The following is a 72089-nucleotide window of genomic DNA, read 5'->3' on the forward strand; positions in this document are numbered from 1 at the left end:
AGGTGAGCCACGTCACGTTGCATTACTGATATCATAATAAGCAAAGCACTAAAGTTTTAGAGCAACTTCATTGTCGAGAGGTATTACAGACTGTCGCGATTTACTGTAACTGAATCTGCGGTTCGCTATAAACATCCTATGTGACAAGTCATTATAAATAATACATCTAAGACAGGACCTCTACTAGACTATTGACTATGACGATCGAGTGTTGGTTTCCGTGCAAGAAAGCAGTACGTTTATGGGAAGAGTGAGATTCAATGTGCTAAAACAGTAAAAATTCAACAAAGAATTAAAATGTAAAAAATGTCTAAAAACCTTACTTACACACGCAAGCACGGGCGACTACACACGCAAGCACGCGCGACTACACATACACACACACACACATAATTACAAAAATTATATTTAATACCATTTCGAAACTTGGTAATAAAAGTGATTGCGTTTCACTAGTTTAGTAGAATGATCTAAAGTACCAACTAAGAAACTTATTACGTCAGAACGAGGCTCTAAAGGCCCAACGGTATTGACCGACCGCCACGTCACACTCAACAGATAGGCTTCACTGGCTGCAGATGTGGAGGGATCGTTGTCAGTTTTCGTGACCGTGTCTAAAATACAGCCACAGATGAACGTCACTGGCGAATGGATGGAATTTGCTAGTCACTCAGCAACACACCAAAGCCTTCAACCTCGTCCCCAGAGACACACAAAATTTTTAAAATTTACCATATTTCGACTTAAAGTAAAATGAATGGCTGGTCTCCTCTTAAATTCACTTCTGCCTTCTGAAAAAGATAACGTGCACAGAAAATATGGCGTATAAGAATATTTAAGCCACAGCCATTACAGATTGAACTGTATTCTCACCAGACTATGAAGACATTAGCTAGAAATACCGCATATTCGGATAGGTGTCAGGGTAACCTCAGTGTGTGAAAGTTATACGTATAGGGTCGGACTTGGTCTGATGATTGGCCAGTCACACCTATTCCAACAGTCGTATGTCTTTCTCACCTGCAGGATAATAGCATGTCGTCTCGATGGGTTGGTTGCTCACAGGCCTCGTTGGCTGCTTGATATGCTTGCTCTTTTCCCCACTTCCCACAGGCTCCTGCTTGTCTACTCCATGTTACTAGCATATTATATCCCCACTTCTGGCATTAGATAAGACGAAGTTGATAGTCTAGAAGAAATCCGATTAAGTGGTTGCAACAACATTACTAACAGCTATTAAAATTAGCACTGACCAACCGGGAAGTTGTGTCTGGTATTAGTTAAGAATGGACTATGCTGCTGATACGGATGTGCATGAGGATGGAAAAGACCCTAATAAATTGTAGAGAAATACACTCCTGGAAATTGAGATAAGAACACCGTGAATTCATTGTCCCAGGAAGGGGAAACTTTATTGACACATTCCTGGGGTCAGATACATCACATGATCACACTGACAGAACCACAGGCACATAGACACAGGCAACAGAGCATGCACAATGTCGGCACTAGTACTGTGTATATCCACCTTTCGCAGCAATGCAGGCTGCTATTCTCCCATGGAGACGATCGTAGAGATGCTGGATGTAGTCCTGTGGAACGGCTTGCCATGCCATTTCCACCTGGCGCCTCAGTTGGACCAGTGTTCGTGCTGGACGTGCAGACCGCGTGAGACGACGCTTCATCCAGTCCCAAACATGCTCAATGGGGGACAGATCCGGAGATCTTGCTGGCCAGGGTAGTTGAGTTACACCTTCTAGAGCACGTTGGGTGGCACGGGATACATGCGGACGTGCATTGTCCTGTTGGAACAGCAAGTTCCCTTGCCGGTCTAGGAATGGTAGAACGATGGGTTCGATGACGGTTTGGATGTACCGTGCACTATTCAGTGTCCCCTCGACGATCACCAGTGGTGTACGGCCAGTGTAGGAGATCGCTCCCCACACCATGATGCCGGGTGTTGGCCCTGTGTGCCTCGGTCGTATGCAGTCCTGATTGTGGCGCTCACCTGCACGGCGCCAAACACGCATACGACCATCATTGGCACCAAGGCAGAAGCGACTCTCATCGCTGAAGACGACACGTCTCCATTCGTCCCTCCATTCACGCCTGTCGCGACACCACTGGAGGCGGGCTGCACGATGTTGGGGCGTGAGCGGAAGACGGCCTAACGGTGTGCGGGACCGTAGCCCAGCTTCATGGAGACGGTTGCGAATGGTCCTCGCCGATACCCCAGGAGCAACAGTGTCCCTAATTTGCTGGGAAGTGGCGGTGCGGTCCCCTACGGCACTGCGTAGGATCCTACGGTCTTGGCGTGCATCCGTGCGTCGCTGCGGTCCGGTCCCAGGTCGACGGGCACGTGCACCTTCCGCCGACCACTGGCGACAACATCGATGTACTGTGGAGACCTCACGCCCCACGTGTTGAGCAATTCGGCGGTACGTCCACCCGGCCTCCCGCATGCCCACTATACGCCCTCGCTCAAAGTCAGTCAACTGCACATACGGTTCACGTCCACGCTGTCGCGGCATGCTACCACTGTTAAAGACTGCGATGGAGCTCCGTATGCCACGGCAAACTGGCTGACACTGACGGCGGCGGTGCACAAATGCTGCGCAGCTAGCGCCATTCGACGGCCAACACCGCGGTTCCTGGTGTGTCCGCTGTGCCTTGCGTGTGATCATTGCTTGTACAGCCCTCTCGCAGTGTCCGGAGCAAGTATGGTGGGTCTGACACACCGGTGTCAATGTGTTCTTTTTTCCATTTCCAGGAGTGTATATTCGTTTTTTAATTCCTTCTAAAGTGTTACTTTAATAAGCAAAAGGGAATACAATGAATGTTAAACGGTTGCTGAGTGGTGAGAGAAGGATGATGAGTTGGAAAGCGTCTTTTATTAATCCGACTCTATCAAAACTTTGCGTACTCAGCCGACAAAAAACGTCTCAGCCGCCAACCCGCCACCCATCATTGCATTTCGAAGGATGCAGCACCCGGAAGACTCACGTGTTTATGGTGCCGTATTTCTCTCAGAACTGGGAACATCTTGCACGACTTTACACTTTCTAACGCTTTTTCAGGGTCGACAAATCGAATGAACGTGTCTTGATTTTTCTTTCATTATCAACCGGAACGTCAAAATTCCGTCTCTGGTCGCTTTACCTTTCCTAAAGCCAAACTGATCGTCACCTAACACATCCTCAATTGATATAAGAACGTAGGCTTCCGCGGCCGGTGTCATAGTGATTAAAATTCTTCTGGGTATTATGCCGCGTCATTGCTAAAAACTAACAACAATAATAAACTAAAAGCGACGTTTTAGCCGAATTGCAACTGCCTTCCTCAGGGCGCGACTGGTTTTGCATGGGGATACGTTCAAAATGGTTCAAATGGCTCTGAGCACTATGCGACTTAACTTCTGAGGTCATCAGTCGCCTAGAACGTAGAACTAATTAAACCTAACTAACCTAAGAACATCACACACATCCATGCCCGAGGCAGGATTCGAACCTGCGACCGTAGCGGTCGCTCGGTTCCTGACTCCAGCGCCTAAAACCGCACAGTCACTCCGGCCGGCTGGGGATACGTGCTTCTACACTCCTGGAAATGGAAAAAAGAACACATTGACACCGGTGTGTCAGACCCACCATACTTGCTCCGGACACTGCGAGAGGGCTGTGCAAGCAATGATCACACGCACGGCACAGCGGACACACCAGGAACCGCGGTGTTGGCCGTCGAATGGCGCTAGCTGCGCAGCATTTGTGCACCGCCGCCGTCAGTGTCAGCCAGTTTGCCGTGGCATACGGAGCTCCATCTCAGTCTTTAACACTGGTAGCATTCCGCGGCAGCGTGGACGTGAACCGTATGTGCAGTTGACGGACTTTGAGCAAGGGCGTATAGTGGGCATGCGGGAGGCCGGGTGGACGTACCGCCGAATTGCTCAACACGTGGGGCGTGAGGTCTCCACAGTATATCGATGTTGTCGCCAGTGGTCGGCGGAAGGTGCACGTGCCCGTCGACCTGGGACCGGACCGCAGCGACGCACGGATGCACGCCAAGACCGTAGGATCCTACGCAGTGCCGTAGGGGACCGCACCGCCACTTCCCAGCAAATTAGGGACACTGTTGCTCCTGGGGTATCGGCGAGGACCATTCGCAACCGTCTCCATGAAGCTGGGCTACGGTCCCGCACACCGTTAGGCCGTCTTCCGCTCACGCCCCAACATCGTGCAGCCCGCCTCCAGTGGTGTCGCGACAGGCGTGAATGGAGGGACGAATGGAGACGTGTCGTCTTCAGCGATGAGAGTCGCTTCTGCCTTGGTGCCAATGATGGTCGTATGCGTGTTTGGCGCCGTGCAGGTGAGCGCCACAATCAGGACTGCATACGACCGAGGCACACAGGGCCAACACCCGGCATCATGGTGTGGGGAGCGATCTCCTACACTGGCCGTACACCACTGGTGATCGTCGAGGGGACACTGAATAGTGCACGGTACATCCAAACCGTCATCGAACCCATCGTTCTACCATTCCTAGACCGGCAAGGGAACTTGCTGTTCCAACAGGACAATGCACGTCCGCATGTATCCCGTGCCACCCAACGTGCTCTAGAAGGTGTAACTCAACTACCCTGGCCAGCAAGATCTCCGGATCTGTCCCCCATTGAGCATGTTTGGGACTGGATGAAGCGTCGTCTCACGCGGTCTGCACGTCCAGCACGAACGCTGGTCCAACTGAGGCGCCAGGTGGAAATGGCATGGCAAGCCGTTCCACAGGACTACATCCAGCATCTCTATGATCGTCTCCATGGGAGAATAGCAGCCTGCATTGCTGCGAAAGGTGGATATACACTGTACTAGTGCCGACATTGTGCATGCTCTGTTGCCTGTGTCTATGTGCCTGTGGTTCTGTCAGTGTGATCATGTGATGTATCTGACCCCAGGAATGTGTCAATAAAGTTTCCCCTTCCTGGGACAATGAATTCACGGTGTTCTTATTTCAATTTCCAGGAGTGTATTTATTACAGACCATCGATGTCTGACGTCACCGTTGTAAAACTTTTAATTGGCCCTCTAATATGATTGGCTAGCGACGTAAGGGAAGATAGAAGGAAAGAAGCTATTCGTGAATGTCCATGTCGTCAACGATTGGTAGCACCGAGCGAGGTGGCGCAGTGGTTAGCAGACTGGACTCGCATTCGGGAGGACGACGGTTCAATCCCGTCTCCGGTCATCCTGATTTAGGTTTTCCGTGATTTCCCTAAATCACTTCAGGCAAATGCCGGGATGCTTCCTTTGAAAGGGCACGGCCGATTTCCTTCCCTCACCCGAGCTTGCGCTCCGTCTCTAATGACCTCGTTGTCGACGGGACGTTAAACACTAATCTCCTCCTCCTCCTCCGATTGGTAGCTGTCCACCAATCAGCGTTCGGCTTCTGGTCGGCAAGTTATCCTCCTGGTTAATCATACCCTCAATTTTCTTTTACATTCTTCTGTATATTATTGTTGTCAGCAACATGGACGCATGAGCTGTTAAGCTGATTGTGCGATATTTCTCGCTCTTACCAGCCCTTGCAGTCTTCGGAATTCTATTGATGATACTTTTCCGAAAGTCAGATGGTATGTCGCCAGACTCATACATTCTACACAGCAACGTGAACAATTATTTTGTTGCCACTTCCTCCAATGATTTTAGAAATTCTGATGGCCTGGGGTCCTGCCCACTCGTCTTGTTATAGGGTCCCTAAAGGACGCTGCGTTCTCGGAATGCTGTACAATAAATCATACAAAATCACATTAATGTTTTTATTACAAAATAGAAGACGGGCAATACTTTGAATTTACAACGGTGTTGCAAGCGATAGGCGACATGCAAACAGTCGAAATCCTTTGCTGTATACAAGCAGTTGGTATGGATCACACGTCAGTGCTATGGTAGTGCTTCCCTATTCCTGTGCGAATATTGTCCTCGTCTGGCTGGCAGGAGCGGCGCTTATATTCTCTCCTGCCGTGGTGCGGTCCCTGTCTGTGGGCTATTGGCTGGCGTCGTCCCGCCGCTTTATTTGCCCTTGCGATCTTCGTCTTTTTGCCGGCGCTTGTGGATACGCCACAACAGATGGAACGTTGTCTACCCCTTCTGCCTTATCTGATCTTAAGTCCTTCAAAGCTCTTTTAAATTCTGATTCTAATACTCGATCCCCTATCTCTTCTGAATCGACTTCTGTTTCTTCTTCTATCACATCAGACAAATCTTCCCCTTCATAGAGGCCTTCAACGTACTCTTTGCACCTATCCGCTCTCCCCTCTGCATTTAACAGTGGAATTCTCGTTGTACTGTTAATGTTACCACCATTGCATTTAATTTCTGAATTAGACGTTTGAATTGTTTCAACGGCTAGGAAAAGTAGACCTTAGTATCTGGCACAAATTTCAACTTCATACCTCTACCCGTTCCCGAGGATAAGGGGTCTTAATATTGAACAGACAGACGGACAAACGGAGAACAAAGTGATCCCACAAGGGTTCCGTTTTAGCTACTGAGGTACGAATCTCTAATAAGGAGCTGAAACTAAATTTTCATCAACACCATACCCCTACCTGAAACGTTTAATATTCCTCCGAAGACAACCCGGGACTGACCGTAAATACAGAAGCACTGTGTTGGGAATCCAAGAAGACGGCCTAGGTCATCTTCAATCAGAAAGATTCCTAACAATTAGTAATAAAATTATATTTATTAAATATGTAGAGATACTCAACTCAAATGTTGCTTTTTCTTGTGGGATGTCCAGCACTATTAGATGTTTGAAATTATTAAAAATCCTCTAAAATATTAAAGTCCTAACACTGTGTCTCTGAAAGATGCTTACGTAGAGTCCATAGCTGACCTACGATGCCTACGGAGCCTGAGTCTCGCGGACGACGTACAAACACTGCAGCTTGTGGACTCGGCGGTAACTGGAGACTGTCCACGGCTCGGTGCACTGAAGAGAATTGTCTGCCGCAGCTCAGTGCTCCGGCATTTAACGAGGCACCGACCACTCGCTGTCCACACGCGAGATACCCTTGAATTGGCAGCTGCGGCCCCTGGCGGACCTCGGTATAGTTAGTACTGCCAACCCACACATCTGTTGCGCTTGAATGTTTCGAGCTCGGTTTATCGATTGTGGTGCGGTACTCGCTGGAGTCGTGAGTATCGTCAGCACACACAATGAAACGATACCATTCAGTTCACAATGAGTGGAAACCAGCACACAGTTGTCTAGTCTCCTAGAGCAGACAAACGCCAGCAACACGGGAGGACGTCGCCACCAATGTTGTAGAGACAGTGGACAGAGGTGTTGCAACCGCGACCGTCCCAGTCGCGCGGTTGCCGAGAACGAAGCGCAGCGGGACTAAGCGGGAGCGGTCTGCGAACAAACAAACGAACGGGAAAGGACGGACGCGAACAACGACGGACGACCGAACAAGACCTTACGACGACAACACTCAAGAAGCAACGGGGTCGCAAGCAACAACCAAAGGAATTCACAACATCCACTCGTAAACGAAAACAAAGTACGGTAAACACGCTGTCTGTAGCCGAGATGTCGATAGACTCACACGAATATCAGACTGCTTAGCTGAGCTTTTTTTTTTCCTTTATTGAATTTTGATTCCCCCCGAAGGGGGCGGGCTAGCAGCAGCTTAGTATGCTGCTCTTCAGCCTACAGACTTTGTTAAAAAGAGGAAGAGAATAAATAATAAAAACAGGCGATAAAACAGTGACTTAAATTGTAAAACGGTGGAAAATTGTGGAAAGTAAAAACATAATGCAAAGGGTTGGCAATGATAATAAAATACACAGGAAGCAGACAGTTAACATAGGAGACAGACAATTAAAAAACATGGCGACAGTCTGGTTTCTGTTCGCAAGAGATATAAAAATCACACCCAGCGACAGAATGATTTCCATTCGCAACACTTCGGAAAAGACACACAACACTGAACACTCACTGTAAACACTGCACTAAAATGTCAGCACAAAGATGACACACCACAGCCAAGGGCAGATAGTGGGGGGGGGGGGGGGGAGACCTGGACAGATGAGAGGAAAAACGAAAGGGGGGGAACCAAAGGAGGGACAGGACTCATAAGGGGGGGGGGGCAGGGCAGACACGAGAGGGAATGGGAAAAGGCAAAGGAAGGAAATAAAAAAGGACTCAGGGGAGAGAAGGGAGGCACAGAGAGGGTAGGTGGGGAAAAAAGAGGATGGAAGGGAGGGAAAAGGGAGCCCAGAAAAAGGACAGAGGAAAGAAGGGGGATGAGGATCAGAGTTGATAGGAGGGATAAATGGAGGGAGAGAGGGCATCATCCGGGAGGGGGAGTTGATGGAAGCCACCTTGGGAAAGGAGATGGAGGGTGTAGAGATGGAGGGAAGGGGGACACAACAGTGAAGACGTGGCAGGGGGCGGGGATGGGAGAGGAGAGGAGCAACCAGGGGGTGAGGGGGATCAAGGCGGCGGGGGGTGTAGAGTATGCGGATATGTTCGAGGAATAGGAGCAGATGGAGGAAAGGAATGATTTCGTAGCCTTGGGCATGGATGTGTGTGATGTCCTTAGGTGAGTTAGGTTTAATTAGTTCTAAGTTCTAGGCGACTAATGACCTCAGAAGTTACGTCGCATAGTGCTCAGAGCCAATGAGGTCGTAGAGGATCCGTATGGGGGATGGGAGGTGTATAAGGAAGGTGAGGTGGAGTGCATGACACTCAAGGATCTGGAGGGACTTATAGAATTTGGGGGGGGGGGGGGACAAGGTTAGCTGAGCGAGAGGCAGGTACTTATATACAGGATATGGTATGTCGCTATTGGCTGCTGGGACCATGTGCTCCACCGTGGTGCCCTCACGTTACACACGGGCCAGGAAAGCGCACAGCCATGGCTTACAGTGCGACGGCTGTAGACACCTCTAGTGGTAATTGAGGTCCATGCCGTCTGGTCGCGGATTCGAAAACTGCTCGGTACCAGAAGAGGTGAGGCCGGAATATGGTTAGCACTGACGCACGGTTGGGCTCTAAATAGACTCCCGTGTCACACGAAACTTCCAGCAGCGGCACTGCATGGCGGCAGACGCTTACCACTCAGCGACCTTCTCCCTGGTCTAATCTGTATCGTTGACTGCTGCTAACACGATGATTGTGGATTCCATTTCCGTTGTCCAAACCCAAGTTCTGTCAAGTGATAAAACTTGCGACGTCATGGCTACAGCCAGTCCACGTGACTATCTGGATAAAGTAATAGCACACTCATTATGTTTGTAAAACCTCGGTCGCCAGTCCAAACTCGGAGCCCTGGACATTCATACTTTTTATCGTTTTATGTTGCTTGCCGAGAACGTATATTAAGCAACGCATTCTTTCTACGCATATACCGGTGCCGCTACATGCTTGACGAATGCATGGGACGAAGTCGAGGGCCAGTACAGAGACTGTATGAACAGACAGCATAGTGGAGCACTGTTTCAATAACCGATGAGGGGGCGTGGCAAAGAGTCGTGCCGTGGCTGCTTGCTTGACAACTTCGCTCAATTGCAACTTGCATCTGGTACAGAGAAGGCGGCCTTAAGCCATCTCTTTCTGCCCCTCCCTATTATTTCGCGACCGTCCGGGAAATGTCACTGTTTCTTTCGAATATCTTTTTAACTTTCGCTAACGATGCTGTTACTTACGAGACTAACACTCGTAACAGCTTTAAGCTTCCTGGAGGGCCGTACAGGAAACCGTATCACTGGAATAACCCTAAAATTCAGTTTACCATTGAAGTGGAAAAAGACCAGGCTATTTCGTTTCTCGGTGTGTTAGTCATGAGACAGAACGATGGCAGTCTAAAACATAAAGTGTTTCGGAAGAGGACATATACTGATAGATACTTACATAAGAACTCCAGTCATCACCCACAACAAAAAAGAGGTGTAATCAAAAGTTTAGTGGACAGGGCAAAACGGATTTGTACGCCGGAACATCTGGATACGGAACTGAATCATCTGAAGCAGGCCTTCGAAAGGAATAGGTACTCAAACCAAGAAATTAGTAGAGTTTTAAGATCTAATTACAGCAGGCCAAAGGACAAGGATGGTACACAACAACGGAAGAATACGGTGTCTTTACCTTTCATTAGTAAGGTTACAGATCGAATCGGCAAAATTTTGCTGAAACATAAAGTGAAACCGGTATTCAAACCTACTAGAAAAATAGGACAAGTACTTCGTTCTGTTAAAGATAGGCCACCATTATCATCTAGCGGTGTGTATAAAATTCCCTGTACTTGTCGCAAGGTCTATATTGGTACTACGAAAAGAAGTGTGAATACGAGGGTAAAGGAGCATAGAAGTCTTTGCCGACTGGGAAAAATAGATAAATCGGCCGTTGCGGAACATACACTTCAGTCAGGTGACCATGTAGTTAAGTTTCCTGAAACTACAGTTTTAAGTGCTTCCACGAACTATTATCCACGACTGTATAGGGAGGCTATTGAAATTTATAAACATGAAGATAATTTTAATAGAAAAGAAGAGGCCTTGAAATTAAGCGAGATATGGACAGTGGCGTTACAGACCGATAAGTGATTTTTATCTATGACGGACTATTATTGATGGTTACATTTTACCTTTGACTAGTTTTCTCTCTGCTACTATGTGCAAGCTAGACCACGCCCACTTTCCTCGGTATTTAGGCCGCTCTCCGACGCCCGACTCGTCAGTCGTCAGGACTCAGCAGGACCAGCCATACCTCTGAGGATGTCCAACGTAGTATTGGACGAAACGTTAGGAATAGAAGAATTCCATGGACCACGGCCATATAACCTGGAAGAATTATCAACAACAGTACCACCCGGTCGTTAAAGCGTTCACTGTATGATCAACTAGGGACACTTCCAGAGACTTGTTCGAATGCCTGCAGAGGAATGGCAGCCCATTATTCCTCAAGAGCCGGAACCATGGCAGACGCTGGGTGATTTAGCAAACCTGATGTTCTAGCTGATCCCAAAGGTGTTACACTGGTTTCGGGTCGTGACTCTGGGCGCGCCAGCCAATTTCAGGAATGTTATTCTCTACGAACCATTGCCTCAGATATGCTGCTTAATGTCAGTGTGCATTGTCATGTTGATACAAATAATCATCGCCTCCGAACCGCCCCTATGCTATATGCAGTACACTAACGTGTCACATCTACATTTCGATACATAATCTTCTTAAGCGCAATGTGGGGGCCACACGATAACCACTTAAAACACCCCCCATAAAGTAACACCAGCTCCTCCATCCTACACATAACGGCAGCTAACGTTCTCCAGACGTTAGTCAAACCCGAACTGTTCCATCGGATTGCCACAGGGTATAGTGCTACTCATTAACGCAAACCGTTTTTTTTTTTTTTTTTTTTTTTTCCAGTCAGGCACCGTCTAGTGGCGTCGCTTTCTACAACGTCTCAAGCGAGCGTCGCTTGATATTGGCTGCACACAATGTGTGGCTTATGAGTAACGGCTCGATCATTGCATCCGACACTTCTTAACTGCCTACACACACAGTCTCTGTGCTCGCTGGACTGTCGGTAGCACTTTGGATCTCACGAGTGATCCCTCCGTGTCATTTCACCCGACTTTTTACAACCACCCAACGTAATGATCGACGGTCCCTGTCCGTCGGTGCGTGAGGCCAACGTGTTCTCGGTTTCGCTATGGTCGTTCCTTCGCAGTTCCACTTCATAGTCACACCACTAACAGTCGATTGGGCAGCTCCAGGAGCTTTCAGACGTCGCTGATGGATCTGTTACTCACGTGACATCGAATAACTGGTCCACGAGTCCAGGTTCCGCCGCTTGTAGCATTTAGTGGTCAATTCTACATTACGTAGGACTGTCTGGATACGTTTCATCATTACTTTACATGAATACTTGCCACACAGATCATGAATGCGGTGTTTCGTAATGATGTGGACGCGTCAGTTTAACATAAGTTTCCTTTACACAATATAATTAAGTCTCTTTTTTTCCTACACTTGCTGCTTCATATCTAAAAATTCATCTATTGAGTAGATGAAGCTAACGTTCAGAAATTCTTTTAATTTCTTCTTAAATGTTGGCCATCTGTCAGACTTTAAATGCTATTTGGCAAATGACACAAGATTTTTGTGTGGCAGCATAATTCACCCCGTTCTGTGCCAAAGTCAGATTTAACCCAGAATAGTGAAGATCATCCTCTCTTCTAGTGTTCTAGCTATGCACTTCATTATTACTTTTGAACTTAGATTGGTGATTAATAACAAGTCTCATAAGTGAGTATATGTATTGCGCAGGGACTGTGAATATCCAGAGTTCCTTAAATAATGTGATACTGGGTAAACTCCAGCTATTATTCTGATTGCACGGTTTTGCGCAATGAATACTTTTTTTAAATGATGAATTACCCAAAACTATGACGCCATATCAAAGCACTGAATGAAAATAAGCATAGCAGGCTAATTTATTGATATGTTTATCACCAAAATTTGTAATAACCCTAATTGCATAAGTAGCTGAATGTAACCGTTTCAGCAGATCATCAATGTGTTTCTCTCAGTTCAATTTATCACCAACTCACACACCCATAAATTATGAATATTCTGTCTTAGCAACAGACTTCTGTTCAAAGTCTATATTTATCAGGATTGTATGTACCGTGTACATACTGTGTACGTCCTAGCATGGTTAATCAACGTCAAATGTATAAAAACTAAACAATATCGCTAATATATTGCACTCTTCTCATACAATTAACTGTTTTTACTTTTTGGAATTTTCGATTCTGGCAATGTCTCAAAATATCTCTTAGCTAAAAATAAGGATACAGGACGGGCAAAATGAAACTGGCGCGGAAAATTTTTATGCACCTTAATATAGGCAACCAGACTTACAACACTTGCACACGTGCCGAGGTTCGGTTACCTATATGAGCTGCATAAAATATTTTCTGGGCCAGTTTCATTTTTTCTGCCCTCTAGAAAATTAACAAACTGGAAGATAAACTCATTTAATTTGTGGAAAGCGCGTAATTATGCGAAATGCTATGTATCGGAAATAAAGTAGACTCTTTCGACTATACTAATGGTACATTTACTGAAATTTAGAAACGAAACTAAGAAGAGATGCCATTATAAAAATCTAGCCTACTGTCACTAATCCTGCTGTGTTAAGAGCTAAACGAGTTCCATCTAAGGAAAAAGGAATGAGCTTACAGGCGTCAGAAACGATGTTTTCGATAAGAAAAGCACTGAAGCTATGAAGAAAATTGCAACGCAGAAGCAATGACGGAATCACATCGAAGATACCACATACAAGATTATAAAAAAATGCGTAGATTGCTGAGAAAAAACCAACTACACTAGCACTGTCAAATAAATTATACTAGCTCCTAGGGGCAAGAAGAAAAAAACCGAGTGACCAGCACCGCCAACTAGAAAGCGCACTAGACAAACCAGTGTATGAAGAAAGAAGTAATGGGCATAATTTCTTCATAGCAAAAATACAGATGACACAATAGCTACCACATTGATATCCGACCTTGGCTGGTGGCTTTTGTTCCGCAGAAACGTTATAGAGACAGGTTCTTAATAGTACTACTCCACCAAGAAAGTATCGTTTGCTAGCTTTGTTGTTTCACCTCGGTGTCAATTCGTATTCCGCTTCATATTTCATCTGCTCATTTTCAGTCAATTTCTAACCATTTCACTTGTTGATTCTCTTCGTCATTGATATCAGCATTCGCAGGTCAGGGGTACATACTGACTCTTAAGGTAGGCAACTGGCGAACCTTCAGTTTCTTCCTGTTCATCGTGTTTATAAATGCGTGTGCGGTAGCCTGTGGGACGTTAACTTTCCAATACAGAAGAAACTGACGGAATGGTGATAAAAATTCAAAGCCTTTCCGCGTAAGGCGCTGCACTTCGGACGGTGCATACTGGGTGCATCGCGTGAGTTCTGCGGGAGGTTCGTGACCGGACGGCTGGCCAGAATACCGCAAGCCTGCTTATCACGCGAGCCACACTGGCCGCGGGGGAATTACAGGCACGCGAGCGAACCCATTTAACGGTATCTACTCGAATAATCGAAGACGTTTAAAGTGTGACCACGACGGAGGCCTCTGGTGCGTGCAGATCCGTGGCGCAACTGGTAAATGTGTGCACAGCCTGGTATTTAACACTCTGCTCCCGGACAGTACTCGCTCCACCGCACTCACTTCGCACAGTTGTTGAAAGACTCCTGCAGAAATACCGGAGTGCTATCTCGTTTCGAGCGTATTTACGGATCCTGTGAGCAGACTTCCCTGAGATGGAAGATATAGAAGTTTCAACCCCTTGTTTGTTCTTTAACTATTTAATGCTGCTAGAAACTAAACATGCACCCTCATTACCTAATTTATGTTGTATGCTACAAGTTGTAAACATGACAAATATTATACACTACTGGCTATTAAAATTGCTACACCAAGAAGAAATGCAGATGATAAATGGGTATTCATTGGACAGATACATTATAGTAGAACTGACATGTGATTACATTTTCACGCAATTTGGGTGCATAGATCCTGAGAAATCAGTACCCAGAACAACCACCTCTGGCCGTAATAACGGCATTGATACGCCTGGGCATTCAGTCAAACAGAGCTTGGATGGCGTGTAAAGGTACAGCACCCCATGCAGCTTCAACACGATACCACAGTTCATCAAGAGTAGTGACTGGCGCATTGTGACGAGCCAGTTGCTCGGCCACCATTGACCAGACGTTTTCAATTGGTGAGAGATCTGGAGAATGTGCTGACCAGGGCAGCAGTCGAACATTTTCTGTATCCAGAAAGGCCCGTACAGGAACTACAACATGCGGTCCTGCATTATCCTGCTGAAATGTAGGGTTTCGCAGGGATCGAATGAAGGGTAGCGCCACGGATCGTAACACATCTGAAATGTAACGTCCACTGTTCAAAGTGCCGTCAATGTGAACAACAGGTGGCCGAGACGTGTAACCAATGGCACCCCATACCATCACGCCGGGTGATACGCCAGTATGGCGATGACGAATACACGCTTCCATTGTGACTTCACCGCGATGTCGCCAAACACGGATGCGACCATCATGATGCTGTAAACAGAACCTGGATTCATCCGAAAAAATTACGTTTTGCCATTCGTACACCCAGGTTCGTCGTTGAGTACACCATCGCAGGCGCTCCTGTCTGTGATGCAGCGGCAAAGGTAACCGCAGCCATGGTCTCCGAGCTGATAGTCCATGCTGCTGCAAACGTCGTCGAACTGTTCGTGCAGATGGTTGTTGTCTTGCAAACGACCCCATCTGTTGACTCAGGGATCGAGACATGACTGCACGATCCGTTACAGCCATGCAGATAAGGTGCCTGTCATCTCGACTGCTAGTGATACGAGGCCGTTGGGATCCAGCACAGCGTTCCGTATTACCCTCCTGAACCCACCGATTCCATATTCTGATAACAGTCATTGGATCTCGACCAACGCGAGCTGCAGTGTCGCGATAGGATAAACCTCAATCGCGATAGGCTACAATCCGACCTTTATCAAAGTCGGAAACGTGATGGTACGCATTTCTGCTCCTTACACGAGGCATCATAACAATGTTTCACCAGGAAACGCCGGTCAACTGCTGTTTGTGTATGAGAAATCAGTTGGAAACTTTCCTCATGTCAGCACGTTGTAGGTGTCGCCACCGGCGCCAACCTTGTTTGACTGCTCTGAGAATTTAACCATTTGCACATCACAACATTTTCTTTTCGGTTAAATTTCGTGTCTATAGCACATCATGTTCGTGGTGAAGCAATTTTAATGGCCAGTAGTGTAACATACCCATAATTAGACAGTGTGGAATACACGCCAAGAATATTCATGAAGAAGTAACTAAGGTAGAGTAATGAAATTTCGCGAATAATTTATTCTGGATGACATATTTAAGTGATTACGTTGCAAGTTCACAATTTAATGTAAACGCGACAAAAGCCATTCCAAATGTGAAATTCTGGTACATTAGTAACCGTGTAACCGCGAGAATGTTGAATGCGAGCATGCAAACACACTTGCATTATGTCGTACATATTGTGAATGTCGGTTTGTGGGATGGAGTTCCATGCTTGTTGCACTTTGTCGGTCAATACAGGGATAGTTGATCATGACGCTGGAGTTCTCGTACACTGTTATCCGACGCGTGTACGATTGCAGACAGGTCTGGTGATCAAGCAGGCCAAAGCAACATGTGGGCGCTCTGTAGAGCTTGGTTCACTACAGCGATATGTGGGCGTGCGTTGTCCTGGTGGTAAACACCCACTCGAGTGCTGTTTGTGAGTGGTAGCACAACAGATCGAGTCACAAGACAGGCGTACGTGGGATCCTGCTCTCATACGAAATCGCACCCCAGACTGTAACTCCAGAGCTAGGTACAGTATGTCTGGCACGCAGACAGGTTGTTTGATGGCCCTCACCTGACCTGTGTCTAACGGATATGCGGCCATCTCTAGCACCTAGCCAGAACCGGCTTTCATCATAAAACACGACTAACCTCCACTATGGCCTCGAATGCCCTCGCTTGACACCACTGAAGTCGCAAATGGCGGTGGTTTGGGGTCAGTGGTTGTACACCACAGGGCGTCTGGCTCGTACTTATTTGGAGCCTACGGGCGCTCAACGGTGAGGGTATCAACACCCCAACGCACGTTAAAAGAAACGAATGTGGAAAAAAATGTTATAACACAGCGACGAGGAAACTATAAGATGATGCTCATGCGCTCACTTACACTTCAATCAAACTGACCACATAATGAGCCTATCTCACACTTAGCAGTAAAAGGTGTTGTAAATGAGGTTAAAATACAAGTAATACGACAGAGGAATTGAAAGAAAGGTACGGGGAAATGCCACTGGCTGACCACCTGCAAATAACACGAGTGTTCCAGTTTCCCTGTTAACACAATAAAAATATCTCCGTAAAATTTTGCGAACTATGTTGGACAATTCACAAAACTGTAAGACTCTAACCATATTCATTTGGAGGTTGCCTAAAATATAGGGCAGATCCGTCGTCAAATCCACCGCGGCGCCATGGTAGGAAAATAAATCACAGTCCAATAAACTGTGGTGCACAGTGATCTATATGCCACAAGCACCACACATTGGAGGGTCCTCTCGCCTGAGGAAGAAGCTCTGTGACACAGGGCTGTGGCCAATGCGAAGAAGAGTAAGAAGATCTCGTCCCATCGATGTGACTGGAAGGACATACGCCATGGCTGCGTTGTGAGCTTTACTAGACGAAGTTTGTTGTCTGTCGCATCCAGCCACGCATCCTTCCACCGACGCAAGACTCTGATTCTCAAAAGCGAGGCTATAGCATGCAGGGACATGGCATACTGAAATAACTGTTGATCACGACACGCATTCTTGTCTGCTAGATCCACCCTTTCGTTCCCCGTAATACCAAGCAGAAAGACAATTCCTTCCCAAGCCGTTGTAGTTGGAGAAGGGCGACATGCATATTCTTGACTACTTTATTTGCTGGCTACAAACGTTGTAGACAGTGAAGGGCACTCAGAGAATCGAAACACGCAAGGAATTTAGGACATGAAGAATGTCTCGTCTACTCCAGTGCCGCAAGGCCGCATAAAATTCTGCATCGAAGACCTTGCCAGTCAGACCTTGAGGAAACGATCAGGAAAACGAACAGAGAAATCAACGGAGTCCCCCTGTTTAGACCCCCATCTGTAAAGGCAGCTACATAGTTGTGGCGCTCATTTAAAATGTCAGAAAAATCTCATTAGAAACAGAAGCGCCAAATCTAAAATTACATTTAGCCACTGCAGCAACCATGGTGGCAGGCGGTTAAAACCCTGGATTTGAGGTTGTACATCCTCCACACCAAGTGACTCCAGTGCACACTGCAGGCGGGACCCAAATGGTATTTTTGCTTCTGGAAAATTCGATAAAAAGCATTCCAGAGGCTAATGAGTAACAGTATGGTGTGTGGGTGAAGTCGAAGCTGTGAGGAATTTACAAGCCTGACTCACCATGAGGAGCTGCCACCAGATGGTGAATGGTGGTTCCCCAGCCTCAGCACAGGCACTGGGTACGGGGCTAGGCCTGTAAGCACCTATGGCTAGCCCAATCCTCTCGTGGAGGATAGCGTCAATAACCTCCAGGTAAGAAGGCCTCGCTGACCCACGCACTGTGCATGCATACGGGTGCCGTGAGTGCACAAAATCTGCATAAAACTGCAGAAGACTTGTGGCCAAGGCATTTCATAATGTTCAGCACCTTATGGCCTCTGGCTTTCAGGTCTCTCAGGTACAAGCGAGGCCCAGAAACCTCAGTGCTTGCTTAAAATGTAGAATGGTGTCCCTCGTATATAAGCCACGTAAACTAAAAATACGATGACAACGATTAAAATTAACACACGCACACTTATCTGCAGAAAACTGAAAACCCCTCTTTGCAGCTGCACTGTAAATTGCAACCTATGGGTCGCTGTTGTTACGCTGGAGGCGGAACAGAAAACAGCAAAATCGTCGACAAATATGGAGGCCTGTACAGCGATCTGTACCATTGACATGATATTCCTTATGGCTATGGCAAACAGGAGATAACACATAAAACACTGCTCAGACTGATCGGACAGTATATCACCATCCGCAGACCTAAAAGAGCGCTTAGATGGGAAAGACCGTATGAAAATGGTGAGCTGGTCACGAAAGCCCCATTCATAGAGTCACAAGAGAATATTGTGTCTCCAAGCAGCACCGCATGCCTTACTGATATCGAAGAATATGCCCAGATGGTGATGTTTACGTATGAAAGCCCGCTGAACAGCCACCACTAGTAGTGTCAGGTTGTCGACAATGGACCAAAATTTGCACCATATACACTGAGAGCGGCCAAGCAGTTGCACACTTTCTAATATCCACACCAGGCGACGGTTATCTATTCGCTCCAGGGTGTTCCCTACACAACTCATTAAAGCGACACTCCGATAACTGCTGGGACATGTGCGGTCCTTTCCTGGTTTCAGGAGAGGCATCAGAATTGTCTCCCTCCACGAGTTGGGGATGGTGGGTCTCTGCCATAGAAGATGGATCCATTCGATTTGGTCGTGATCAGGTACGAGTCTCGGAAACGTCGGTTCCAGCGCCCGTGAGGAGAAAGGGAAGTTTTAGGACTCAGAACTATCTGACCTGAAGTCCCCCTTTCCCCTCTCTGCAGTCACACAGTAGTGACGAAACGCCGGGTCCTGGCTGGCATCTCCAGTAGTCGCTGCCACCGTCTGCGCGATGTATCTGGATATTGTGTGGAGACACCCTTACTTCAGCACTGTTTCTATGGGTAAGCTACTGTGTTTACCGGTGATCCTCCTGATGGCTTTTCATACTCTTATAGAACCAGTGGAGCGGTTGATAAGTGTGGTGTCACCGCCAGACACCACACTTGCTAGGTGGTAGTTTTAAATTGGCCGCGGTCCATTAGTACATGTCGGACCCGCGTGTCGCCACTGTGTGATCGCAGACCGAGCGCCACCACAAGGCAGGTCTCGAGATACGGACTAGCACTCGCCCCAGTTGTACGGACGACTTTGCGAGCGACTTCATGGACGAAGCATTGCTCATTAGCCGAGCCAATAGTTAGAATAGCCTTCAGCTAAGTCAATGGCTACGACCAAGCAAGGCACCATAAGTAACATTGCATGTATCTATGGAGTCTCACTTATATCATCAATAGCGATGTACCAAGGATGGATTAAAGTTAAGTATTCCAGAAGCTACGTACTTTTCTTTATAGCATTCATTACGTATCCTGTTACAGAACTATCTCTTGCCTGCGTGAACTAAACGCGTGCCTTTCGGCTACTTCCGTGGCGTGGCTGTCTTGCTACGCCACAACAGTTGGCGACGACGATTAAAACGATTTTCTTTCTAATTGCTTACATTTACTTGTGTCATGGCTTCGCCAGATGTACTGTCCGAATTTTATCGCTTGCAGAATCAGCAGACGCAGGCGTTATTGGATGCCCTTGGACAGCTCGTCCAGGGTCAACGTGCACTGCAAAACGATGCGGCCGCCGCCGCTTCACCGCTATCGCAGCCACAACATGCAGTTGCACCCCCATTTCGTCCCTATGAACCAGCTAAGGAAACATGGACGGAGTGGTCACGCCAGTTTGGATTTCATTTCGCCGCCTACAGAATTCAAGGTAACGAGCGGCAGCCTCATTTATTGTCGTGTGTAGGGGAGCAAACGTACCGTGTGATAGTGAAATTATTTCCCCGACGCGACGTAGCAACTCTGTCCTACGAAGAACTTTTGTCTGCTTTAGATGCCTATTTCAAAGAAACAGTCAATGTCGTTGCAAAAAGTTATACGTTCTTTCGTACAAAACGTACGGCCGGTCAAACTAATAGGGAGTGGGTTGCAACATTGCAAGGCCTTACTCGGGATTGTGCTTTTGAGTGTGAATGTGGACTCCCTTATTCAGATACTATGGTACGTGATGCAATAGCACAGAACTTTTCTGATGTTCGCATACGGGAACAGATTTTGAAACTCGTCAATCCCTCCCTTCCACAAGTGGTAGACATATTGGATAGACAAGACACGCTTGACTTTGCTCAGGAATCATTTGCAACTTCGCCAGCCGTGTATAACATTAACCGGCCCGCCGGGCGCGCTGCACGGACCGGTAAACTGCCCTCGCGTACGTCCCCGCAGCTGCCGCCACGCTCTAAACCAGGTGTGCCGCGCCAGCATACAAATGCAGTGAAATCATGCCCGCGGTGTGCTACTAGACATTCGCATGAAAATTGCCCGTCACGCCAAGCTATTTGCTTTTTCTGTAATAAGAAAGGACATATTCAAAGTGTTTGCCGGAAAAAGCTCAGATCAGACAATCACAACCATTCCAGGCCCTTTGCTTCGCGCCGGAATCGAACCAAGAATACTCAGGCTCGTGAACCTTCGCCCATGGACGTTTATGTAGTTAATTCCACTTCGTCCAGTGCCACGTTCTCTTACAGTGACTGTGTTCGTCCCACAAAAAGTGTGCGTCGACGTCGCCGGAAATCGCGTCAAGTCGCAAGTGATGCTGTACCTGTATCAGTTCAATTTGCACGAGACAGTCGCTCTTGTCGTCAGCAGGACAATAAACTTTTTGTAGATTTGGACTTCAATGGCAAGGTCATACCATTCCAGCTCGATACCGGAGCTGCAGTTTCATTGATCAATCATGACACGTACAAACAACTGGGCAAACCTCCGTTGCGTGCCGCAAATGTTAAGTTAAATAGTTATTCAGGCCAGAATATCCCTGTGTTAGGACAGTGCAGCCTTCTTGCAACAAATAAGGGACAAACAAAACTTGTGTCATTTTACGTTCTTCATTCTTCTTCTGCAGTGAACTTGTTTGGTTTAAATTTATTTCAGTTGTTTAACATGTCTACAGTAAATCAGGTCCTATCAGTGAATCAGACTGTGCCTTCCGACAGCGTTTCTTGTCTGTGTGAAGAATTTGCAGACATTTTTGCACCGGGCTTCGGTTGTGCTAAGAACTATGAAGCACATTTGGAACTGAAAGTCAACGCGCAACCGAAATTTTTCAGAGCGCCCAATGTTCCTCACGCATTGTGTGATGAGGTCGCAAGAACATTAAACGATTTAGAATCACAAGGAGTAATTGAACGTGTGCAGGCTTCTCTCTGGGCCTCACCCTTAGTAATTTTGCCAAAACCTTCCGGAAAACTGAGACTTTGTGTGGACTTCAAGGCAACAGTGAATCCACAACTGGTGATTGCAACTTTTCCCTTACCCCGCTCGGAAGATCTTTTTGATAAACCGTGCCCGGGAAACTACTTTTCGAAGTTGGACCTAACAGATGCGTACTTGCAAATACCAGTGGACGAGAATTCCCAGCACGTCTTGGTGGTTAACACGCATCTTGGTTTGTACTGATTCAAAAGACTGCCATTCGGGTGTGCATCCGCCCCTGCATTGTTTCAGCAATATTTAAAAACTGTTTGTGCGTCGGTCCCTACTGCAGTGAACTATCTGGACGATATTGTGATCTCCAGAAAGACAGCAGACGAACATTTAGAACATCTCTGAACATTATTTCAAGTGTTGCGACAAAATGGTCTTCGGTTGCGGAAGGACAAATGTGTGTTTTTTGCTCGTGACTTACCATATCTGGGACATGTCATAAATGCACAAGGCATATATCCCAGTCCAGAGCACCTCCGTGCCATACAAGACTTGCCTTCGCCGCATCAGGTTCCTGTGCAGTGGCAGACTTCTGCTTTTGCTCCAGGCGACGTTGTATTCTATCGCAACTATCGAGGTTCACGGCGTTGGCTCGCAGGGCGCATTCTTCGCTGCCTCGGCCGCGCGATGTATTTGATTTTGGGGGCCTCTGGTGAGGTGCGTCGGCATCTCAATCAGCTGCGCCTCTGTCGTCGCACGGGTTCTGCTGCTCCCCGTCTGCTTTCAGCGACGGTGCCGTCCGGTCAGCGCCCTGGGGACCCATCTACTGGCTCGCCTCATCCCCAGGTGTTACCGACGCTGCCTTCCATTTTGCCCCATGGCGACGCGCCGCCGCCGCCGCCACCGCCGCCGCCGCCGCTTGGTCTCCCGCCGGCGACGCCCGCAGTGGACGCTTCGCTGCAACCGCCAAGCGCCTCCCTGGGTCACGCGCCGCCGATCGCTTCCCGTGACCAGCTGTCCTCCGCCATGGAACTCTTGCCCGCTCCGGACCACATAGCGTCTTCGCGCGTCGGGTACCCCGACGCAATGGAGGTCGACCCTTCGGCCCCTCCTGTCTCTTTACGGGCGCATACACCGCATGTTGACGTGCACCCTGGAGTAGGTTTTCAGGCGTTTCCTAGCTCCCCTCGGACCGAATGGCCGGGTGCGGGTGGCACAGCCTCGCCTGTTGTTAGGTTCCCCACCTCATCGCATACGTCAACATGGGGTCCTCCCCACGGCGGGCGGAAGCCTTATAACACGACCGTTCGCCGATTTGCGGGGGAGGAATGTGGTGTCACCGCCAGACACCACACTTGCTAGGTGGTAGTTTTAAATCGGCCGCGGTCCATTAGTACATGTCGGACCCGCGTGTTGCCACTGTGTGATCGCAGACCGGGCGCCACCACAAGGCAGGTCTCGAGATACGGACTAGCACTCGCCCCAGTTGTACGGACGACTTTGCTAGCGACTACATGGACGAAGCATTGCTCATTAGCCGAGCCAATAGTTAGAATAGCCTTCAGCTAAGTCAATGGCTACGACCTAGCAAGGCGCCATTAGTAACATTGCATGTATCTATGGAGTCTCACTTATATCGTCAATAGCGATGTACCAAGGATGGATTAAAGTTATGTATTCCAGAAGCTACGTACTTTTCTTTATAGTATTCATTACGTATCCTGTTACAGACCTATCTCTTGCCTGCGTGAACTAAACGCGTGCCTTTCGGCTACTTCCGTGGCGTGGCTGTCTTGCTACGCCACAACAATAAGAGTCCAGGAACACCATCCATGACCTTTTCTTGTTCTCGTTACGTGTCGAGCCTTGAGCCTCGCGATCCAAAATGCTGAGAGGCTATCTGCTGTTGTACAGTGCTTAAGCCCGTCCAGGATTGCTGGATTCCTGAGCGGCACTCACCCATCCACCAAGGAACAGTTTGCATCCGAATATGACCTGAGGATTTTGGAATTGATAAATAAGCGGTATGACGTGTCATTCGTATGAAGTGATCCACCCATTCGTAGACGCTGCCACAGTGTTCAAACACAGCCAGCTGGCTGAACAAGCTCCAGTTAGCCATGCCGACCATCCATTTCTGTGGCTTTTCTTCATGTAAACCTCCATCAAGTACGTGTATTGACAGTGGGAAGTGGTCGTTGGAATGAAGGTCATTAGTTGCTTCGTACTGAGCTGAGTCTGTAAAAGTGGGAGAGCAGAAAGAGAAGTTGACGGCTGAGGACGATCCAGTAGTAGCTGGGAAAGATTGGGACTGCCTGTACTGAGGATGCACAGTTCCTGAGACATCATAAGGTTCTCCAAGATTCAATCTCTGGGGCAAGTATAGCTTGAGTCCGATAATACATTATGAGTATTGAAATCACCTGGTAGGAGATATGGATGGGGGAGTTGTTCTGTAAGACCTACTGCTTCTAAGTCACCAATCAAGGACATTCTGTCTCACCAGTCAGGTGATTCTTTCGGTGAAGGGGCGTCTGTGGCTTTAAAATACGTTTCTTTTAAACACAAGCACCGGGGTCATGACTGTGCTAGGAGTTTCGGTTCCTCCACATGTGTCCAGAAACCATTAATGTTCCACTGAAAGATAAGTCATCTACGAGGGTTGTTTTTTAAGTAAGGGCCGTTTTTATTTTTAAAAAAATATACAAATACTTTTCTGATTCTACACACTTTTACCTATTTTTCTACATATTTGCCTTGTTTATTTAAGCACTTGTCATACCGTACAACTAAGTTTTTAATTCCCTCTTCAAAGAATTCGGCCGCCTGCTCCGACAGCCAAGAGTTCACGGCCGCTTTCACTTCATCGTCGTCATTGAAGCGCTGCCCGCCAGGATGGTGTTTCAGGTACCGGAAAAGGTGAAAATCGCTAGGAGCAAGGTCGGGGCTGTATGGTGCATGGACCAAAACTTCCCAGCCAAAAGAATCAATCAAATCCCGAGTCTCTTGAGAGGTGTGAGGCCTAGCGTTATCGTGCAGGAGCAAAACTCCTTTTGTCAGCATGCCGCGCCTTTTGTTTTGAATTGCTCTGCGGAGCTTCTTTAGAGTTGCACAGTAGGCATCTGAGTTGATTGTCGTTCCTCATGGCATAAAGTCCACTAGCAAAACACCGTGCCTCTCCCAGAACACAGTTGCCATAATCTTGCGCTTTGACAGAGTCTGTTTGGCTTTGACATTGACGGGTGAGGTTGTGTGCCGCCATTCCATCGATTGTTGCTTGCTTTCGGGAGTGATATGGGATACCCATGTTTCATCTCCAGTGAAATTTGACTCAACATGTCATCCCCTTCTTCCTCGTAACGAATCAAAAAGTCCAATGAAGTGGCAAATCTCTTCACTTTGTGGTCCTCTGTGAGGAGTCTGGGTACCCACCGAGAACACAGTTTCTTAAAGTTTAGGTTTTCAGACACAATATTGTACAAAACCGATCTTGAAACTTGTGTAAATTCCAAAGAAAGAGTGGAAATTGTGAATCTTCTGTCCTCACGAATCTTTGTTTCGACTGCAGCCACCAAATCATCAGTGATCACAGAGGGCCGGCCTGAGCGTTCTTCGTCATGGACGTTTTGACGGCCATTTTTAAACTCTCTAACCCATTGACGCACTTTACCTTCACTCATTGCATTCAAGCCATAAACTTCTGTTAACTGACGATGAATTTCTGCAGCTGATAGGCTTCTCGCGGTCAAAAACCGTATCACTGACCGTATCTCACACGCGGCGGGCGTTTCAATAATCGTAAACATTATAAAGTAGCACAGCGATGCGTACACGTCAGCTACAGAGCTGCAACTTGCATCAGTGTGAACAGGAAGGATGCCGGCAAGTGGCGCGGTGGCTTGTTGCCGCGTCCGCGCCAACTATGGGACTATACGCGCGAACGGCCCTTACTTAAAAAACAATCCTCGTATCACCGGGGTAGCACTTTCATCCTGACTTCCAGCTGAAGGGGGGGGGGGGGGGGCACAATGGGTGGAGGCCCAGTCTTGGGGCGAGATGGTTTCGCTAGTCTGACATTAAGGTCCATCATTCCTGAAGAAGAATCGAGAGAACGTCAGAAAGGACGACATCGACATCGTCAGACTGTTTACTTCTCAATTACATTCCATTCCATTATCCTCATTTTGCTTTTGTTGATGTTCATCTTATACCCTCCTTTCAAGACACTGTCCATTCCGTTGAACTGCTCTTCCAAGTCCTTTGCTGTCTCTGACAGAACTACAATGTCATCGGCGAACCTCAAAGTTTTTATTTCTTCTCCATGGATTTTAATACATACTCCGAACTTTCTTTTGTTTCCTTTACTGCTTCCTCAATATACAGATTGAATAGCATCGGAGAGAGGTTACAACCCTGTCTCACTCCCTTCCCAACCACTAGTTCCCTTTCATGTCCCTCGACTCTTATAACTGCCATCTGGTTTCAGTACAAATTGTAAATAGCCTTTCGCTCCTTGTATTTTACCCTGCAACCTTCAGAATTTGAAAGAGAGTATTCCAGTCAATACTGTCAAAAGCTTTCTCTAAGTCTACAAATGCTAGAAACGTAGGTTTGCTTTTCCTTAATCTTTCTTCTAAGATAAGTCGTAGAGTCAGTACTGCCTCACGTGTTCCAACATTTCTACGGAATCCAAACTGATCTTCCCCGAGGTCGGCTTCTACCAGTTTTTCCATTCTTCTGTAAAGAATTCGCGTTAGTATTTTGCAGCTGTGACTTATTAAACTGATAGTTCGGTAATTTTCACATCTGTCAACACCTGCTTTCTTTGGGATTGGAATTATTATATTCTTCTTGAAGTCTGAGGGAATTTCGCCTGTCTCATACATCTTGCTCACCAGATGGTGGAGTTTTGTCACGACTGGCTCTCCCAAGACTGTCAGTAGTTCTAATGGAATGTTGTCTACTCCTGGAGCCTTGTTTCGACTTAGGTCTTTCAGTGCTCTGTCAAACGCTTCACGCTGTATCATATCTTCCATTCTTCCATTTCATCTTCATCTAACTCCTCCTCCTCTGTCCTCAAGAACATCGCCCCTGTATAGACCCTCTATATACTCCTTCCACCTTTCTGTTTTCCCTTCTTTGGTTAGTATTGGGTTTCCATCTGAGCTCTTGATATTCATACAAGTGATTCTCTTTTCTCCAAAGGTCTCTTTAATTTTCCTGTAGGCGTATCTATCTTATCCCTCGTGAGATAAGCCTCTACGTCCTTACATTTGTCCTCTAGCCATCCCTGCTTAGCCATTTTGCACTTCCTGCCGATCTCATTTTTGAGACGTTTGTATTCCTTTTTGCCTGTTTCACTTACTGCATTTTTGTATTTTCTACTTTCATCAATTAAATTCAGTATCTCTCCTGTTACCCAAGGATTTCTACTAGCCCTCGTCTTTTTACCTACTTGATCCTCTGCTGCCTTCACTATTTCATTCCTCAAAGCTACCCATTCTTCTTCTACTGTAATTCTTTCCCCCATTCCTGTGCCGGCCGAAGTGGCCGTGCGGTTAAAGGCGCTGCAGTTTGGAACCGCAAGACCGCTACGGTCGCAGGTTCGAATCCTGCCTCGGGCATGGATGTTTGTGATGTCCTTAGGTTAGTGCGGTTTAACTAGTTCTAAGTTCTAGGGGACTAATGACCTCAGCAGTTGAGTCCCATAGTGCTCAGAGCCATTTGAACCAACCCATTCCTGTCAATTGTTCCCTTATGCTCTCCCTGAAACTCTGCATAACCTCTGGTTCTTTCATTTTATCCAGGTCACATCTGCTTAAATTCCCACCTTTTCGCAGTTTCTTCAGTTTTAATCTACAGTATATAACCAATAGATTGTGGTCAGAGTCCACATCTGCCCCTGGAAATGTCTTACAATTTAAAATCTGGTTCCTAAATCTCCGTCTTATGTGGTGGATTTTTATCTTTGATTTTTTGCTCTGGGTAGGCTTCAGAGCCCGACCACGGGTGTGATTGTGACACTGGATGGAGTACCAGACTAAACCTTCGGAGGGGCAGGGGAGCTCGGCAACGTCGGCAATAACAGCCTGGGGGGGGGGGGGGGGGGAGGTACAGGCTTTGAAATGACTACAACAGCGCTAGTGCATTGACTAACGCAAGTACTAGTGCTGACAGTGGGAACCTCCGTTTGTGTAGCAACATCAGGTTTCTGCACTGGCTGTTTAAGAATAGATGCAAATGGGGTAGCGAACGTTAGGGGCAGCATATCTTTATACACCTTTTTGGCGTCTTTAAAGGGGATCCGCTTCGTAGTCTTGTTTTTGTACCTTTCGTTCTTCTAGATGTGCGCTGCAGTTGTGAATTCAAACAGGGTGAGCCCCAGAGCAATTCACACACTTCAAAGGAGATGAACAAGCGACTCAGAGGAGATGAGCAAGCGACCCCTCTGTGGGCGGCCTCACCACATTTGCCTCAAGGGGCTTCTCCCTTACACCCAAGAATAGTATGCCCACAGCACTAAAATTTGCGACAGAACAAGGCAGGACACTTAGAAGAAGAAAACCTGCCATAAAGTGCTCAGAAAGTTTCCTGCTACTAAATGTCAGGATAAAGGAGTCAAATTCGACAAGATCTCCATCCCCCCTCTTCATGATGTTTTGCATGTCGACTGTACCTACCGGAGCTCACTCACATTGCAATTTCTCCTTGGGAATGTCAGTTAGATCGCTGCATATCACCAACACCTTTGCTGTAATTCAAGGCGCTGTGCAGTTCAGAGCCTATTGCATACTTCCCGGGGCATTTAGCTTTTTGTAAGTAAGTGGCTTGCTGGGAATTTGTAGTTTTCACTAACAGTGCCCCAATACGCAAGCGCTTTACTGATTTTAAAGAGACACACATTCACTCTGAACTCTTTTGTATCTAGAAGAACGAAACCTTCTCAAAATTACCTTCCTTTCTTTTCTACTAAAAACACATTTGTGATGACCAGCATGCATTCTGTTACTGGAGACAATACTTTTAGAGTGAATTCCTGAGTCAGGAGGACTGGCTACACGAGTCCTCTTGTTAGACTGGGTGTTTATACCTCCTAGCAGCCACTCTTTTCTCTGTAAGAAGTCTGGGAAAAAATTCTAAGTATCCATTTTCGTTCCACGAGCAACTAGGGAAATGAAGGTCATCCAGACAGAGTCCCGAATGCCTAAACAACTGGGGAGCGGCAGGTTCCCCAAAGGTTATCTGCTAATGACTGTTCCACCTCAACAGCCATGCACCTCATCGGCGTTGCACACATTCAGACAGAGTAGTTTATAGAGGTTTTTACCATTCTTGAAATGTGAGCAATCAAGCCAAGTTCCCCATTCCCTGTGACGCACAACATTCGAACGCAGCGCCCCTTGGTGGTCGCTGAAGCATGCCAAGAGCTCATGGTGACAGAGGACTAGCAGCCCTTACCAGTCCCCAGCAGGGGAACTCCGGAGTCGCCAAGCCTGCACCCAGAAAACGAATGCTGCGCCCCTGAGGGCGTGTCTGGCTCGGGGTAACTGACTTGTGACAGTAGCCTGTGTCAGTGTGGTGGCAACTGCTGCTCGAATTTCTACTGCAGGTGCGGTGCGATGCGATAGAGCCATACGCCGAACGTAGTGGCCTCCCTCTTGGCAATGATATGTGGCCATCCAAAGCCAAGTCTTGTTGTAGCTGTCCTTTTCCGTGACCATCGCTACATACATGCCAAGTCTTTCTGCAGTTTCGCAGAAAAAACATCCAGCTTCTCATAGCCCTCATTCAAGCTCGCTGAGCACGGTGTACGACTGGAAATCACGTGACCGGAAGTGCAATCATCTCGGATTTGTAGAGTATAAAAGAAGGCTTGACAGCCTCAGCTAATCAGTCTTCCGCAGCAGTTGAAAGTGTCAACATGGATTCCTCCAAAGTGCTAAACATCCCTCAGCTATTAGGGAGGCAGACAAGACCAACGGACGAAAGCTTCGGTTTGTGGTTATGACTGCAGAACCTGGAAAATCTTGCTACTGACATTGGCAACATAACCGAAAACGGTAAACTACTTAGCGAGAAGAATCTAAATGTGATGAAGTGGACTGTCAAGAACAATTAGAAATAGGACGGTCTGCAATGTTACAGAAAGAGATGTGTGGCTCATTTAACTATTATCTGCGTAGTAAATTCTCAAATTCCGTCACTGCAAGACATGGTGTCAAGGCGAAGCTGCCTTTTCTCCTACACGGGAACGATGGTGAGACAGAAAGAGGGATACGGGAAAAAATCGGCAAGGAAGCACTGGAAACTATTTCGAAGAAATATAAAAATCCTGTGGTTATACCACATAAAGTGGAATTATCTGACGTTAAAATGGATGTTCTGATGGAAGAGCTGCCTGGAATATTGCAGCAGCTACGTGTAGACAACTGTTACCTTTTGGATTTGGGCATAACCGCAATAATTCTCCGCAATTTTTAACAAGATCGAGATGTGCGACTACTTAATAAGAACCCAGGACTTCTGCATGGAAGCAGATCACCAGGAAAACAGCAATGTGATTGTGGACAAAGATAAGACAGTTAGAACAGTCTGTCTATCGTGGTTAAGCTCCAACTGTAAAGATATGAACAAAGTTATTTGTCAGATCACGAGTCCAGAAGTGAATAAAGATATTGGTAACCACGTTATGGACTTTATAAAGTGTCCAGACATGCGACAGCGAGTATCTATTAGGTCTTCCTTGGCTAAGCAGCATGACATTACCAGGTTGGAGGCTACAACTACAGAATGGATCGTGTATTCTACATCTACATCTACATCTACATTTATACTCCGCAAGCCACCCAACGGTGTGTGGCGGAGGGCACTTTACGTGCCACTGTCATTACCTCCCTTTCCTGTTCCAGTCGCGTATGGTTCGCGGGAAGAACGACTGTCGGAAAGCCTCCGTGCGCGCTCTAATCTCTCTAATTTTACATTCGTGATCTCCTCGGGAGGTATAAGTAGGGGGAAGCAATATATTCGATACCTCATCCAGAAACGCACCCTCTCGAAACCTGGCGAGCAAGCTACACCGCGATGCAGAGCGCCTCTCTTGCAAAGTCTGCCACTTGAGTTTGTTAAACATCTCCATAACGCTATCACGGCTACCAAACAGCCCTGTGACGAAACTCGCCGCTCTTCTTTGGATCTTCTCTATCTCCTCTGTGAACCCGATCTGGTACGGATCCCACACTGATGAGCAATACTCAAGTATAGGTCGAACGCGTGTTTTGTAACTCACCTCCTTTGTTGATGGACTACATTTTCTAAGGACTCTCCCAATGAATCTCAACCTGGTACCCGCCTTACCAACAATCAATTTTATATGATCGTTCCACTTCAAATCGTTCTGCACGCATACTCCCAGATATTTTACAGAAGTAACTGCTACCAGTGTTTGCTCCGCTATCTTATAATCATACAATAAAGGATCCTTCTTTCTATGTATTCGCAATACCTTACATTTGTCTATGTTAAGGGTCACTTGCCACTCCCTGCACCAAGTGCCTATCCGCTGCAGATCTTCCTGCATTTCGCTACAATTTTCTAATGCTGCAACTTCTCTGTATACTACAGCATCATCCGCGAAAAGCCGCATGGGACTTCCGACACTATCTACTAGGTCATTTATATATATATTGTGAAAAACAATGGTCGCATAACCTGTGGCACGCCAGAGGTTACTTTAACGTCTGTAGACGTCTCTCCATTGATAACAACATGCTGTGTTCTGTTTGCTAAAAACTCTTCAATCCAGCCACACAGCTGGTCTGACATTCCGTAGGCTCTTACTTTGTTTATCAGGCGACAGTGCGGAACTGTATCGAACGCCTTACGGAAGTCAAGAAAAATAGCATCTACCTGGGAGCCTGTATCTAATATTTTCTGGGTCTCATGAACAAATAAAGCGAGTTGGGTCTCACACGATCGCTGTTTCCGGAATCCATGTTGATTCCTACATAGTAGATTCTGGGTTTCCAAAAACGACATGATACTCGAGCAAAAAACATGTTCTAAAATTCTACAACAGATCGACGTCAGAGATATAGGTCTATAGTTTCGCGCATCTGCTAGACGACCCTTCTTGAAGACTGTGACTACTTGTGCTCTTTTCCAATCATTTGGAACATTCAGTTCCTCTAGAGACTTGCGGTACACGGCTGTTGGAAGGGGGGCAAGTTCTTTCGCTGTGCACGAGTGTTTACGTGTATTAGATACCAATAAACAGTATTTACAATGTGCTCCACTTTACTCTGTGCCACCTTTCTACCATGTGGCGTCAATTAACGGATAACGTACAGAATAACTGCTGTGTTGTGTTTAATAACGTTCTGCAGTTTGTGTACCGAGGTAATAAGAATACCCGAAAATTGACAGGTGTACAAGTATGTCTTCCAGCTTATCAGCTATGTTCTGTCTGCATACAGTTATAATTATCTGCCTATAAACTACGTGGAGATTCTTAACTCTGACTCCAATAAAGACAATGTAAGTAGTATACAGAAGTGTTATGTTAAAACAGGAGAAACTTATTTTTCTCAATTTTGGTAAACATTTTTGGTTAGCAATGATCAATTAATTGTTATATTTTGACTAAAGTTCAGTCTTGATCACATCATGTATGTTTTAATGATATAGGTAACCGGTTTCGGTTCTTTCTACAAAACCATCATCAGACCTGTGGATAAATTTTAAGAAATACTAGATACCAATCTTTAAATAAAATGAAAGTGCCTAATGATGTCAAAATTTAACAAGATAAAATAAAATTAATTATACCCATGGCTCCCTTAGGGTGGTAGGCGGAGCTCTCCTCGCTGCTACGCAGTCAACTGATGGTTATGAGTGCTGAGCACGAGCTTAAATATGCAGAGGCTCCGCCTACTTCCTGTCACACTACTTCACAACTGCCAATCAGCGTTCATAATATAACGCCAACGTCAAAGTATAAAAGTAGGAAATACACTAATAACATAAAATTGATTCATTTAAATGTCTGATTAACAGATAGGTAGTATGTCTACAGCTTATTTAAATTTTGGATAAAAACAGTGAACTACGATGTGTAATAGTTGTGCCCTCTATGGGCAACCTTAATACTATTACAGGGCCAGTTACATCAAAGATGTGAAAGTCCTTGGCGTTGTGGTATATATCGATTATACCGAGTCGCCTACATCACAATTGCATCTTTGTTGGATGCTGCAGAATCGTCTTATTTTAACTGTAGTTTTTATAGCAATATTCTTTATAGCAGTAGGGTAGCAGCCACGAGTACGTTCCACATTTTGTATATCTGAATAACTGATGAGACTGCTGATTAAATTTTTTTTAAAATCATCGATCTAATAGTTTTTATAATAATCAATGTCAATTTAATAATTTTTTTATGTTGTGCAGCATATTTTACATACATTGCTTTTGCCATTGATATAACTAATCTTACATTTTTAAAAAACAAAAGAGTAGATGCTTTTATTATCAAATTTCGTCAAAAAGGTCGTAATAATATTTTTCGCGAAAATCTAATTGTTCATTGAGCAGCATTGATGATTTGGTTTTCAAATGAGCATATATCTCGATTTCTTCTAGGATATTCATAAGTAAGCCTTTATTTGCATAATGAAGAACTTGTAAATTCTGTTCTACTGTCCCCTCAGCATGATTATTGAATGCTATATGATGGCCAAATACAGACTTAGTTCGTGAGGTACCCGACGTATGTTCTTTGTACCTTACTGCAAAATTTCGACCTGTTTGGCCTTTACAACAAAAATTAAGACATACCGTAAGTAAAGATAATGGAAAATCTACCAGATCAGGAGTGTACAAGATCCAATGTAGAGACTGTGAGAAAATATATATCGGCCAAACAGGCCGAAATTTTGCAGAAGACCGCACTGCAGTTCCTTCTCTAATCCTCGCACAAACGAAAAAATGGCTGACATCGAAATAAGTGTCCAAGGAATAGAAAAGCAACTGGAATCACTCAACAGAGGAAGTCCACTAGACCTGACGGAATACCAATTCGATTCTACACAGAGTACGCGAAAGAACTTGCCCCCCTTCTAACAGCCGTGTACCGCAAGTCTCTAGAGGAACGGAATGTTCCAAATGATTGGAAAAGAGCACAGGTAGTTACAGTCTTCAAGAAGGGTCGTTGAGCAGATGCGCCAAACTATAGACCTATATCTCTGACGTCGATCTGTTGTAAAATTTTAGAACATGTTTTTTGCTCGCGTATCATGTCGTTCCTGGAAACCCAGAATCTACTCTGTGGGAATCAACATGGAAACAGCGATCGTGTGAGACCCAACTCGCTTTATTTGTTTATTAGACCTAGAAAATATTAGATACAGGCTCCCAGGTAGATGCTATTTTTCTTGACTTCCGTAAGGCGTTCGATACAGTTCCGCACTGTCGCCTGACAAACGAAGTAAGAGCCTACGGAATGTCAGATCAGCTGTGTGGCTGGATTGAAGAGTTTTTAGCAAACAGAACACAGCATGTTGTTATCAATGGAGAGACGTCTACAGACGTTAAAGTAACCTCTGGCGTGCCACAGGTTATGGGACCATTGCTTTTCACAATATATATAAATGACCTAGTAGATAGTGTCGGAAGTCCCATGCGGCTTTTCACGGATGATGCTGTAGTATACAGAGAAGTTGCAGCATTAGAAAATTGTAGCGAAATGCAGGAAGGTCTGCAGCGGATAGGCACTTGGTGCAGGGAGTGGCAAGTGACCCTTAACATAGACAAATGTAATGTATTGCGAATACGTAGAAAGAAGGATCCTTTATTGTATGATTATATGATAGCGGAACAAACACTGGTAGCAGTTACTTCTGTAAAATATCTGGGAGTATGCGTGCGGAACGATTTGAAGTGATCATATAAAATTAATTGTTGGTAAGGCGGGTACCAGGTTGCGATTCATTCGGAGAGACCTTAGAAAATGTAGTCCATCAACAAAGGAGGTAGCTTACAAAACAATCGTTCGCCTATACTTGAGTATTGCTCATCAGTGTGGGATCCGTACCAGATCGGGTTCACAGAGAAGATAGAGAAGATCCAAAGAAGAGCGGCGAGTTTCGTCACAGGGTTGTTTGGTAGCCGTGATAGCGTTATGGAGATGTTTAGCAAACTCAAGTTGCAGACTCTGCAAGAGAGGCGCTCTGCATCGCGGTGTAGCTTGCTCGCCAGGTTTAGAGAGGGTGTGTTTCTGGATGAGGTATCGAATATATTGCTTCCCCCTACTTATACCTCCCGAGGAGATCACGAATGTAAGAGAGATTCGAGCGGGCACGGAGCCTTCCGGCAGTCGTTCTTGCCGCGAACCATACGCGACTGGAACAGAAAAGGGAGGTAATGACAGTGGCACCTAGAGTGCCCTCCGCCACACACCGTTGGGTGGCTTGCGGAGTGTAAATGTAGATGTAGATGTAGATTGAAACATTGCTTTTTCTGCTGTAACACGCTTTATACACTGCGAAACATTTTGTTTTTTCCCGCCACGACTTCGAGGTTCTAAATTGACATTAACACGTTCTGATCCATTGTTTCTCGCAGAAAACTAGGTGTCGCACGGTATAAATCATATTGCTACTGCTGCTACCATAACACACCACACACACTGGCTGACAGTTACATCAGGAAACTGGAAGAGTTTGGTGGCGTTCTGGAGAGTCCAAACTGCAGTCGGGAGGTGATTGACGACATCTACATTTAAACTTATCCGTCACAGTGACGGAATAACTGATGGCTCATCGTTCCATTTCGACTGATTCCTCATATTTCAATCTAGTACGCAATCACTGTTTCGATGCTAGCCATCCCAGAAGGTGTTGCCCCTCCACCAGAACTCTTTCTCCATCTCCAACAAGCAATGTCTGTCAATCGTTATGTGGTAACCAACAGTGTACCAGTGGACAGATGGGGTGGAGAAGACAGCATTTATGTACTGTAATAATAAGCATCAGAGTTGATAGTGCGAACAATTTTAGCAATTTTACAGTCATTTCAACGTCGATGAGTGGTCACTAGTTATCAAAACAAGGGACAAACGTCTATCGTCATATGCTACGAAATTCTGCTGTAAACATTCGTAGGTAAGCTAGGTTGTACACTTCATTTCACTGATAGGATACCAGCAAAATGAAATCAGTCTGTAAAGGAGACTGTGTAAAAAACATTACTGAGCTGTGTAGGTCTCATGTATGCATTGGTTTAAACCTTGATTCCTATTCTGTGTTTGGTTTCCCACAGTTATTGCGATTATGCTGTTGTTATCTGTCTCCGTGAGAGGCAGCAGTGGTGTGCATCGATATTCTCACCTTGTAGTATCTTTGGTCTGGTGCTTATAGTTTCCGACTGTGCTGTGTGCGAGGAGTCGGTCGGTTGGCGTGGAGCAGCGAGGAAATCTTCGCGGGGCGTTGTGTGACCGGGCCAGCTGGTAGTTTCTATGCAGTGTGGGAGTATGTGGGGCTGTTCCCACTGCTACGAGGTTCGTGGCTCGCCGATCCCGGACACGAAAGTTGAGTTTGGTTTTAATTTACCAGCAAGTCAAGATTGTTCACTTTGTGCCGTTTGGTTCTCGTTGTTGGCTGTTGGGACATTCCCGCGAGCAACAATGTGTGTGTTCGAGTTGGCGAAGGTTTAGCTCACTGGTGGAGTATAACTGTATTTGGTTATTTGCAATTGTAGTGGACCAGCGGAATTCTCTGCCTTTTGGCCGTTAACAATCCGGTTACCTGCCCTGGCCGTTGACGGAAATACAGGCAGTGTCCTTTCCTCACCGTGTTGTCACTGTCCAGCATGGTGTGTAGTTCGACAGGTTAATGTATGCTTGGTTGTGGGCGTCCATGCCTTTTACGTTTGCATTGAACTCCCGGTTGTGTGCTGGTCGAGTGAAGCGCAAGTTAACTTGTCGGTGGGTCCGCTGACTGTCTGTTGGTTAGATTGTCGTCGGATCGACAATGGTTGGGTCGACTGCCTGACTCACCTAAGTGATCGTTAGTATTTCAAGTGCTGCCCGACCCCCGAAACTTCTGAGCGCCGTTAGCTGCACTGCCTTTTCTTATTTTCTGTTGTGATTATTTGTATGGGTCATAGCTGATGGTTTCGAATTAAAGCTGAATTGCTTTTAGTGGTGTTTTAAGTCATGTGCCTTCAGCCATTTTAAAATTAAAGTTCCTTGCTTGTCAAGTATTAGATTCTCAAGCTGCGAAATCGTCGCGAAAAAACACAGTGACCCGTATGTGTAATAAGTTTCCTTTAATTTACATCTATGGTCACAACCTTTTTTGTTTAACAGATTACCGGTTTCAGTCTTTAATGACCATCATCAGATCTGTCACATAAAAACAGATCTGATGATGGTTATTAAAGACTGAAAGCGGTAATCTGTTAAACAGAAAAGATTGTGGCCGTAGACGTAAATTAAAGGAAAGTATTAGTTTTTTGGGGGCCTCCAGCCTAATTTAAGATAAGGCTTTGTTGTTTAAGTTTATTTTACCTTTTCTAAGTCATGGGGCCTTCAGCCGTTTTTAAATTAAGGATCTTTGTCTTTCGAGCATCAGACTGTTTGTGGCCTTCAGCCTAATTGAAGATAAGGCCTTCTGCCTTGTGTTTTTTTATTTAATTTTACCTCGAGTCTTAAATCATCGACCTTCAGCCGTCTTTAAATTAAGGTTGTTGCTTTTCAAGTGTTAGATTTTTGGGCCTTCAGCCAAATTATAGAACTTACTTAACGTGAGGCCTTCTGCCTTCTAGCCGGCCGGAGTGGCCGTGCGGTCTAGGCGCTACAGTCTGGAACCGAGCGACCGCTACGGTCGCAGGTTCGAATCCTGCCTCGGGCATGGATGTGAGTGATGTCCTTAGGTTAGTTAGGTTTAATTAGTTCTAAGTTCTAGGCGACTGATGACCTTAGAAGTTAAGTCGCATAGTGCTCAGAGCCATCTGCCTTCTAAATATTCTTCTTGGCGCCTGAATTTTCAGTTAATGGCTTTTAGCCATTTTTTTTTTAATTAAAGTGGTTGTGCCCTTAAGGCATAAGATAATGAGGTGTATTCAGCCGATAACTAAGTTCAACAAGTTTTACTGTAAAGTTTGGTCTAATAAATAAAGTTATATGTGTTAGAGTGTAACTGACAGCCGCTCATTTTGGCCCCTTTCCACAATTCCAACTACCTGTCCTGTCTTGCGGGTTTAGCAGGGCGTCTCAATTACTGCAAACTGTCCTGATGTGTAGGGGGACTGTACCAAATAGGACCGTCAAGACGTAAAAAATGTATACTAGGTCTGCCTAAATGTATTAAATAACAGCGATACAGAAGGATTATATTAATGCAGGAGAAATACATTTTCTTTCTCAATCTTGAACATTGTCGAAAACTATGCAACCACCCTCATAAGTATTAGTATAGTGGGGTTTCTGGTGCAATTTTGATATCAAATTGGTATGCAAATTAATTAAAATAACAAGGGATGAAGAAACTGGTAATAATAAACTCAAAATCATATTTCAAAACTGTTATTTGTTTTACTATAAGTAACATTTACAAAAGCTTTAACCTACAAATTCTCCAAAACTGAAATTTCTTTAAGGCCTGATGTGACATTTCGGAAAGCATTCTGTACAGAGCGTAACATTATACTTCCCACAATATGTTCTCAGCTTTCCTTTGTATTTCTCGCACTGGCATCGTCTTTCCTTTTCACGCTCCTGTATGATGTGCAGCTTCTGGTCATACTGTATATCTGAAGTGAGATGAGTTTTGTTGGTCTTCCCTTCTCTGACCCCATTTCAAGACCTTTCTTGAGGTATGTTCACGCAATCTGTCTGCTGACTTCTTTCACCGAAAGAGAAGTTACTTCACTGCGTCTCTTGAAACCCAAGTGTGCATTCACAACAGTCATATTTACCATCCTCACAAAAAGGCACCAGTACCACTTTATACCGTGCACTGCAATGGTACGTTTCTTTATTAGCCAGTCGTGGAGATCGACTGCTCCCATAAACTTCTCGTATATATTCATTGCATATGGTTTTGAAACACTGACCTTTTCTTTTTGGGATGAATTTCAACGGTGAACATTGACGGTAGCAAGCACAGTTTCGGATTTAGTTCCTAGTGTAACACACTTGTTGTCACTCTGTGAACTCTCAACACAAAATACCCTCTTTCCTTCTTTTTCATAACATTATCTGGTGACAGGGGCACTTGCTTGTTCTGCTGTCTCTCATAGTTCCACTTGCATGGAATCCAGTTGGACGAGCAGGTCACGACTAGTAAAGTAATCGTCAAAAGATACTTTGTAGCTGTTCGGGTTATCAATAATGGACAACATTTTCAAAACCCTTTGGAACTCAGTGGTAGATTTGGATTTTCATCGTTCTGGTCCTTACCGCAATACAGTAAGAAATTGTAACAGCAGCTATCAGTCCCAGATAAGGCCCAAAGTTTATATGCAAAGCATATGGACTTCAGTCTGATAAACTGCTTTATAGGGTGATGTCCATAGTATCTCAGAGTCATTTCATCAACTGCCAAATGTTCCTGAAAGCGTCCCCATTTTTGATAATTTTTTACCAGAGTGTCTGCTAATGGTTTGGTTTTGAAAGATTTGTCACGCTTCTTTCCATTGGCCTTTTTATAAACACTGAAATGTTTTACATATTTCAGTTTAAGATACCTGTTACGACTCATTGCATCTTTCACTACTTGAACACATCCTCAGACCAATAATCTCTTTTACTGAGCAGTTTATGACAGCCACTGAAGATCAAAAACGCAACGAATACACGAATTTCACCAGGTAAAACTGAAAAGTTTATTTTATTTTTACACTCTCTAGCGTATTTTTCGGTTTCCTCTACAATCATCCTTACAACTTCTTCTGAAAAGAATTCTTCAAAAACCTGCGCAGGAGTGACACCATAGAATCTTCCTTCCTTTCATCCAACAGACAAGTAGCTTTCTTCTCTAAGTCATGCGATACTTTTGTGATGGCTTCATATTAGCGTAGTTGCTAAATTTCTGGCAAAATCTTTTATCATCCGTAACTCCATAACTAAACATTTGCGGACTTATGTTTATATGAACTTTTTTCTTTAGTTTTATTTGTAGAATAACGTATTAAAATATTTGCATATCTTCGTGAATTACCCTGTATGTTTCGTAACAAGTCATCTGCAATATATTCTTCATCGGTCTGCTCATCTACATCTGGAGCTACTACGTCTGCTTCCATTTCTTCAGAAAATATTCTACTGTCTCTTCAGCAGCTTTAAAAACATGTCGAACGCTGGCTAAGAAATCTGAAAAGACCGAAAAGTAACATTTACCACGGCAACGCCTAGTGTCCTCAAATGAGGACAGCAAATTTTCATGCACTAGGTCACAAAGTGTCGCCTTCGCAAGTACCAAACACTATTACAGTATTAAATTACGCATAATCCAGAAAATGATTGTGCTCCTTACATTAGATGCATCCTCAAAAATAAAAATGAAAATAACCAGCAGACTCTGTAAAACCGCTCCACTTCTGTTAATAGTCTTTAACTGAATAACTGTAGTAGAGAGATGACAATGGAACTCATTGTTGACGAAAAGATTACTTTACAACAACAAAAGCCTATTGTTGGTTTGGAGTAGCATACATGACCGGAAAATGGACTGTTCTCAATAGAGGACAATGGGCGCTAATCAGTTAAAGACTCAATACTATAAAACCAACTTTTCTTTCTTATTTTTATTTTTATTACAATTATTTTCAATATTAGAAGAGTAAAATCTCAAGATAGTCAATACGATATAACAGCATGTAGTCAGAAATATGAAAACTAATTTTAAATAAGTAAAATAGAAATTGTAACCCCTGGTTGATGAAGGCAACCAGAAAAGCCGTAGAACAGCCCGCCTTCTCCCTTCAGGAGAAGGAATGAAAAGTGCTAAAAAAAATTAAAATATAAACGCTCGTGGAGAAGTCTCAGGTAGCACCTGATTGAGACAACGAACTACGTTATCGACATATCGTGCAAGAAAGACGTTGACATACGCCAGAATACCCGACACGTCAACAGATCACGAGGAAAGCCTGATAAATTACAAGAATAAATCATCCGACCAGGCGATACGTTTCTATTGCTCCAGTGTCCAGTCTAATTGATGCGGTGCCAGCTGCTGTCGTATTGACGATGTCTTTGAATCGACACGGTAATACGTAGGACTCGCCTGCTACAGACATCATGTTCTGCAGTGTCCTCTGAACGGAGTGTGTCCCAAACACTCCCGCTTGCAACAGCACTGTGCTCTGCCGGAAGATCTGAAACATTGCGGCACCTTTCGTGCTTTGCAGAGCTGGCAAGCTTCGGAGCTCCACCTTCTGTGAAGGGGCATGGACGTACAATACGTTGTCGCCTACTCGTGGTCCTTGAACCACATTTCACGGATCCTCTCGTTAGCAGTACGCGAACACCCGACCGATGTCGCCGACTCAGAGATGCACGTTTCCAGGTGCTGGACCATGACAACCTGCCCTTTTTCTCTGTCGCTTATGTCAGTGGCTTTGCCCACTGGCGGCCCTAGTCGTCGCTATAATGATTGCCGATTGGCCTCTGCTCCGCTTACATACGCTGATCAACCAGAACATTGTGACCAATTACCTAATAGACAGTACGTCAGCCTTCGTCACCGATGACAGTGGTGACACGTCGTGGCATGGAAGCAATAGGGCCCTGGTACGTCGCTGGAGGAAGGTGGCACCACTTCTGCACACACACCTAATTCCCGCGAATTGTTAATGGAATCACTCCATCAGACTCCTGACCTTGTGACATGCCGCTTTCTTTCGTCGAAAAATGACACTGCCATCGGGAAACATGATGTCTTGAAGGGGTGCACGCGATCTACAACCAGTGTACGATGCTGCTTGGTCGTCATGGTGCCTTGCACGAGCTCCACATATGTCCACATGACTATTCCCCAGAGCATAATGGAGCAGCCGCCAGCTTTTTCTCCGTCCCACAGTACGTGTGTCACCTGGAAGACGACGGATTACCGCCCTCCCATCGGCATGATGAAGAAAGTACCGGGAATCATCAGATCGTGGAACGCTCCGCCAATGTGCCAACATCCAGTGGCGATGGTTATGTGCCCATTTCAGTAGCTGCCGATGTTGCGGTGTTAAGATTGGCACATGAATATTCAAATGTGTGCGAATTCCTAAGGGACCAAACTGCTGAGGTCATCAGCCTCTAGACTTACACACTACTTGAACTAAGTTATGCTAAGAACAACACACACATCCATGCCCAAGGAAGCACTCTAAGCTCCGGCGGGAGGGGCTGCGGAATCCTTCACACACTGCCTCGGACCACGTGGCCACCCTGCACGGCATTGGCACAGACATGGACTGTAAGCTGCATAGGCCCATTCTTAGGAGTGTTCGGTGCACTGTGTTCAAACGCACTTGTACTCTGCCCAGCACTGAAGTCTGATGTTAGTTCCGCCACAGTTCACCGCCTGTCCTACTGTCCTAGTTTACCACTTTGCCCCCTCCCCCCCTTCCTTCTACGATATCCGACGTCTCGAAATTAGGGCTGGCCGCTGAACACCACGTGTTGAATAGGCTCACCACAGCACTTATAGGACACGCGATAAGTCGTGCAGTTTCCGAAATTCTCGTGCCGAGCCTCCGGGCCATGACAATCTGCCCTCAATCAAACTCGGATACCATATATATGAAGACAGTAACTGTTCTCGAAAGAAGAGATACTGTTGATGACCGTGCAGCTTTTTCCTGGAATGAATGATGATTAACTGAAACCCTCAGCTGCCGTGTTGTTGATATACCTCGATGTGGACAGCTGAAAATGTGTGCCCCGACCGGGACTCGAACCCGGGACTTCCTGTTTGCATGGCAGACGCTCTACCCATGTGAGCCACTGAGGACAGATGAATAGTGTGACTGCAGGGACTTACCCCTTGCACGCTTCCTGTGAGACTCACATTCCCAACTGTCCACAATTCTACATATGTAATGTGTCTTATAGACATCTCTCGGATACATCGCCCACCTTCCCCATTCTACACACGGACAGCATGAGTCTGATTAGCAGTCATTCCTCGCCAGGTGACGCTGCTATCGCCCGAACTGGTTTATATCTGCGGTCGCAATGCTCTGGCTGACCACTGTCCTCCACTTACCGCGTCACGGGCCCACAGCGCCCGCAGGCGGCCTTCAGCTTCCCTCTCGCAGGACGGACAATGGCGGTGCGAGGCGCGCGCCGCGGTGCCCGTGCCGTGGGCGAGATGGCGGTGGCCACAATGGAGCCGCTAAACTACCGGATGCCTCCCATTTACATTGTGAGGAAAGGCGGCGAGCAGCGGCACTCGCCTGTCTGCGAGACCGCCGGCTCACTCCTCCTGTCTCTGGCACGTTTCATTTGTAAACATGCGATGCTCTCGACTGAGTGCTTTACACTGAGCCTACAAAACGTAACGCCTTACACTCAAGCCGTATTCGCGAGGGGAAGCTGCAGTTATCGCCTCGAAAATATGAAGCCGCGATACATTTTTCCCAACTATGTACGACTTGGTGCAGACGTTTGTTGTACGAGTCCGCACTTGGGCTGTTCACGAAACGCTCCACTTCGACAACGACCTCGTCGTCACTCTGGGAATGCCTGCCACGGAATTGTTATTTCATTTCACGAAAGAGGAAGGAGTCAGTGGGTGTGAGGTGAGGAGAATGCAGGGAAGCTAGCCAAAATTTGATAGCCCAAGCGAGAAGAACTTGTAGCTGTGTCCTGTGCAGGAGCTGGGGCATTGTCGAGGAGCAAATTTGTCCACTTGGACGATGTAACGCTTGCTTCATCTTGATTACAGGGTGAAATTTTCACTCTGAAGCGAAGTGTGCGCTGAGATGAAACTTCCTGGCAGATTAAAACTGTGTGTCGGACCGAGACTCGAACTCGAGACCTTTGCCTTTTGTGAGCAAGTGCTCTACCATCTGAGCTACGCAAGCACGACCCACGCCCGATTCTTACAGCTTCAGTTCTGCCAGTGCCTCATCTCCTACCTTCTGTGAAGTTTGGAAGGTACGACGCGAGGTCCTGCCGGAATTGAAGTTGTGGGGCAGGAGCCTGAGTCGTGCTTCGGTAGAGCACTTGCCCGCGAAAGGCAAGGGTCTCGAGTTCGAGTCTCGGTCCGGCTCACAGTTTTAATCTGCCTGGAAGTTTCACCTTGATTGCCTCCCGAAACTCGGCAGGAGGTTTCAACAGTTTCAGTAACACTCCCTCCCAGCAAAACACGATTTTTTAAAGAATCCCAGTCCCATGTTAAACAGCATCTCAACGTTCACGAGGTAATATCGCCTAAACCATATGTCAAGCAATAATATAATTTTGCAGGTACATTCAGTGGCAGGAGCGATCCAAGCAAAGAGGCCATAGCGGGCAAAGTGGCTATTGGTGTCCCAGGGGATATAATGTGCTGGAATGGCGGGAGAAAAGCCTTCCCTTTCTCTCCCTGGACGGCCCAGTTACCCCATTAATATCTAACCTGTTTGCTGCGCCGCTCCTCGGAACCATAATTATTTTTCCAGATTTTAGTTATTCTGATGTAAGGTAAGCGCCCAGTTTCTGCATTCATTATGGAGAGAGAATGTAACTTACGTCTTTATAAGGAAATTATGTTGAAAGTGTCATATCTTGACTCTATAATCCTACTGTAGTTATCGAAAGTTCGGTCATGTCATCAGAGCGTATACATGTTTTGTGTAAATGTGTCAATGGGGGCAAAGTGGACATCTCGGCGGTGGTTTCTGGCCACTTTGTGTGACGGGAAAACGTAAAAGCAGCGGTATGAAGAACGTCTGTGCAGAGATACTTACAGCAAGTCCTAAAAGCGACATAGTTGAAACAAATAAAAAGAGTAAAGAAAAGAAAGTAAACAAGAAGGAAAAACGGGAAGCAGCCGATGAGGAGAACGGCAATAAAAGGAACAGTTAAAAGAGTAGGAAACTCTACCATAGGAGAACTCTTTTTGACGACAACGATGAAGGTAGAGAGTGCAAGAACCGCGAAGAAAAATTTTCAGGCTCAAGGCCAGAACAGCAGTGGACCAAGTGCCAGTTGTGCTCGCTTTGGACCCAGTAACTTCGAACATAGTGTTCAGGAACTCAGTTTGACCTTCATTTGTGAAAAGTGTAAATAATTTAATTCGAAACACATTTCACAATAAAAGTTCTTTATCAAAGCAATCTTTTATCTCTTATTTTTTAGTCAAAAATCTTGTGAAAATTGAATTGTTTAAGGTACTTTATTTGACACTAAGGTGTTTACACTACTAAATACTGTAATCCAATACTTATAGACTGTAATCACTCATTCCTATGCAGTTTCGTCTAATGCTCGGCTTAAAAAATAGGAATGCCTTACCCTGGCCTCTTTGCCTGATTCTCACCTACATGTGGATACTGCCTCCAAAATGTTTTGCCAAAAGAGTCACGAGTAAAGAAATAATAAACTTAAATGTCAGACCTGATGTGCAGTTTTGAGGCATGTACAACGAAATTATAGTGAGCAATACACTTTTTTCTTTCATCATTTTCAGCGTGGGGAGGGGGGAGGGGGGGGGGGGAATTTCGAAAAGCTTTCAAATTATGCGTAAGGTTAGGTGGAGTCACTAAGAACTCTCAATTTCAAATAGTGAATATATATATCCTGGATAATTTATGTGTCGCTAGTCATGCTGCCTCAAGACATGTACAGTCATACTCAAAAGTATCCGAACGACCTGAATTGTATTTCACCTGATTCGGATGCAACCCGCATAACGCAGCTGTCTAGCAGGTCCTCTAATCGCTCCTTGGTACAGTCGTTTGACTATTGAAAATCGTTCCAACAAGTTACCACTAGAAAACACTGCTCTGTATCGCAATAACTCAAGATGTAATGTAATACCACGATACTACAAATATCAGTTAAGACTGTCCTTAAGACTTATAAGATCACATTTATTACATTAAATGACACACGAGAAATGTTACCACTATCTTTATTACGTAGGATAGGTAATGCATATTGTAAGTTCGTTATATTCATGATTTCCTCTTCAAAGCAACACACCGTAAATATTATTGAACACAAAATGACATTAAAAATTTAACTTATACACGAGCAGCTAGTTGAGAATATGTACGAAGACGTCGTGTCAATAGACACGATGAACAGTCTCGTTCTGCATATGGATTCAAACCCAGGTTATGCAGACTAAGCAAAGATTTTGTGACTGACGGAAACTAACAGTCATTCCTGACTAGGCATACAGAGAGTGATATGCCTCGATTTTAGACAGTATCAGTTAGCAAATATCAAACTTAAATTACATAACGTAAACATTTTTAACGGACGCAAATTCCTACCCAGCATCTATTCTCCCTGTTAAAGAACTACGAGAGATGTGAAATACTGCTTCTTCACAAGTAACTTACAAGAAAGGCCGTGAGGTAAAGCTTTCTGTTGGACAGGGATTCGAACCCAGAACCTAATCGGATTGTTATCGAAGCACCATCAGTTGTCACATATCCGATTTTCTCGGCAGTAGATAGATGTTGTAACTGAAATGACGAGACGAAAAATTATTTTTTTCCATCCCAGGATTCCACCTGGCACCTACCGCTGTTGTTTTCTAGAGAAAACGAGCGTTAAATATAGGTTTGTTACCAGCAGCGACACGTTAGCATATTTGAACTAGAAATAAGATGACGAAGAGTTCAGTGCTGACTGGGAATCAAACGCCACACATATCGTTTGTGACTAGATACAAAGGGACGTCAGCTACCGAATTTTTCTCCACCAGCAGCACAGAATACCATCCTTGAACTTACAGTGATCTCGAGAATTGTTCTGCGTCTCACTGGGAGTCAAAGACGTCAGATATCGTTAGTGTTGACAACGAATGAAAAAACATTAAAAATCAAAATTATTATCCACCAACAGATAGATGTTCTCATGCTAGAGCTTGATAATACATAATGAAAACTTTAGCGCCGGGCCAGGATTCGAACCCATTTACGCGCTATATGTGGTGATGTTGAGGAATCTGCAGTTTTGAACAAATTGTAGTCGTACCGTATTTTCACGAAGGGATCAAATTCCGCGTTAAGGGCGGTCTGAGATGCATTCCCTGTTCAGAACCAATTTTATCGACATACAGAAACTCAAATAAAAGCTGGAATAAGTGTCCTGTGACCCTACATAGCGTTTGTTTCGTCACTAGACATAAATAACTAGTATACGAAAGGTTACTGGTGATAGAGTTTCTACATGTCATCACTCCTGACTTTATAGTGGTTCAACCTAACAGGTAGAGAAGGAATAACATGTTTAATATGAATTTCAGGCCACGATGCTATTATACCTTCTTCACTTGGCGTAGCCAGAAGTGAATAGAATCTGTCTCTCCCTATCAAAAATCATCAGCAGAAGTTGGAATCTAACCCACACCATATGAAACTATGATGAATTCAACAGAACACCAAATCTTCATTTTTCTATCATAACGTCGTTGCGCCACACTGGACGAGAATTCTGACACACAGGCTCCCTGTTGTGGTTTGCAGCATGTTCAGTACATTCATTTACTTTGTTGACCGAATCGCCATGAACTAGCTGCCTCGGCTACCCAGTGCATAATTTCAACTCTATTTTGTAATCACCGAAATAAAATCACGTAACTGCCACCTACACAGAACTGCCAACAGTGTAGGATGCAGAAATTTAAATAGGAAGTGTTCCTTTCCACTTGAGCTACTCTATTGCGCTATCTGCTTGTTGAAAACGTCATGGAGTGCAAAAGAAAAGCTGTAACTGTCTGTCTCTCAGAAGTCTAGATCCAGCCATATGCATTGTCTCACAGCACTGTGGAATGAGGAAGTTCTGGAGGCATTGTTGGTGACTTCTTGAGGTGCTGTAGCTACGTGTCAGCTAGTAGCATAACGGTAAGCGTCCTGCACCATAGATAAGATCTCGCAAGTTCAAGTACATTTATTGCTATATTTTTTAAAACGTAATTCTGCTCTCTGCTGAATTTATCTATCTAATGGTACATTCAACAGAATTCCTTTCACTTCTCAACCCAAAATAGTTACATGTGGAAAAAGTGTTAACTTCTGTGACATTTTGTTCCTTTCAGGTTTAATAGACGGTCAGGCAGCAGATGCATCTCGAAACTTTTGTATTATGTATGGAGAGAGCGTATCGTGCCAACATACGTCAAAAAAGTATTTTCTAACATTACTGTCTTGTGGAGTGGCATTTTATTATTATTCAAACCTTGTTGGACACCTATAACTCAGAACAAGTTTTCTACATGCATGTAATGCATTAGCATTGTCAGACTGTTATAGATAGCATCAGAGAATTCGCATATATCGTTGATGATAAATTTCTCTCTCATGTTTACTATTGCTTTAACAACACTAAAAGAAACCTTACGAAAATTGTGCACTGTATTATAAGAAATGAAATAAAACTCCCCACGATAACCTTACGACGAAAGTCTGTTTTAATAAAACTGAGTATCTGTACACAAGCGTGCCTCTATGGGCTCGAATTAGTAAAATACTACTCACTTAGATTTCGATTGCGTCTGTGTTTAACTGGTTTGCTGTATCATAGTCAAGAGATATCCAAATGTGGCATTTCATAAATAAAGTTATGTGTTCCTAGAAACCCAAAATTGGCTTGTCGGCAGCGGAAATAGGTGCTACCTGTCATGCAGCATTGCAAGTTTTTGACCTTTGCACTATGAGCTGAAAGTGTTTTCTTACGTTTTCCTTATCGATGTTTGATTGACTGCTTGCAGCTCTTTCACAGAAGGGATAAAAACGTTACAATCAGGGAGACTGGAACTACGAACCAGAATAGAGCTTCTTTTACAGGTCAGCACGTTGCAACTGAACTAGGTTCCTCTTAGGAGGCCAATAGTGCCTATAACTCGCAAACCACTGTTTAAAGGACGAGATTAGTTGCGATTTGTACGTGTAATGACTTTCCTGGGCTGAAAACCATAAATTTACAATCTTTTGTTACATCTCAAGTGATAATAACTCAGATTATACAATTGAAAAAGATATGATTGTCGGAAGGACAGACTCAGCATACAGGAAAGTCAAAACAACCTTTGGTGACATTAAAAGCAACGGTGGTAACAATAAGAGTGCAACGGAAATTCCACTGTTAAATGCAGAGGAGAGAGCAGATAGGTGGAAAGAATACATTGAAAGCCTCTATGAGGGTCAAGATTTGTCTGATGTGATAGAAGAAGAAACAGGAGTCGATTTAGAAGAGATAGGGGATCTAGTATTAGAATCGGAATTTAAAAGAGCTTTGGAGGACTTATGGTCAAATAAGGCAGAAGGGATAGATAACATTCCATCAGAATTCTAAAATCATTGGGGGAAGTGGCAACAAAACGACTATTCACGTTGGTGTGTAGAATATATGAGTCTGGCGATATACCATCTGACTTTCGGAAAAGCATCATCAACACAATTCGGAAGACGGCAAGAGCTGACAAGTGCGAGAATTATCGCACAATCAGCTTAACAGCTCATGCAGCGAAGCTGCTTACAAGAATAATATACAGAAGAATGGAAAAGAAAATTGAGAATGCGCTAGGTGACGATCAGTTTGGCTTTAGGAAAAGTAAAGGGACGAGAGAGGCAATTCTGACGTTACGGCTAATAATGGAAGCAAGGCTAAAAAAAAATCAAGACACGTTCATAGGATTTGTCGACCTGGAAAAAGCGTTCGACAATATAAAATGGTGCAAGCTGTTCGAGATTCTGAAAAAAGTAGGGGAGAGACGGGTCATATACAATATGTACAACAACCAAGAGGGAATAATAAGAGTGGCCGATCAAGAACGAAGTGCTCATATTAAGAATGGTGTAAGACAAGGCTGTAGCCTTTCGCCCCTACTCTTCAATCTGTACATCGAGGAAGCAATGATGGAAATAAAAGAAAGGTTCAGGAGTGGAATTAAAATACAAGGTGAAAGGATATCAATGATACGATTCGCTGATGACATTGCTATCCTGAGTGAAAGTGAAGAAGAATTAAATGATCTGCTGAACGGAATGAACAGTTTAATGAGTTCACAGTTTGGTTTGAGAGTAAATCGGAGAAAGACGAAGGTAATGAGAAGTAGTAGAAATGAGAACAGCGAGAAACTTAACATCAGGATTGATGTTCACGAAGTCAATGAAGTTAAGGAATTCTGCTACCTAGGCAGTAAAATAACCAATGACGGACGGAGCAAGGAGGACATCAAAAGCAGACTCGCTATGGCAAAAAAGGCATTTCTGGCCAAGAGAAGTCTACTAATATCAAATACCGGCCTTAATTTGAGGAAGAAATTTCTGAGGATGTACGTCTGGAGTACAGCATTGTATGGTAGTGAAACATGGACTGTGGGAAAACCGGAACAGAAGAGAATCGAAGCATTTGAGATATGGTGCTATAGACGAATGTTGAAAATTAGGTGGACTGATAAGGTAAGGAATGAGGAGGTTCTACGCAGAATCGGAGAGGAAAGGAAAATGTGGAAAACACTGATAAGGAGAGGGGACAGGATGATAGGACATCTGCTAAGACATGAGGGAATGACTTCCATGGTACTAGAGGGAGCTGTAGAGGGCAAAAACTGTAGAGGAAGACAGAGATTGGAATACGTCAAGCAAATAATTGAGGACGTAGGTTGCAAGTGCTACTCTGAGATGAAGAGGTTAGCACAGGAAAGGAATTCGTGGCGGGCCGCATCAAACCAGTCAGTAGACTGATGACCAAAACAAAATACAATTGAAATGACAGGAAAAATCAAGTGAACTTTGAGTCTTGATTCCATGCACACCAGGGAGTAACTCGACGATCACAGAGTTGCCAAACATACCTTGCGTTATTGCCAAATCGCAGTTACAGTACCAGCAGGAAGAACCGAACCGATGTGTTCCTACAGCGGGCTGGGAAGTGAGCATAGCTGGCATCTCAAAGACGCGGCTGGAATACGTAATGCATCTGATTCGCATTTCTGTAACTAGGTTTAGGGACTGGAGCGTAGTTACTAATAATACTTAGAACTGACTGCAAACTAAGAAAGATCAGTAACTCTCTTAGTTGTTTTTATATTTCTTTCGTAAGTGTACTCAAAACTAAGAAACTCATTCACGGACGTTTTCGTGCCTGACCGATAGTCGAGCACAACAAACAAACAAAAATAAAATGGTTAATGGCTCTGAGCACTATGGGACTCAACTGCTGAGGTCATTAGTCCCCTAGAACTTAGAACTAGTTAAACCTAACTAACCTAAGGACATCACAAACATCCATGCCCGAGGCAGGATTCGAACCTGCGACCGTAGCGGTCTTGCGGTTCCAGACTGCAGCGCCTTTAAAAATAAAAAATAATGTGTGTGTGTGTGTGTGTGTGTGTGTGTGTGTGTGCGCGCGTGCATGCGTGTGTGTGTAAGAGAGAGAGAGAGAGAGAGAGGGGAGAGAGAGAGAGAGAGAGAGAGAGAGAAGAGAGGGAGAGAGAGAGATAAGAAAGAATGAGAGAGAGAGTAAAAAATTGTTGTAAAGAAATTTATTCATGGCGTGTAAAGAAATCTTTCATTCAAATGACACGTTTCACATCCTTACAAAATGTCGTATTCATGATCTATGGAACAAGGATTAATCTAATCAAATCTAATCTAATTCAATCATATTTCTCACTAGCCATGAAGAGTCATGAATTACCGAAATTTTCGCCAATATTAGTAACCAAACCTAGACGTGAAGATAAAAATCGACAGATTTTGTAATAAACCGGGACTCCAATCAAGACCCTTTCGTCCCTGTTAACTAAGCACGAAAGGTGTCTGATATATCTCCATTCAGAAGTAACGAAGTGTGCACACATTTAAAGATGAAGCGCATGATGTGAAGTTCTGTAGCGGAGAAAATTTAACCCAACACGTAATCGGATTGTTAACCAAGTAAAATCAAATATTACGTATCGGTTTTTCTAGCCATCTCCTAGGTGTTTGAATCTAAAATAAGGATACAAATTTTTGTTCCTGAGCGACAATCGAACCGCACACCTACCGTCCTTCCATATCATTCACGAATTTAGCTTAGGTATCAATTGCTTACTCACCAACAGTAAGATGTGTGCGAGTTTGACCAGAAATAATGACACCTATTGCGATTGTTCAAATGGTTCAAATGGCTCTGAGCACTATGGGACTCAACTGCTGAGGTCATTAGTCCCCTAGAACTTAGAACTAGTTAAACCTAACTAACCTAAGGACATCACAAACATCCATGCCCAAGGCAGGATTCGAACCTGCGACCGTAGCGGTCTTGCGGTGCCAGACTGCAGCGCCTTTAACCGCACGGCCACTTCGGCCGGCTATTGCGATTGTTGGCAACACATGAACAGACATTAAAAATGCACGTAAATTTTCCCCAGCTGGCCGGTGTGCACGTGCATGAACAGACATTAAAAATGCACGTAAATTTTCCCCAGCTGGCCGGTGTGCACGTGATAGGGCTTGAAATGAAATTATGAATATTTTTGTACTGGATCAGGATTCGGACCCACATACTTACCTTTGGAGGAGATCTAGAGAAGATTGCATTCTTGGAAAAAGGAATGAAATGTTTGAACTACACTGTGCCAAGAGATTCAGATCCTCGAAACAGGACACACGATATCGAATAACAGTCCAGCACCAAATTTGTCAGCTTGTCTAGTTCAATCAAGTACAAGGAAAATAAGAGCCCTGTTCTTTTAAATGGCTATCGGTTCATCAAATAAAACAAAATTTTCTAATGTAAGTCCATCTACTGGCGACAGTATTTCTGTTTACCATGACTTCCGCCTATGTCATTTCCCAACGTAAACCGTCTCTGCCCAGTTGGTAATGAAGGAACGTGATGTTTAATGCGGATTCTGGATAATATCGTCTTTCTCTTGAGTCTACCAGAGGTAAAGTAAATCTTTTTGTACCTCTTAAAAGTAAATGTGTGAATCCACGCATTGCATCTGCGATAGTTCGTTCCACTATACCATTGTGGCCATATTTCCCAGCCCCAGAAGTGTGCTGTAAAGGATGATGTGTTTAGCTTACAAAATTAGTCACGGTGGAAAAAATACGAGTCTATTAAATGGTTAAGTAGAAGCAAGCTTCTGACGCGGAGGTTATGCTATTCTCATGTCAGCAGGATGTAAAGACTCTTCTAGGCATCACAGCCTCCATGTGAAGCCATTTTGAAATTTTCACTAATTCGGCAAATTTCTTAGCTCGAGAAAATCCTCTGTGAAGTGCGATGTTACCGGATAATTTGATTATTACCGTCATTATAACTATCATTTTCTTCATACCGCTGCTGGAACACATGTGCTTGAAGATCATTTAATGCCTTTTGGTCATTACAGAAGTAGTTGCCCAAGAACAGGTTCTTTCCCTGTCTATAGAATCTTTTTTATGTTAATATCATACATCAGCAGTTACTCGTAGATTACATTAAAACTAATGTAATTGATGAAGACGTTACTTGATAACAAAAACGCGCTGCCTTTCTTCATTTCCCCTAGACCTGCTCTCTCCTTCGCCTCCGGTCCAGCTAACGAAAAGCCGTCTGTCAACCGCCTTCGAATGAGGACGGACTGTTCAGATGTTGCCCATCAGAAGATGCAGCGAAACCCAGGTCAGCTGGAGATTCGGACGGCACCAACGGTCTCTCAGCTCTCGTCACCAGCGCTCCGATTTCGCCGCAACTTTGAGCATTAGCCAGAAGCATGGCGACGGTAGTCAACGCAGCTTGCATCTGTTTACGGGCAGGAGAGAATTTTCCTTGTGTACACTCGCAACAATCACATTGACTAACCATATCGCAGTGTGAAAAAAACAGATATAAGATCTCAAATGGCGCTACTGAGTGTGGAATGTATGTAAATAACAAAGAGGAGAATAAAAAAAGACTAAAAGCTGCTGTAAAGATTTCTCGCTGCACTCTGAGACGCAAAGCACTTGAAAAAAAAAAAAGTCGCTACTGAAGTGGACGTATCTGCAGCTACCTGTTACTAGAAACTCTGCTTACCGATAAAGCTACTGCACGAAATACGTATGCTAACTAGAATGCAATGATCGAAAGTAGTTGCCGTGTACCAGCACGAGATTTGAAATTAGTGGCGTGACGTGGATCTGGTGGCTGGAGGATAATTACTGTAGTATGCCACCTTACACAGGGATATGCACCAAGATTTACGCAAAAACAAAAACTTAGGTTAATTTGGAAACCACTAGTTCAAAAAATAATCTTATTTTGTTCGCTTTCGTTCTTTGCATTGGCTCGGGGGGGACGCCGTAAGACATCCGTTTCAGTTCGTTGTTGATCGGTGCACTTAGTTTTTTATTACGGAGGGCAGCTAACTCTCTGACCGAACACGCTGAGCTACCGTGCCGGCAATAACGAAAGACACACAACACCCAGTCGAGGCAGAGAAAATCCCTGACCCCGCCGATTAGCCGAACGGTCCGAGGAAAAAAAAAAAAAAAAAAAAAAAAAAAAAAAAAAAAAAAAAAAAAAAAAAAAAAAAAAAAAAAAAAAAAGGTTCAAATGGCTCTTTGCACTATGGGACTTAACTGCTGAGGTCATCAGTCCCCTAGAACTTAGAACTACTTAAACCTAACTAACCTAAGGACACCACACACATCCATGCCCGAGGCAGGATTCGAACCTGCGACCGTAGCGATCGCGCGTTTCCAGACTGTAGCGCCTAGAACCGCTCGGCCACTCCAGCCGGCCGAAACCACTAGTCCAAACAGTAAAATACACAGGTATAGATAACTGCATTGCAGAAGTACGTGAAAAAAATAAATAAACTAAATTACTGTGTATCAGGCAAAGGCTGCTGCTGCCATCGCTACTGGCGCGTCCACTCGGCTCGGCGTCTGTCGTCGAGCAAGTACTTCCAAACCATTCTAGTTGCTTCTCGCTTCGCACACCCATTTTTGTCGCATCAGAGTGTGTTACATGTGTATCATATTTCTCTGTTTTCTGTTCCCGTAAATACATTTGCATCAAGTGATTGATCCTTGAAGCACTTCAGCTAATAGGCCCCATTTACCATTTCACTCCTTAAATTACATTTCTCATTTATGTAATTCTATGTACGAGATTTCATTGTCTTGTCTTCACTCTTTCTGCCATTGGGACTGCAAAGAGCACGGTGCCATTCTCTACTGCTGTCGCTAGTTACGTGTTATATGCCTACAACCTCTATATCATCGATATAGACGCTTAGTAGTTTTTTAATTAGCCGTGGTGAGATAGGATACAATTTATTGGAAGATTAAAGTGAGGTAAAAGTAATAGAAGGCATTTATAATTCGTACGAGAGCGTGCTGAAAAGCAGTGGTTGAGGATTTCTCATGGGAATATTCTAATATATTTTTAAATAAAACGTTATTAATATTTTACATCCTTGTTCTTCATCTCTATACATTTATTTCTCAAATAGTCATCTTCATGCCGAACACGTTCCTCCCAAAGAGAGATCAGTTTTTTTGATACCGTCACTGTAGAATGTTTTGTCTGGGAAATGGGGAAACGGCTCTGAGCACTATGGGACTTAACTTCTGAGGTCATCAGTCGCCTAGAACTTAGAACTAATTAAAACTAACTAACCTAAGGACACCACACACATCCATGCCCGAAACAGCATTCGAACCTGCGACCGTAGCGCTCGCGAGGTTCCAGACTGAAGCGCCTAGAACCGCACGGCCACACCGGCTGGCAATGTTTTGTCTGTTCACCGAGTCACGTCACCTCTGCTTTCACCGCTTCGTCACAACACAAAATGGGGAAGTAGAAGGTTTTCTTTAAGTTATTAGTACAGATGAAAATCGGATGGGGCCAAGTCGGGACTGTATGCAGGACGATCGATGACAGGGAATCCAAGGCGTCAAACTGATGCAAAAGTCGCACCGGTTGCGTGTGGTATGGCATTGCCATCCTTGTTTCGTCGAACTCTTGGAATTCGAAGTTCGATTAAAGCGGGCTATTTCTCAGTACAGGTGTAGTCCCGTTACACAGCGCCATTTAACTCGTTACAACTTGGAGGCCGCTAGTGGCACAGGGTTGCAAATATGTATAAATGAAGAATAAAGACGTAGAATGTTAATAACATTTGTTTTATTTTAAAAAGCTTCAAGAGTATTCATATTAAAAATTCGGAGGCACCACATCCTTGTATTTACAAACCCGTACTTCATTTGTTGTTCACTAACTATTCGCATTTTCTGTTTCGAATTTTTACATATATGGTGTAATTTCAAGCGTGTTATTCAGCCAAGCAATTGCGAGAACTGGTAGCGAAGGACACTGCTCAGCTGAACCGGAACTTGTTGTACCGTTCCAATGTTTTATTAAATTGCTAGCACGCAGAAATTATTAGGAAGAGTTTCTTCTCTTGCAGATAATACCTCAGCTGGTGTCCAAAAGGAGAGAATGGACTAAACAGTGTTATTTATTGAATTTTTTTTCTGTTGTGTACCACGTTTCCCATTTTCGTTTCCTTTGTGTGGCCTGGACGGTATAAATGAGGGAGTGTGTGAACTAGCAGAAAGCTTTAGGCACAGATTGTAACACTGCATGAATGGTCGTTCTGGTGTAGGGTGGTACCAACCCCCCCCCCCCCCCCCCCCCCAAGCGTGAACAAGTTTAGCAGAGACCAAGTTTGCAGGTCAGGGCAAAAATGACACGTAGGCGCGCGAATTGGCTCTGTCAGGTTGGCGCGACACCCCCACCACGTTTGTAAGCGGAACGGATAGGCGAATTCGGCTGGAAGAGCACTTGTTCCTGGGTCGTGGTGCTGGACAGACATGGAGACGCAGCTCTCGTTTTGGTAATGTTAAAATAGGTATTAGATTCTCTGAAATCTGCTCTGTAATGAAGTCCAGATGTTGAAATCAGGTGCGAAATTACCACTGAACCCCATAAGGGAATGGATTTTCTTAATTTACTCGAATTTCAGTAGACCTTGGGTTAGTGCCTTGTTCAGGCAACGCACCATGTGCCTTAAGCTCACGGTCACGTTATTGCTCTGCGCTTAACGGAAATTCGCTCATTCAATGTATTTTAATCTGCTCTTCCATTTACAGTAATATTTTGGGTGTTTTTATTTATTTTCCATATGTTTTCTTTGTGAACTTGCTTTCGCGCCACGTGGTCGGTTGGAGCAACCACCGCATTGATAAATTGTAGTTTCGGTCTGAAAATATATTGTACACGACGAATAATCATGCGATAGTGAGCGAGTGTAAAATAGGGAAGGAATATTCGTGTGTGTCCATATTTTTCTGGGTTTCTGTTGGCTACTGAAACTTGGCCATGTGGGTTGAACAGCATTGAAGTTATGTTTCTTGTGCACCCCCATAACGAGTTGATTTGTTGGCGATGTTGTGCGTTATGTAAAATACTCGTGCCACTAGGAAAAGTATCGGATTTTAATACCCACTGATTTGATAAAGATTTGCGAAATACTCTTCCACCCTGACCTAGTTTTTCTTGTATTGTCTTTGCGGAACTTGTTCTGAGTAATCTGTAGTAACTGAATGTAACAACCGAGGGTTTAGGTATAATTGTGCGGTTGTATAGAATTACATTGAAGCCAGGTCTGCGCTCCTCTGTCCCGTTCCATAATTACCTGGCGAAACTGAACCATATTAACTAGAGACCAGTTTTGATGATGTACATTGCAAGAGAAACACGACTAGTTGTTGAAATACCATCGGTACTGAATAAATATCAATTAATCTCTATCCTCGACTGATTATTTACTCCTTCCATCATAAAGAATAGGTGGCAGTCAGTACCACAGTCGAATTCTGGGTCACGCAAGCAAATAAAAGCTATATACTGCCTATTAAGCCTTTTATAGGTGCCTTCTGTAGTGGTTAAAAAAAATGCGTTATCCGTTGCGTTCAAATCTCTACCTGTTCGTTAAAACTTTCCGCTAGAAATTATTAATACCCAGCAATAACTCGTAGGGGCCAGTAATTTCGTGGACCACACGAATTTAAGAAACCATTTACTACAGACGGTAGCTTGCAGCAGAGGTAGGACATGTCAAAGCGACGGTAATCTAGCTACTTAGGTGGACTTATACCACCACCAGTACTGGAAGGTTACGTTGCAATACTATCGGACTGTTGGGATTGTTTTGTGACGAACTGAGTCTGTAAAAGTAGTACGGCGTAGTGTGTTTAATTATGTATCACTGAAATTAGTTAACTAACCAATACAGAGAATATTCTCAGTTAAGAGGATTATTCTTATATATGTGTCTTTTATCACTTGATGATTCACTCTATTTTTTATATTTTATACTACAGTTGAAGTGTGGAAGATAATTTTGGACATCGCTAGGTAACATTCGTTAAACAAACTACGTGCCAGAGGCGTTATGACCCCACGTCATCTGAGCATTCGTCTACTTTTTGGGTTACGCGGGAAATTCAAAGTAACTTGAACGAACTACCTGCCGCTACATCTATACTCTGCAAGCCACTTTATCGTGTATGGCGGAGGGTACCTGTGGAACATCTATCACTTCTCTCTTTCTTTGTTCCATTCTCGAATAGTGCATGGGAAGAACGCCTTTCGGCAAACCTAACTACTCTAAATTTTTCGTATTTTTGTGACGCTTGTATCTGAAAAAAAAAATATGGCGCACGACTATTCTTCGGATGTACGCTCTCAGTGTTTCAACAGAAAACCTCCCTGTGACACACAACGACTCTTTCATAATGTCTGCCACTTCAGTTTGCCAAGTATTTCAGTTAAATGTTGCGCTTGCCATCAAAACGAGTTGCTCTTCACTGCATCTTCTTTCTCTTTTCTAGCAACTGGCAGTGATCGAATATTGTTGGCCGGCCGCTGTGGTCGAGCGGTTCTAGGCGCTTCAGATCGGAACAACGCTGCTGCTACGGTCGCAGGTTCGAATCCTGCCTCGGGCATGGCTCTGTGTGATGTCCTTTGATTAGTTAGGTTTAAGTAGTTCTAAGTTCCAGGGGACTGATGACCTCAGATGTTAAGTCCCATAGTGCTTAGAGCCATTTCGAATATTGATGAGCGATACACAGGAAATGATCATTATAATGTTTCTTTCATCGATGAGTTAACATTCTCTTCGGGTTGCTCCAACAGGCCTCAGCTTGTCTTCTGCTCGCTATTCTCAGGTATTTTCCATTTCTTCCTATATCCAGTGATTTATCGCCAGTGGTGCAATAGAAAAGTAATGGCTGTCTGGAATTACGCATTACATTTCTGTGTGATAAGAGTCGGTTACACCAATCTTAAATCCTTTGCAGGTCTTCCTGCATTAATTAAAGTTTCCTATTGTTGCAGCCTTTCCACAGACAACCAACATCGTCTGCAAACAGCCTCGTAGCACTTCCGTCATTATCGACTACACCATTTATATACAGGATGTAACAGGTATAAGTCCATATAAGTTTATATGTGATACCTTAGTATGTCCACTCATCAACTTGTGAGTTGCTTTTTCTCTGTATCACACAGTCTTTCCACTAACACGTAACAAACTATACAACCTGAGGTTTTGTGGTTGCAGTAACTACACCACCAAACGGACATCGCCAGTCATATAGATAACTCGTTTCGCCTGCGGCCACACTTCAACATCTGACCTGCTGCCCAGGAGGAAATAGACGTTAATGGCTCGCTTTTGCCACCTCTATTTGGCGGTACTAACCAGCCTCAAAACAAACAACTTGTAATATTTACGAGGGGCGTTCAGTAACTAATGCAACACATTTTTTGCAGCCAGTTTCCTTTGAAAAAATGCAGAATTTATTGTGGAACATTGTGGAATATTACCACTCCCGCCCCTACAGTTTCGTGTATTTCCTATAGGTCGCAGAGGTATGGATGAACACCTAAACTGGGAAGAACAAACAGTCACAGCTTGCCGGAAATCGCTCTCCTCCCTCCATGCAATTCAAAAATTTAGAAAAATATTTCCAACCCATGTTAAACAAAAATTAGTCCAAACAATAGTCTTGCCTAATCTTTACTACTTTGATGTAGTTCAACACGGCACAAATAGTGAAAATTCGAGATGCCTCGAGCTAGTGATGAATGCTTGTGTTAGATACGTATGCAATATACGGTTGTATGATCATATCAGTCCTTCATACTCCCAGCTAGGTTGGATACGCCCACATAAGGCACGCGATCTCGACACGATGTGCTTGTTCATCGATTTCTTAGCCACTGGTGCCCCCAATACTTATCTTCTCACATTAAACACCTATCATCATTCCACAACCGCAATACCAGATCGGATACGTCTAGCATCTTGGCTGTATCTTTACATAAGACAAAATCTTTCTCAGTGTCATTCTCCATCACAGTCATACGACTATGGAACGCGCTCCCCTGTGATCTGCGTCTTATCCAGAACCACTCAACATTCAAGAGGGAACTCAAAACTTACATATTAGGGACGGTATAGCCACCATTGTTGTGCTCCTCTCATCTCTTTCTTTCTCCTCTCCATCATAGCTTCGAATTTTACCATTCTATTTCTCTTCGTCTAACCTATCTACCTCTTCTATATCTCTTTCGCCCCAGTCTATCGTCTTATGTCTGTGCTCGATGAGAATAACTCACAAGCTGCAAGAACATAACGAGAAAATTCCCAACTAGCAATAGGACTGACATTCATAAAAGAAAAATATTGTTACTTTCATATACATAGTCATTACTGTTATTATTATTATTATTGTTATTATTATTGGTTGTTATTATTATTTCTTTTATTGTTATAATTATCATTGTACTACTGTTATAATCTCTATTTCTTTTTTCTTTAACATTAATACTGCATAACACGTTATATGTCTTTAATGTTCTGCCTGAAGGCCCTAATCTTGCCAGGTAAAATAAATGCATAAATAAATAAATAAATATAAGCAGCCATCAAAACAGTGGGCATAATGTAGGTGCATTTCAAACAGTAATCTGTCAGTGGGTTTCTTTTATTGGAATGTCAGGGCAATGCTTACAGATGTCTATGGAGACCTGAGAGTGAAGAAAAGCGTAGTGAGTCGTTGGGCGTGTCGGCTGTCACACAAGCCGGTCCGATCTCCCACTAGCCGGCTAGAAGCACCCAGCCGTGACTCTTGAATTGCTGACATTGGTGGACACTCTCATTCGATCATTCGAGGAGACTGACAGGGCACAATCAAACACCTCGCTACACAATTGAACGCCTCTGTTGGTAGTGCTGAAACGTTGATCCACCAGCTGGGATACTCGAAGGTGTGGCCCCACCAACTGCCACTCCGCCAAACAGAAAACCATAAAGATCCATGAAGACTATCTGTGCAAAATTGCTTCACCGTTATGAGACTACCAAAGGCAAATCTCCTTCCAATCAATCCTGAAAAAAAAAACAGGAATCCATTGTGTGTGTGTGTGGGGGGGGGGGGGGGGGGGGGGAAGAAGTACATCACCTCCCCTCCGAACCTCCGAAGAAAAAGCACCTGCAGTGGGTAAAGTCGTGCCAACGGTCTTTTGGCACTCTGAAACGGCTATTCTGTTTGATGTTCTCCCTCATTTTGCAACGTTCAACTCTCTACTGTATTATGCTACCATAATCAAATTGAAGAAACAACAACAGGATGTTCATCGCCACAAAAATGCAAACGATATTCTCCTACCCGTAAAAATAGAAAGACTCAAAAGGGCCGCGCAACCAAGGGGAACTCAGAACACTTCATTGTTTCTTCTCTTCCACCCTCCATCCCAGATCTTGCACCTTCCAAATTCCATCTTGTTAGTCCAATGTAGGATGCACTCTGGCACTCTGCGTGAAGCAGTATGTGGATGATGGGGAGGTTACTGATGCAGGAAGACGTTGGCTGTGGTACCATGCGTGTATGTTGGCTCTTACAATGAGGTGGATTGAGGCCACCATACTGAAAGAAATTATGTTGGACACTGATTTTTGTAGCCAAAAGAGGGAAGAATAATATGGTGTATTGAGATCAAGAATAGAAAAACAGTTTTCAGAAATAAGGTATTGTATTACTTATTAAATGTCCCTTCTATAGTTATTATATAATTCACACCTGTTTTTGGGGCGAGCTGATACTATAATTTAAAATTTTGGAATATAAGATCGCTTGATTTGAAACAGTTTATGTCAAGACCAGTTTTTGACAGTACCCATCCGTCATCCTCAGATCTCCCAGAAATATAATTACAAAGCATCTCATCGATATACTGCGAAATTTCTCCAAATATAATAATAAAGCTATATACCGGACTGCTTTATGTATTTCACAAACAAATGCGGAACTGTGATTGTAATTGAGCGTGTTCTCAGAACGTCGACAGAACCATGTATAATTATATTTCTGGGAGATCTGAGAATCTCAGGATGAAAGCTACTTATTGTCGAGTCTGGTGATGAAATAAACTATTTCACATCGAGCGATCTTGGCTTTTACTATTATAAACTATAATTACCAGTCTGTAAATGATGTATGTACTGATGTAATGCCTTTCAGCACACCGTCCACAGTCCCCAATAGAAATATCTGGACTCACACCCATTGCGCCCTGAATACTGCGAACAGTAACGGCACTGTAGAGCTCCCTTGGGCCTTAAGCTATACGTTTGGAGGTTCATCTCCTAGCGCATGCTGCAAACAGACTACTGGTCCGCTGCTCGACAAGCTCTACTTTCTTCACTAAAGTACAGTGCTGGGCTGTGCCGAAGGCGAGCGACACGGTGTTCACCAGGGCACCGTGTTCTCCGGCGCTCTGGATCTCACGGACTATCATAGCGAGATGAATGTTGCTGCATCTGTGCTTGCGGAATCCATATTGATTTTTATAGAAGGTGTTCCTGATGCACATGATGAACGTAACGCGTGACAGTAAAACATGCCCCACAATTCTACGACGAAATAACGTCGGTGATATAGGCCTACAGTTATGTATGTTTTCTTGAAAACCAGATTGACCTGCCCTTTTTTCAGTCGAGTAGTACCTTTAATTGCTCCAGCGACCTGCGATAGGCTGCTGTTAGAAGAGGAACTATCGTCTGTACTTAACTTGTCGACTGAATGTGTTCCCGTGTGTGATTTCTGTTCTAGATGTATTAAAAATTTGCATGCAGTAAAGATATCCCTTGGTTCCTTCCCATATGTAAGTCCTCACCGCTCTGCGTGGTTGTAAGAAATTGTCCCAATGGGGAAGCTTATATTGAAACTGAGAGAGTATATGAAACTAGAAAAGTTAAGTTGGTTGGTTGGTTGGTTGGTTGTTTTTGGGGAAGGAGACCAGACAGCGAGGTCATCAGTCTCATCGGATTAGGGAAGGACGGGGAAGGAAGTCGGCCGTGCCCTTTCAAAGGAACCATCACGGCATTTGCCTGGAGCGATTTAGGGAAATCACGGAAAACCTAAATCAGGATGGCCGGACGCGGGATTGAACCGTCGTCCTCCCGAATGCGAGTCCAGTGTTTAAATTGGTTTACTACTTCTGGAATTCTTTACTTCTTAGTAAGTTGGTAACACTAGTAATGGTCGGAGAAACAGCAACATGATGCAAAAAAGACTCAAAAATTCGGAGTTAAGCGCTGTACGTTGGATACAGAAACAAAATTATTCGTACAGGGCCTTTCGGCAACATGTAGATCAAAGCGATAAGTAGGGCAATGGCAAAATTGTACGGCCTACCCTATGAATTTCGGTGGGACACATCGTACTCATCACAGGCCTCGATTATCTTCAAACTATCAAAAGCAAGGGAGATATCTGTCTATTGATGTCTGAAAGGAAAAGCTGCGTGAGCTGCATGAATAACGGTTGTTTCAGGACAGAAGCTTCCATCGACACGCAGCAGTCATGAAAATCATTGCGGTGCTGAGCTACAGAATTTTCGCTTCGGCTTGGCTAGTACAGTGATTTGCCGTAGAAAAGATAGGATGCAGGCAATACGACAGCATTAATTGGCTCAGCTTGATACTCCGATATCGCCCGTCGGGTTTGAGCTGTGATGTACTGGCGTGGCGACTGACATACGTGTGCGGAGCGATGGTTTGTTTTGCTTAGGTGTGATAGTAGTGTCAGCTTATGCCAAGCTTGTAATTTGAATTGGGTTCATAGAGAGCGTTGCAAATTCTGATAGTATGGGCCCGTTATTGAATCCACAAGTTTAGTTAACAGAAAATAGTGAGTTTGCGCTTCACTCTGCCACAGTACAACATATACAGTCACGACAATCATTTCAGAAAACTGTTATCATCTGAAATTTTGTGCAACTCTAGCGCCACAAGAGGCGACAAAGCAGCGGTAAAATTATAGTGCGTTTTTAATCATTTTTCTGCTTAATTAGCTAAATAATTATTGAATTATTATAAGACATGAATGATAATGAGATACATGTAGAAACGACCGAATCTCATGGATTCAGTGACTTAAGCTACAACATAATTATAAAGAAATACATTCGAATATGTGTATAATTGTAGCTCACTCCACTGAAAACAAGGCCATACAAACACACATTTCTGCGTGAGAATAATTTTTTTTTTGTCTGTTGGTAATACGTCAGACACTTTCCTTGACACGTAACAACTTTTTATGGAACCTAATGTTTTGCACAGTCTTACACTTCATCTACTTTTTAACACATAAATATCTTTGTAAATGTAATTACTTTAGTTGCAAAAGCAGATGTGTTGATGATTCTTGTCATTTGTGGCTCAGATGCAGCAACAATTGTGGAATTGGTTTCCTCTGTGTTGGGAAATAGTTTTATTGCTATTTTTTCTTTTATTGTCACTTCTGTGTGGGCTTGTTTCTCCAGCTACAGTTGTGTTAGCTTGTCTGCTACATAAAATAATGTAGGTATTGCATTCCATACTGATTTCCTTCGTTCCCTATTCACTGATTTGACTGGAAGTGTAGCGAAGAAAACTTACGTTTATGAGCAAATATACGACGCCTTTCTGCAAAAGGTCAGGTCTGCAGCTGTTTACTAGCACTTTTTCGGTTCTTAAGGAACACGGCATTCTCAGGTAAATATCTTTAGGTTAGAAGAAATTTGTAAATAAACATAGCGATTCACACCTACTAGGGTTGATAAGAAACCTAAAAAAATGGCAAATATACTGCTTTCTTCTTCATGTTACTGCCATTTATTGCGGTGCAGACGCTCCTGTTTGTAAAAACCATTCTACAGACCAATATAAACAGTTAAGATTAACTTTCGCTTTTACAAAATCTCGACGAACTCTACAGTATAACTTCCTGGCCGCTTAGCGCGCTGCAATAGCGGTGGGCAACGGGAAAGAGGTGGAGTGTCACGACTCTGTTATGTTCGACTGTGACTCTGCTTACACTCCCATTCAGCCAGAGATTAACCATTATCTTTGATCTTATTACTATTATTATCTTAGTAACGAGAAAAAACTATGATTAACATCATATGTGTACTTTGAATTACTTGTAAATGCATCTTCCTGTCGGAATTTATTCTTCTCAATTTATTTAATCAACATTAATCGTAATACCACTCAAATAAGAAAAGGTGATACTTCGATTATTACGAAATGCGTAAGTCTGCAGGCATTTAATTCTAAATAATAATTGGCTGTTTTAAAGTAAGTGTGAAACATGTGATATTAATAACTGAAAATAATCAATAAGGGTGTACCAGACTTACCTGTGTGGGACAGCTGATAAGACGGTAAAGAGCGATAGAATAAAGTAATTCGCCATTTCCAGGTCCAGATTAGGGCGTACAACTCCTCTCTAATTGATTTTGCTGTTTTAAATTGCGCTGTGTTGATGAATCCATGTTGTGGATACCGATACACTTTGACCAGTGACGTTTAGTATGCGAAGGATTTGAGCGGTTTGACCTTAGTGACTAGTGTAAACTGTATATGCTGTTTATTCCAAAAAAGAAGTCATGGATCGATGCCGACTGGTGGAACCAGACCATGCGCCAATCCCGAAATGTCTGGCTGTTTCTTTCCATATGTGGCACGAGTTCCGGGGGTAAGGCTAGGTAGGAAACGAAGGGCAGGGCTTAAATTGTTGCGAGTGAAACGGTTTGTGATTTTTTTACCATGCTTCCCACAAATATTTAGTTGTTGTTTGAATTTGGCACATTTGTCGATGGAGATGTTTGATACGAACCTAGGGACACAGCTTACATTGTTACGAGAGATCATATTTATAATCTTGATTCTTAAAGATTTTTTGTTCCGAATGTGACGTCGTGCAGACGCGGCACATTTGAAACGGATTATTTTTGTAAGATACATGTTGTATGCGGTTGCTGAGTTTTTGTGGTGGACGTTTAGTTTTGTGATTCGGTTTATAGTAAAGGTGCATTTGAATGAGAACGAGTCTTTAGTAGTTACTGGTTATCTAATTGTTTCTGGTTTTTGAACTGTTGTTTTTAGTTTACAGTTTGGTATTCTAGAGTGAAAGCTGTGTGTTTGTGTGGAGTTTTGCCTTGGAGTTGTGTTCAAATAATTTGTTGTTTGCCGTATGGTTCGTGTGTGTGTGTGTGTGTGTGTGTGTGTGTGTGTGTGTGTGTGTTTTGGGGCCACTTTGATTAACATTTTTGGAAGATGTCCATCAACGGCCGTCAAGTAATGTATAAAATGTTTGACCATCAGCTGCTTTTATTTTAAACGGATATATCTCGACTGGTTTCAGTCATCGACTATCTCCACGGGTAAGGGTAAAAATGGTTTAAGCAACAACGTAACATTTGTCATTGCTTAAGTAATGCTTAGAACGTATCAGGAATATCAAAACATGACACAGGACTTTCAGAAGCAAACATACTAATACCAAGTGAATACAGAGCAGTACTGGACGCTGATTGGTAAGAACGTTTTTATGATTTATTTTTGTTTAGTGTGAGATCATAGTTTGTTTATGGAAAGGATATTTCTTTGAATGGAGGTTCTTAGATTTGTGTTTGGTTAGTTCTATTTGAGGGGAGTGAGGTGGGGGAGGGGAGGGGAGTTATGGAACTGATGTCTTTATTGGCGCTGTCTAGATATAGTGAATTTCGTTATCCTTATTAGCTGTGTTGATGGGGGATTGTCTACATCACTGTCTTCGTTTCAGCTATGTATGTCAGGTGAAATTTCCAATACTGATCATAATGGATTTTCTTCTTTGGCGTGGGGCGGGGGATGGGTGGGGGATGGTATCACTGTCTTCGTTTGAGCTACGTAGGTCTAGAAATAAATTCTATTCCAGTTGTGTGTTTCTTATACTGTTTGGTTGGGCTAATTCTGGAGGAATTCGTGAGAGTTATTTTTCGATTATGTGACTCTCTTGGAGTGATGTTAGTCTTATTGTAGTATTTTTAGTCTGCCCCGCTCAGAACTCCCTAATTCACGTGGTTGTCCCATTAGTTTCATTTCATTAAGTGACTGAAATATTTCGCATCTTTCTTAAGTTCGTTTGCGACCGTAATGGTCTATCTTGTGGTAGTAATCTTGAAGTATGCCAGAGGCGTGCTATTAAATCTGTGGTTGTCATAATAAATAAAGTACGCTTTACATCCCCCATATAACGTCATAGGTCAAAGTAGACGTGTGGACTCGGAACGTGCGGTATCCCAAATGTTGTTCTTGTTACCGCGTTCCGTCAATTTCAGCGACTTTTGGCCGTATGTATTGGCATCAATTTTTGGCTTTCTGTATTGGTATCACTTTCTGTTTTTTGTACTGGTGACCAGTTTTGCAGTTGAGTTATGTACGTCGACTGACGTTTCAGGAAAAGTTTAGAATAATGCCAGTGCCGTACTTACGTGTTTAGTGCGGGAATGTTGCCCGTGCTTGCCGTGGTGTACTGTGGGAGCAAAAGGAGGGGTGTCAGCTGTTCATGTTATACACAACCAATGAGAGACGACCAGGCAGTAACACTTGCGGAAGAAAGGGCGAAACATTGCCGTAAAAGTGGATTATAGATTTATTTGCTCCTTATTTGAGTCGTAGCTATTAAAACTGTGGTAGTACCTGCAAACCAAGAACAGCGTCACAGCTCATGATATACAAGAAAATGTAGTGAAATATTTCTGTGCTTCCTATTGCTACGCAATCGATCTGTGTGAGCACACTCAGTAAGTGGATCAATGTTTCTTAATTCAGTCATGGGAGGAACTGTATGGATCAATGTTTTTCTTTCTTTTCTTTTTTTCTTTTGGATCACAGAATGAAGTATTTGATCAATGTTTTTTAATTAGAATATGGGAAAAGGTGGGTGGGTCAATGTTAATATATCGAACGTGCAACTCCCTTGTGATTAACATTGATCCACTTATTCACTGAGCTTGCGCAGATCGATTGCATATTCATTTCCCCGCCTCATTTGATATTTGCAATTTTCCGTGAGACGTGCACCAACTCATTACTTTCGGGGAAATGGAAAGTTAACGTACAAATGAGTCTCCTGCTAAAGACGTCTCTTCTCTGACACTACTACAGTGCTCAAAGTGAAAGGTAAAGTATTAGAAATCACAGGGGATAGGGTACGTAATAAGAAGCGACGTCCGCGCTATAAGCGGCAATGGTCATGCATGCTCTTTGAATTGTGTATAGGTCTTACGGCTGAGCCCATGCGTTCGTAGCACAAACGCTTCGTTTACTTGTTTGTAGTTGCATCACTATGCTAACCAATTATTGTTCGCACGATGGAGTACAATGAAATACAGCATCAGTTAGATTACACTATGAGTGCTTTAACTTATGTTTTCTAGTTTCAAATGCCACATTTATGACCAGTTGCTTAGTGTGTCAAAGTACCTTCTATTTTGCACCCATATAGTTTTGCAGGAACGAGTATGGGGTCATTAACGAAAACAAACTAACCGAGTGTCGACACAAATGTATACTGACGATGTCAAATATTGATTATGGTGTAGTTTCTGCAGAGTTTAGGATTATATTACACGTGGTGCACTGAGTTAATAAGTAACCGTCCGGACGACAAGCATTAACCTGTTATCCTTAGATGCAAAGATCTTTTAGCCACATTACTCTTTTAAGTGTTATTGGCCGGCCAGAGTGGCCGTGCGGTTCAAGGCGCTACAGTCTGGAGCCGAGCGACCGCTACGGTCGCAGGTTCGAATCCTGCCTCGAGCGTGAATGTGTGTGATGTCCTTAGGTTAGTTAGGTTTAATTAGTTCTAAGTTCTAGGCGACTGATGACCTCAGAAGTTAAGTCGCATAGTGTTCAGAGCCATTTGAACCATTTGAACGAGAAGTGTTATTAGTTTGAATGAATTTGCTGATGAACTTACTTATCAAATTTTGAAAGACACGTTCTGTGGCTTCTATATGCTTGTGTTGGTGCATCAATATTATGATAGCTTATTTTAAAAAAAGAAATATTGCTCAAATGAATCTCTTCATCAATAAAGAAAAGATGTAGGAATTATTCGGACCTAACGTCCATCGAGGAAGAGATAACAAACGGAGCTCGTATTGTGGAGAAAATCGTACGAGTCGAATTACAAGGGAACCATCCTCGCGGTTTCCTTAGTCTACTTAAAGAATCCATCGAAACCATAGATGTTGATGGACGAATTATTGACTTGCACCACTGTCAATCCAAATGCGAGGCCCGTGGGTTACCATAATGCCACCTCACTAGAACTAAAATGAATAACGAGACTGTATTATCCCACTAAGCTGAATTTTTATTGGATCGGCAAATTTTGTTTCCGGACTGGTTGGAGTGCAGGCAGTGAGAGAACGTAACAGCAAAACTCGCTGCATCCGAGGAAGACGCCTGGGACGATCATCGAAAAATTGTGCACAAAATACAAACAACAACTCGGCAAAATACCCGGAAGCAGAACATTAACTAGTATCACGTTCGTGAGTGAGTGATCACGTGAACAGGAAACAAAAAATACACTTTGAAACCAAACGCTATTATTCCATATACAGATCTAATTTACACTCACCGGAGCTGCACGGATTTCTTCTTCTTCTTGCAGCCGTTTCTGCAGCAGCTCGACAAAGAACACGTCAAGTGTAAACTGACGCTCCTGTTGGAAAAGAACTTATTAGTTTTATAATACAGATATAGCGGTACTTGTTAATATGTACAAGTGTTACGAAGTGTAACACTTATTAAGAATACATTGTTTGGTTGTAATAGCTGCCACTATGCTATGGGCGAACTGTTAAGCTGGAGGGCTACAGAGGAATTATTCGAGGTACAGTGTCGCCATGACCTTTTTATTCTCTGTTCTGGTGTGTTCTTTCTGTGGAAAGGAATGAAAGTGGACTGTGACAATTTTTACTGACAGTTCCAGTTTCTCTATTCTCTGACTCCTCCGAAAGCAACATTAGGCTTCGAAGTCTGGAATTGAGGAATACATTTCCTCTCGTCATCAGGTATTAATCCCAGTCATCAGGCAACTCGTAGAGGAACCAGATGGTTTGCAATGTTGTCTTCAGCCAGTCACCTGTCTTGGACGCATATTATGTTAAGCTCTGCTCTTACAAGAAATTTCATCATACACTCCTGGAAATGGAAAAAAGAACACATTGACACCGGTGTGTCAGACCCACCATACTTGCTCCGGACACTGCGAGAGGGCAGTACAAGCAATGATCACACGCACGGCACAGCGGACACACCAGGAACCGCGGTGTTGGCCGTCGAATGGCGCTAGCTGCACAGCATTTGTGCACCGCCGCCGTCAGTGTCAGCCAGTTTGCCGTGGCATACGGAGCTCCATCGCAGTCTTTAACACTGGTAGCATGCCGCGACAGCGTGGACGTGAACCGTATGTGCAGTTGACGGACTTTGAGCGAGGGCGTATAGTGGGCATGCGGGAGGCCGGGTGGACGTACCGCCGAATTGCTCAACACGTGGGGCGTGAGGTCTCCACAGTACATCGATGTTGTTGCCAGTGGACGGCGGAAGGTGCACGTGCCCGTCGACCTGGGACCGGACCGTAGCGACGCACGGATGCACGCCAAGACCGTAGGATCCTACGCGGTGCCGTAGGGGACCGCACCGCCACTTCCCAGCAAATTAGGGACACTGTTGCTCCTGGGGTACCGGCGAGGACCATTCGCAACCGTCTCCATGAAGCTGGGCTACGGTCCCGCACACCGTTAGGCCGTCTTCCGCTCACGCCCCAACATCGTGCAGCCCGCCTCCAGTGGTGCCGCGACAGGCGTGAATGGAGGGACGAATGGAGACGTGTCGTCTTCAGCGATGAGAGTCGCTTCTGCCTTGGTGCCAATGATGGTCGTATGCGTGTTTGGCGCCGTGCAGGTGAGCGCCACAATCAGGACTGCATACGACCGAGGCACACAGGGCCAACACCCGGCATCATGGTGTGGGGAGCGATCTCCTACACTGGCCGTACACCACTGGTGATCGTCGAGGGGACACTGAATAGTGCACGGTACATCCAAACCGTCATCGAACCCATCGTTCTACCATTCCTAGACCGGCAAGGGAACTTGCTGTTCCAACAGGACAATGCACGTCCGCATGTATCCCGTGCCACCCAACGTGCTCTAGAAGGTGTAAGTCAACTACCCTGGCCAGCAAGATCTCCGGATCTGTCCCCCATTGAGCATGTTTGGGACTGGATGAAGCGTCGTCTCACGCGGTCTGCACGTCCAGCACGAACGCTGGTCCAACTGAGGCGCCAGGTGGAAATGGCATGGCAAGCCGTTCCACAGGACTACATCCAGCATCTCTACGATCGTCTCCATGGGAGAATAGCAGCCTGCATTGCTGCGAAAGGTGGATATACACTGTACTAGTGCCGACATTGTGCATGCTCTGTTGCCTGTGTCTATGTGCCTGTGGTTCTGTCAGTGTGATCATGTGATGTATCTGACCCCAGGAATGTGTCAATAAAGTTTCCCCTTCCTGGGACAATGAATTCACGGTGTTCTTATTTCAATTTCCAGGAGTGTATTTCAGGAGAATATCTGCATACAAAATCTTTCCGGTATCGCCGGGTATCTTAATTCTGACCTTCCTGCGCATGTTCAAATAACCGACCAGACGGTTTATGAATTAAGTGGCTGAGGGAAGTGAGTGCTCCCGCCATTCCTGTTAGTATCGTCTACGTCCAAAAAGAAATCTTTCCGTCAGCCTGCGACTGTCAACG

Source organism: Schistocerca americana, chromosome 8 (genome assembly GCF_021461395.2).
Source record: "Schistocerca americana isolate TAMUIC-IGC-003095 chromosome 8, iqSchAmer2.1, whole genome shotgun sequence".
NCBI classification, from domain to species: Eukaryota; Metazoa; Arthropoda; class Insecta; order Orthoptera; family Acrididae; genus Schistocerca; species Schistocerca americana.